The 53,062-nt window shown below is 50.7% G+C and overlaps 1 protein-coding gene across 7 annotated transcripts; it reads right to left on the reverse strand.

Annotated features, from left to right (window-relative positions):
• Positions 1 to 30,918: 30,918 nt before the first annotated feature.
• ARMC12 (armadillo repeat containing 12) lies at positions 30,919 to 48,553 on the reverse strand. Of its 7 annotated transcripts, XM_046640046.1 has the most exons (10): positions 48,405 to 48,553; positions 48,061 to 48,115; positions 42,199 to 42,337; positions 40,593 to 40,648; positions 39,812 to 40,049; positions 38,964 to 39,109; positions 38,634 to 38,768; positions 32,919 to 33,092; positions 32,706 to 32,777; positions 30,919 to 31,279 (listed from the first exon to the last, which is right to left on the reverse strand). In XM_046640046.1, exons 5-10 carry the CDS (start codon positions 39,972 to 39,974, stop codon positions 30,950 to 30,952), a joined length of 1,020 nt encoding a protein of 339 aa, XP_046496002.1. In that variant the 5' UTR covers positions 39,975 to 40,049; positions 40,593 to 40,648; positions 42,199 to 42,337; positions 48,061 to 48,115; positions 48,405 to 48,553; the 3' UTR covers positions 30,919 to 30,949. The 7 variants fall into 7 exon arrangements, with proteins under 7 accessions (XP_046496002.1, XP_046496006.1, XP_046496001.1 ...); XM_046640050.1 differs by lacking the exon at positions 39,812 to 40,049 and having other exon boundaries at positions 42,154 to 42,337; XM_046640045.1 differs by lacking the exons at positions 48,061 to 48,115; positions 48,405 to 48,553 and adding an exon at positions 43,218 to 43,364.
• Between the last annotated feature and the right edge of the window lie 4,509 nt (positions 48,554 to 53,062).

Consider the following 53,062-nt stretch of genomic DNA (forward strand, 5'->3'; position numbering starts at 1 on the left):
GGGGTGGGGAGGGAGGATGCAAGGAAGAGGCAGAATTAAAAGAAACTTTTCTTAGCTGGCTTCTTTGCTTCAGTTTTCCTGCAACGGCCGTAGATGATTTTAAACGATTTCACATTCTTCGGAAATACACAAGTCAGGTCCGGCAGGCAGGGACACTCGTTATAAAGGCCGAAGAACGTCTGGGGAAGGCGGGACTTTGACCCTGACCTTGGGAGCTGCTCTGCCCTCACCCCGCAGGGGCAGCCCCCACTCCCACCCCAGCCCAGCTCTGGAGCCCATCTGCTTGCACACTGCAGAGGAGCCCTCATCCAGCTGTTCAGAGTCTGTGCCTCTGGTTGCCATCTCCAGGCAGGCCCCCAGGGTTGCTCAGTGCCCTCCTAGCTCCATCCCTGGCATTAACCTGTCTGCCTGTCCTAAGTCGATGAACACGACAGAGGCCCCCATCTCTTCTCCTTAAATCCATGCATGGGCAAATCAACTCCCCTTTCCTTTACACCTAACTCAGAGGCAGCCTCAGCCCCGCTCCGGCCAGGAACACCTGGGGCCACAGCTGAACTCCTAGGGCTTGGGGGAGGTGGTCTGAGGCAGAGGTAGAACCATGGTTAGCTCCAGACCCTCTAGCTGTGCCCATTTACAGAGCTACTTTCAGGGTTCGCGGGGATGAGCCCTGGAGAGCGGGAACCCGCATTAGAAAGAGAAGCATCGCCACGCCCCACGCCCCGCCTCCAGGATTCCAAGTCCCCGCAGTGAGGACCCACCTTGGGTCTGTGCACAGGCTCCCCCAGCCGCCTGGGAGGGGCATTCCCAGCGGAGAATTCCCGGCTCCGGGTCCTTTCCGCCCAACCTCTCCTCCCCTCCTCCCCTGGGCTCTAGGTCCACTCCGGCTGCCCGGCTCCCGGTTTTCGTGGGTCCCTCCCCGCTCAGTCGCCCCGGCGCCGCCGCTCACCTGCGTGTGACACGCGCTGCCCTCCGACCCCTTGAGGGCACAGTATGACTGGCAGTTCTCGGGCTCCCGGCGGCAGCATCCGCTCTTGCACTTCTTGCTCTGGATGCAGATCTCCCCGGTGTCCTGTGGGGAGACGGCCCCGCCCGGCTGCACCGCGGCCCGCCGCCCCCCGGGGCCGCCCCCCGCCGGCTCCTCCCCCGACCGCGCCCCACCCAGCTGGGCCCCCGGGGACGTCCGTGCGGCTGCGGCGGGGGAGAGAGGGCGCCGGCAGGGCCCGCTTGTGCCTAGAGGGAGCTAAACAGTTTCTAAAGGTTTGCCCTTTGTGTCCCCAAATAGGTTACTTCTGTCGCACACACAAGGTGGTCCAGACCTTCCTGTCTTTGCTCACGCGGCTCCTGCCGCTGCACAGCCGTCTCTCCTGCAAACTCCTGGTCACCCTTTCAGCTGAGCTTGACTGTCACCCACGCGCCCCCCCCACACACACACAGACACACTCACACATCAGCGACCCCCAATGCTGGGGCTTACGACATCGCGTTATTCCCGCTACCCATCACCTCTCTGTTGGGCAATTTCAATAGTCGTTCAACAAGCGAATACTGATAACCTATTGTCTCCAGACTCCATTCCAGGCACTGTTCCAGGCACAGGGGATACAGCCGGGAAGAAACACACAGAAACACCTGCCCTTCTGGGGCTGACAGTTCAGAGCAGCTGTCCCATAGGACTTTCAGCAACGATGAAAGTGTGCTTTTTCTGCATGGTCCAAGGCGGGAGTCAGTAGCCCCAGGTAGCTATTGAGCGCTTAAAACGTGGCCAGTGTGACTGAGGAGCTGAATGTTAAATTTTGTTTAATGTTAATTTAAGTAACTTCATGTTGTCATGGAACAATGGCCCCGGGAACTCAAGGGTGCGTTCCGAGGCATTTACCTGTTTAAGAGATGCAGTCATCACCAAGCACCCTGAACCAGACCAAGCCCCACCACAAGAGCGACACCTGTGGCCTCTGCCTCATTTTTAATGCTAAAATTTCCTCTCCGGGAGGAGTTTAGGCCTCTTAGTCTCTTAACCCGCAGTGTCTGTGGAGGTGTATTTCCAACTGAGCCTGCGGCAAGAGAATACCCACCTCTCTCTTTTGAATATTCATTCCCATCTGAAATAAAAGGCCCCTGCTCCCCCTTCATTGGGGGACGCCATGACTCTGGAAATGATTCTATGTGGTCTCCTATTTGCTGCAAATAAGTTCTACTTTGTGTGACAACTACTCCTGGTCCAGATCCTGATTTTAACTCTGCCAGGAGGGAACTCACTCTGTTCGGTAACAATGTGACTAGTGACTATGCTGTGGGACAAGCGCAGCTCTAGGGGAGAAGACACAGAATAAATAAATACATGCAATAGATACGGTGTCATAGATAAAATGTTGAGCAAAAGAACCTGGATTTACAAACAAACATACTGTGTAATTCCGTTATATGAGGTTGAAAAACAGGCAAAACTAACGTACGATGATGGAGGTCAGGAGAGTGAGCTTTGGGACCGTGGACTGGCAGCGAGCGTGAGGCAGTGTTCCCGAGTGCTGGAAATGCTCTGGCTCTGGATCTGGCGGGTGGTTAGGAGGCGTCTGCATAAGTTTAAAAGCCACCAGGGGAAGGGGCGGGAGGCAGGCGCCATGTCTGGCCACGGAGGTGGCAAGAAGCAGTCCCTGGAAACAGCCCCAGAGGCAGGCCAAGGAGACGGGCGAGGAAGACGAGGCGTTCAAGCAGAAACGGAAAGAGCAGAAGAGACGAGGAGCTAAAAGCAAGGCGGGAAAGGGCCCTCCGGCCACAGAGGAATTAGGAAATCTGGGGGAAAATCAACAGTTCCTTGTGCCTGAGGCGATGAAGATCCTTAAGTCCATTCCTGTTTAAACTTCTAGACTCCCTCCATAACATCTGTTGCCACCTATAGTCAGAATCAAGTGTTGCCTTGGAGCCTGTCGTACATTTAACAATAAACTTTTGTAAAAGAAAAATCCTACAGTGGCTCATTCTCTCTTCAGTTCTCACTCAGCCATTTCTACCTCAGCTGTGAGGTCAGAGTAAACCCAGCTCAGACTCCTGCCAGAGTGGTCTCTTCAGTCTTCATTCTATCCCAAATTCTGTACCACCTGGAATTAAACCAACTCCTTTGCAAAAAAATAAAAGCCATTCATTTTAGTGTAAAATCAAGATTTGGGCATTTTACTGTATGTAATTTTTACCTAACATATATATGTTAGGTATTATTCATTAATAATTATTATGTATGTTACACATGTGTAATCACATCTATTATGTATGATTTAATGCTGTAAAGAAAATACAGCAGGAAAGCAGGACTGGATTGGCAATAGCTTCTTCCTGGCCACCTGATTCCTCTCTTGCCAGTAACTGACCCCTGTCCCCCCCCCCCCCCCCCCCCCTCCCCCCCCCTCCGCCGCTCCTCCCCTCCTCCTCCTTTCCCCCCTTTTTCCTCCCCCCATCAACTCTTTCCAGAACTGCTAGATGATCTTTATTAAAAGGTAAATCCCATCATGTCAGGCCCCCGTTTCAAAGCCTCCCAGTTGGTGGGTTTTCTAAAACAAAAAGACAACCCACCAGCTGGGAGAAAATATTTGCAAATCATATATCCAACAAAGGGTTAATTTCCAAAATATATAAAAAACTCATCCAACTCAACAACAACAAAACAAACAATCTGATCAAAAAATGGGCAGAGGATATGAACATTTTCCCAAAGAAGATATACAGATGGCCAACAGGCACATGAAAAGATGTTCAACATCACTAATTATTAGGGAAATGCAAATCAAACTACAAGGAGATATCACCTCATGCCCATCAGAATGGTTATTATTAAAAAGACAAGAAATAAGTGTTGGAGAGGATGTGGAGGAAAGGGAACCCTCATGCACTGCTGGTGGGAATGCAAGCTGGTGCAGCCACTATGGAAAACACTATGGAGATTCCTCAAAAAATTAAAAATAGGAATACATTATGATCCCACTATCCCACTGGGTATTTATCCAAAGAACTTGAAATCGACAATTCAGATATTTATGCACCCCAATATTCATTGCAGCATTATTCACAACAGCCAGGATGTGGAAGCAAACCAAGTGCTCCTCAACAGATGAATGGATAAAGAAGCTGTGGTGGGGGGCCGGCCCCGTGGCCGAGTGGTTAAGTTCATGCGCTCCATTTCGGCAGCCCAGGGTTTCACCAATTTGGATCCTGGGCGCGGACATGGTACCACTCATCAGGCCATGTTGAGGCAGTGTCCCACATGCCACAACTAGAAGGACCCACAACTAAAATATACAACTATGTACTGAAGGGGTTTGGGGAGAAAAAGCAAAAAAAAAAAAAAAAAGAAGATGCAGTGTATATATACAATGGAATACTACTCAGCCATAAAAAAAGACAAAATCATGCTATTTGCAACAACATGACAACATGGATGGATCTCGAGGGTGTTAGGCTAAGCAAAATAAGTCAGACAGAGAAAGACAAAACCATATGGTTTCACTCATATGTGGAAGATAAACAAACGCACAGATAAGGAGAACAGATTGGTGGTTGTCAGAGGGGAAGGGGATGGGGGGAGGGTGAAAGGGGTAAAGGGGCACATGTGAATGGTGATGGATAAAAACCAGACTATTGGTGGTGAATACAATGCAGTCTATATAGAAACTGTATATAATAATGTACACCTGAAATGTATGCAGTGTTGTAAACCAATGTGACCTCAATAAAATAATTTTTTAAAAAAGGCTCCAAGGACCTCCTAGAACACTTAAATATGGAAAGTCTTTGTGGGACCTGCAGGGCTTACTCCTGGGCGGTCTGTCTATCACTAGATCTCTTGCAGCCTCCCCACCCCCACCACAGACACACACACACACACACACACACACGCACACACAAACACGCACCCACACGGGTGCACAGCCTGCAGCCACCACTGGGGTTCTGAATGCAGCAAGGTCGCCTGGCCCCGGGGCGTTTGTACTTGCTGGTCCCTCTGCCTAGAACACCCTGCCCTGTGAGCTCTGCCTGGCCACCTCCCTGTCCTGCCCCAGGCTGAGGCCCTCCCGGATACCCGGCTAGAACGGTCCCCATCACCTGGTTTTCATATGTTCACAACTTTAGGACTCTGAAATTATCTTCCTCATTTATCTTATTTTTTTCTGACTTTCTGTCCCCCGCTGCTAGAACCGCAGGTCCAGGGGGGCAGAGACCTTTCACCATCTTGTTCGCTGCTGCATTTCTTAGCCCCGAGGACTAAAGTCTTCACACATAGTAGGCGCCGAATGCAGAACTGAATAAATGAAGATATGGCAATACTCTGTCCTTCCAGCTCTCGGACCTCATCTCCTAGTCATTCCACTCTCCCTCGGTCCTCTCTGTTATTCCTTGAATACGCCAGGCCAGGCCCCACCTCTAGACCTTTGCCCTGGCTGTTCCCTCCACCTGGTATGCTCTTTCCCCAGAGTTCTGGCAGCCCGGCTCCCTTTGGGAAAGACCTCACTCCCTTAGGTCTCTGCCTACATTTCACTTTGTCAGTAAGGTCTTGCCTAAGCACCCTGTTTAAAACTGCCTCCTCTTCTCACACCACCTCTCCTGAAGCCCCTTCCTCGTTTTCTTTGTCCCCAGGTGTTTATCACCTGGGATATATTAATATTTCACTTATTTGCCTCCTGCAGTAGAACGTCAGCCCTACAAGGGCAAGGATTACTATATCTTGCTCACAGCCCTATCCCCAGCACCTGGAAACAAATAAAGCACATATAGTAGTTACTCAATAAAATTTGCTGCATGAATAAATGTCTTGTCTCCCTCACTAGAGCATGGGGTGGGGACAAGTGCTGTGTCATGTCCATCTCTGTGTGGCAGCACCTGGCACCGCCGCGGCACAGCTCCCAAGACTAGGATGGGTTTTCTCTTCCCCCCCCCCCAGACACCTTTCCTCCAACTCTCCATGTTGCCCCCGCTTCTGGCTTTCACCCACATGAGCCTCTGTGCCCACCCACCCTCCGCAAACAGCACAGGTCCTAGGATGGTGGCAGTAGATGTGACTGTACCGTCTAGGTTCCTTACCACATTTCCGATTTCTCCCTGGAAAAATGAGCCCCCGGTGAGGAGGAAGGAAAAAGAGAGGAGGAGGAGGAGGACCAGGAGCAGCAGCCACCGCATCGTGGCCCGGAGGTGGTGGCGTTCTTCTAAGGCCCAGCTACATACCCCGCCTCTGCCGTGTGACCACCATGTGACCCAGGCCTGGAGGTAGGCAATGAGGTGTGAATGCCCAGTCCTAGGCTTGACCCGAGAGGCTGGTGTGCTGGCTCCCAGAGCACACAGACATCAGGGCTGACTCAGGAATCTTTTCTTTCTTAAGTGAGGTGCCTAAGGCCCAGAGAAGTTGTCAAACTTCCCCAAAGTCACAGAGCCATCAAGTAACAGAAGATTAGACTCTAGTTTTCATCTTCCCACTCCCGTCCCACAGAGGCCTTCGATTCGAATTCTGATAACTCCCTCTCTTGAGAAAATCCAGTGTGCCTGGATGCATTTCTGCAGGCCTTTGGGGCAAGCACAAGAATGACCAGCCCAGGACACACAAACCACAAAGGCGTGCGGCGGCGGCGGATAAGAACAAAGGGAGTGAGTCTTGGGCGTGGGAATGGTGGTAACGCAGAGGGAAGACAGCAAGTGACGTTTATATATAAGCTAGTCAGGGGGGGCTGGGTAAAGCAGTGGAAACAACTACCCAGGAGTCGCAGAGCCTTGACACGACAAAAGTGGATTTCTGGCAAAGGGGACTCTCCAAGGCGTCCGTCCTCCATGCGCGGGCTCAGTGATCCAGGCCCCCCTGCCATCCCGTAGGTCCTCATCGCACCACTTGGCCACGGCAAGGAAAGAGAACCGGAGGACTCCCGGGTTGTCTGACTCCCGGGTTTTCTGGGTGCCTCGCGGAGGGTGAAATCAATGCTCACCCAAAATTGTTTTGGATGTTGGGACTGGTGATGCCACCTATACCACGATGATATGAAAAGCTTTATTATTCGAATAATGGAACTTGCTGCGGACAGAAGGGCAGGTGCAAGGAGGTGTGAAGTGGCAAGGAGGAAGGGGCGTGTGGCTCTGGCTTTTACTGTGGTGAGGAGATGGGGCCAGGCGAGTGTTCCGCACAGGCTGGGGTTTGTGTGGTTTGCACTTCTCACCAGCGCCCAGGGAGGGAGCAGCTGCTCTTCTTGCTGTCTTGCCTGGAAGGGGAGTGGGGGCCTGTAAGCTGTCATCGGAGTCTTCCTTTCTGCTACCTCACACTTGCACTCCTCTGCTTTGGCCCTGAAGTTACGCCTGTCACTTTGCTGGCTAGAAATAGCCACACAGCCCAAGCTACCTGCAGGAATGCAGTCCTTCTGGTGCCCAGGAAGAAGAAAATGAAATGGACTTGGTGAATTCATAGCATTGTCTCTGCCTTGTTTGACCAAAAAAGGAAGGAAACCTAAAGGGGTAGAGACTTCACCTTAGAAATAAGGCTTCTGGGGCCGGGCTCTGTGGCCAAGTGGTTAAAGTTCCCCATGCTCCACTTCAGCAGCCCGGGTTCGCAGGTTTGAATCCCCGGCACGGACCCACTCTGCTCACGAGCCACACTGTGGAGGTGTCCCACATACAAAAGAATAGAGGAAGACTAGCACAGATGTTAGCTCAGGGCTAATCTTCCTCAAGCAAAAAAAGAGGAAGATTGGCAATGGATGTTACCTCGGTGCAAATCTTCCTCAGCAAAAAAAAATCCTTGGTGAAGCAGTAGAAATTAATTTTAAAAAAAGAAAGAAAGAAGTCAGTCTTCTGAGAGAGGGGCTGGGAGCCCTGTTTGGGCAGAGATAGGGCTGATAAGGATAGGAGGAGAAAGATTTGGTTAAATTAAGGTGGCCTGAAGCCTTTGCCTTCTCAGCATCAAGATTATTCCTTTAAAACCTCCAAATGAGGAACATAGAACATTTGAACGTCCAGATGCAGAGACACAGTGCCTCTGAATCTGCATATTAATTCCCGTAATGCAACAAAGAAACAAGAACAAGTATTTATTGCTATGGCAAGAAAGGGAGATTCTGAAATGTTTCTCATCTTCAAGAGACAGAGAATGTCAGGCCTTACTTGTTTGCAAGTGTCAGAAACCCAACCTTAAGTAGTTAAGGAAAAAAGTGAATTTACTGGGTTATATAACTTAAAAGTCCAGGGGTAGAGCTATCTGTCTTAAGACACAGCTTGTTTCAGGGGCTAAAAGGAAGACACTAGACGCTGACTCCACTTTCCTCTGTGTTGGCTTCATTCTGAGTCCACATAGTGATAAGATGGCTGCCAACAACTACAGACCTACATTCTCCCATGTTCAAGTCCAGTGGAAGAGAAGGTATTTCATCACGGTAACTTGTTCAAATCCTAGGCTTCACTTTGATCGGACAGACTGGGTCTTGTGTCGATCTCAAAACCGATCCCTAAAGCCAGGGCAACAGAACAAGCCTCTTAGCCACACACCGGACCAAGCTCTGTGTCTAGAGGATTCAGTGCTCTGATGCGGATGGAGCCCCATTCAACCCCATGGACTGAGAATGGAAGGCGGTGGTTTCCTTAGAGGAAATTCAGGTCTACCAAAAGAAGGCGGGCAATGGATTTTTGGCAGGGAAAATGACTAAACGTTCCTTAGATATGGAAAATGGGAATTTGTATGGGACCACCCATCATGCCTATTTTAAAGCGACGCAAAATGTCATTGGCACATCTTTATTGTTTAGTATATTCAGTCTTTATTGGCTTTAAATTTTTTCAAAGTAAAAGTATTTGTAAGACCTTTCAGACCTCACTACCAACCTCAGCTGGCTTTCCAAAGCAATTGTCTTTTGAGTGAATTCTACTGTTTAAGGAGGGTTTAGTGTTCGAGAATCAGCTTTGCTTTCACTTGAAAAGTTTCTTTCTCTACCAGTCAATGACCAGTCAGAAAGACAGAAACTATTCTAGGTATTGGAAACAGAGAGAACTTAATATAAGGAAATAGTCACACAGGTGATGGAGGAGCTGAGAATCCAAACAGGATGTCAAGGCAACCGGGAGATAGGCAACAGCAGGAAGACGCCAGTGTCTGTATGGCTGGAGAAACAATGTGAGGAGGCTGTGCAGGTGGAGTCCTGGGGACTGCGGAGGACTGGCAGTGACATGACCTGAAGCAGGGTCGGGGGTGGTGGGCAATGGCCCCTTCTCCTCCCCTCTGATCTTCAGCCAGTCCTAGAAGCCAGAGGACAGAGGAGACTGGGAAATGGAGTTCCCAGGATAAAGAGCTGAGCAGGAGGAGGGCAGACAAATGATTGGCACACCCTCCTTCCAATGCCACCAGCCAGGAGGACTCAGTGTGCTTCTGTCTCTTGCCGGCTCTTTCCCCCTCCCATGTCTCAAGTCTGGCTTCTGAGTGCTTTACTTGTAGGGGGACTAGGACAGGGGAGTCGCATTTGCCATAAAGCTTATTATTAACGTTACGGCACCAGGTTTGTTTTTGCCCGCCGCCCAGAAAGCCAAACGTTGAGACAATGAGATTGCAGCAGAGAGAGGGTTTAGTCACAAGGCAGCCATGTGAGGAAGCAAGAGCATGAGTCTCAAATCCGCTTCCCTGGAAACAGGGACTCAGGGATATTTACGGGATGGGGGGCAAGGTGGTCTGAAATGTGGAGAGAGCTGACTGGAGGTGAGGAGAGGTGAGGTCATTGATGACATGCACAGGCGTAGTCAGACTCCATGCCTCTTCATAGGATGCATGCTCACAAAATGGTGACATTCGTATGATCTAAGGGTGGAGTTTTCAGCCGCTTGACATCAAAAGGTCACTTATCAGACATCTACACGGGCCCAGTTGATGGGCTGAAGCGGGCAAGGGGTTCTAATTCCTGAAAAATAGCTCACACACCCATTCCCATGGTGACCCAGGCTCCAGGGAGATATTATCCATAGGAGCCTAGTGGGAGTCAGATAGCACATTGCCTCAGCAGCATGGTTAACAATGGGTGGGTTAAATAGCTAAAAGGTATAATCAGTAACTGCAAAAAGGAAAAAACCTTTAGTTGCTAGCTACTTAAGCACCGATGACTAACTTTTTGCCGGTTTCATTAAGCCCGGGGTAGCATGATTTCAATGTCTAGAGTGAGGAGACACATCACTCTGTGAAAGGGATCTCATAACTTTCCTCTGTTTTTTTATCTTCAATCTTCATGAAAATTTTGCCATGTTCACCTCCTGCAGAAAAGAAAGCCATGACTTGGTCACGGATGTAGACACAGATAGCTGCTCCCCTGAGTACTGTGGACAGTTCTGCCATGTTTCCAACAGTAACTCAACTGGGCTTGACCACAAGCCTTGCTGGGAAGTTGAGGGTCCCGTGGTCCCCTTCCACCACCACTGCCTGATGCTATGGTTAAGCCAGAGGGTACACAGCCCAGCAGAGGTGCAGCTCAAGAAAGAGCTGCCTAACAGTACACCACTAGCTCTAGGTCCTGGGATCCAAGCTCCCCTTGCTTATTAAAATAATAATAAAGGGTTTGGGGCAGCGAGTTGTTCCCACTCTACATTCTCCTTCTGTCCTTGCGTAACAGAACCCCCAAGCTTTAGCTGGAGGCCCAGATGAAAACTACGTCTCCCAGTCTCCCTTGCAGCCACGTTTTGCCCAACAGGATGAGGGTCATGCCCTTTGAGGAAAGATGAGCATTGGTTGTCCCTCCACCCTCTTTCTTCAAGTGGAACGTGGACCCAGCAGATGTGGAGACGAGCCATCTTCCACTAAGTGGAGGAAGGAAACATCCTAGGCAGAGCTTCCCGACCAGTGTGTCTGGAGATGGTGATCCCCTCTACCCTCAGGAGAGACTCTTTAGGGCCCCAAAGCCCTTTATTTTCACCCCAAGGTGCTATATGGATATCATGTTTCTATGTGTGCTGTGTTGTAAAAAATTAAAAAAAAAAAAAAAAGGAGCAGAGCAGGAGAGGGCTGAGCAGGAGGATGGAGGGAGGGGGAGGCACGAACAACCGCACCCAGCAGCCCCTCCTCTCAGCCTCCAAACCCCAGAGAGAGAAGTCATCCGCCTTGCCTGAGGTTTCCTGCCTCATTAGAGTCTGGTTCTGTGCCTGGAGTCATAAACGTGTATCCTAAATGGATGGTTTGGATTTGGAAACGATCTTAACGTCTACCCAGCGGGAAATAGTCAAGCAAAATATGGTCCACATATATAATAAAGATTAGGCAGCCATTAATGTTTTCAAAAATACTTTGGTGACCTGGGGGAAATGATCAAGATATTATAATATAAGAGAGGAAGCAAGTCCTGATTTCTGTGTGACGCAAAGGGTCTCTGAGCTACGCTGTGGTTACGTCAAATGATGCGTGGTGAGCGGGTCCAGGTCAGGACAAACGGAACTTGGGATTCCAGTCTGACCCAGGAGAGTGGGTCCAGACATCAGAGCTGAGGCCAGGCATCTTCATCAGGATCTGACCAGGAAAGGGGAAGGAGTTGAGTCCTGGCTGTGTTGGAGCCCTCTCTGCTGTGGGACGCCAGGTAAAACGGGCACCCATGCCCATCAGAATATTCCCAGGGAGGCTGACTCCACCAGTGCACCTGCACATAACCCAGGCTAAGTGAATGAGCAAATTCCACCACGGTGATTGGTTCATGGGTGAGCATGCAGATTAAGCCAATCCACTCAGAATCAATCTTAACATGTTTGCTGAGAATTCTGGCACAGAGACGTTTCCTTTCTCTGGAAGGCATGATATGCATAAGTGAGGTGGATTAGTGGTTAAAAGTCTGCCCTCTGGAGCAAGATGGACTGGGTTCAAATCCAGCCTCATCCCTTCTCTGAACCCATGAGAAGGGTACTTTGAGCCTCAACACCCTAATTTAGTACCTACCATAACTTTGTTGTGACAAAAAGATGAGTTAATACAGATAAGAAAACACTTTGCACAGTGCCTGGAATATAGTAAGTGCTCAAGAAATCTTAGCTGTTATTATTAGGCGACGAATGGAAATTTTGTGGCTGCTGGGAAGGAATTCGGCTGTGGAGCTGCTGGATTCAGCCAGACCTGAGGCCTGCCTGCCTCTGGACTTCCAATTCTGACCACCAATGAATTCCCTCATCATCTAGACCAGCTTGGCTTGGTTTTTTGGATAGTTGCAGTAGACAGTGGTCGCTGATACTCCCATGGTGTGACCCCGAGCCTCAGTTTCTTTATCTAGAAAATGGAAGTGGTAATATCTGAGAGTGGAGGTATCAATGCACCAGGTCCCTTTCCCACCACAGGCACGAACATTTTTGCATTTATACTGCACACATATTCTCATAAACACTCTCTCAATGACCTCCACCCTTTTGCTCCCCCTGCAAAGCATTCAGATACCTCCTCTCAGTCCCTCCTACCACACCCCCATCCTCGGGCACCCCGTATACACTCTCCAGGCACACTCCTCAACCCTGCCCCTCCATCCCAACACAGCCCTCCATCCCAAGACTTGGCCCTTCCTGGACCCAGCCCTCCTCACCCACACTCTCCTTGCCCCTTTCCCTTCCTGCAGTCCTACCCTGAAGCCACCAGGCCTCCAGACAGGACCAAACTCTGTGGGAAGCTCTTTCCTGCCTCTGGTCTCCCCTTGGCCTGCCCCCAGCCTGGAACTCTCTCTCCCACGTTCCCTCTTCCAGGAAGCACAGACAGAGGCCAGAACCAGGAAGTGACTTTAATGTCTCAGGAGCTGAACTTTGAGCAAGATTCGGATGCCCAAGGCCTCTGGCCCCAAGGGAGGGAGGGAGGGGGGCAGTGACAGCCTGCATCCTCCTCTAAAGCAAATGGCACCGGCGGGGACAGGCCAGGTCCTTGGAGATGCAAGTCAAGCCCATGCGGCAGGGGCACATGATGTTGGTGGCTCCCTTGGTCTGCAGGAAATGGGTATGAGAGTTGGGAGTCACCAAGGAGCAGCGAAGAAGGGGGGCTCATACTTCTTGGGGAGCAGGAGCAAGAGCACAAGTGACAGAGGCAGGCCTGGGGTCTGTCAGCTCTACAGCTTATAACTTTGTGACCTGTGGCAAGGTAGTGAGTGTCCTTGCTTCCATTCCCACATCCGTCAAATGGGGACAACGCCAGTAAGCCACCTCCCAGGGTTAGCGTGAGGATCAACTGAAATAAAGCAGATCAAGTGCCCGTAATGAAAAGACCCTCTGGCCACCGCAGCTGCAGACTCAGGCCCCTAGTCAGGGCCTGGCTGTTTCCTTAGGGCGTTGGCAGCTCCCCAGACAGGGACATGGAGGCCCAGCCCGTCCTCCCTAGAAAGGTTTGGGCCCAGGGCCAGAGGAGAGAAGACAAGCGGGAACAAGACGGACTGTGCCTTCTGCCCCCTGCATTTCCACCCGCCAATAACGACCATGCTCGAACGAGCACTGTCCTTGCCAGGACCACGTACTCGGCCCAACAACCTGGCGGGATAGGTACTTTAGCCCATTTTACAGATGAGGAAACTAAGGCTCAGAGAGCAGAAGTGACCTGTCCAAGGTCACAAAGACAGGTGGGGGGGGGGTAGAAATGACAGGATTTAAACTCAGGTCCAACTCTGAAGCTGTGGTCCTCCCACCGCAGCGCCGTGCTCCTCTCAGGAAATCAGGTCACCGTGGCAGGGAGAAGATCTTTTCCCACCTACTTTGCCTCAGTGATGTTAGGGTAGAGATAGGCATTCATTCAACAAACATTTGTTGAACACCTACTATGTGGAGGCACTAAGCTGGGGGGTAGGGGGTTCAAAGATGAATATGCGGGAGTCCTGCCCTTGAGGAGCGCCAAATGGTGGTGGAGGCAGACAAATTGGGGAGGTACATGCTCTGCTGAGGGTGTGAGCCAAGGCTGTGGGAGCTCTAAGGAGAGAAGGCTTCTCAGAGGAGGTCGCTGGAGTTGTACTGCAGGATGAGTAGGAGTTTGCCAGTGGAGAAGGGGGAAGGGCACTGAAGCAGAGAGTGAAGAGCAGGTGCAGCCAAGTGGCTTTTTTTAACCCTCCCGGCTCCACTTGCCCGAAGGTGCTGCCCCACTCCGAGCCTCACCTGGGGCAAGCACGTCATGGCTCTTCCAGCCTTGGGGGCACAGAAGGTGCCACCGTGGTCCAAGTCCATGAGGCAGCAGTCACTTAAGCACTCCAAGTGGTGGGAGCACCCAGCCCCATTCCTCTGTAGGGACAACCCCTGAGTCAGGAGCTCTCTTGCTATGGGGGCAGGTGGGGGAGGGTTCCCAGCATTGCCAAGGCCCCAGGGCTCCAGAAGAGAAGCCATGAGATGGTCACCCCCAGGTCCACCCCCACCGCACACTCTCCCCACCAGCAGCAGCACCCAGAGGAGCAGGCTGAGGAAGAGGGGTTTTAGGACTTTCCCTTCTGCCTCTCCTTTCCTGGCCCCCCCCCCCCCCCCCCCCCCCTTCTGTGCATCCCACAGGGCCACCTCTGCTCCAGCAGCAAATACTCCAGGATCCCAGTGGGGGAGGGGGGAGAGAAAGATGGGGAAGGAAAGAAAGAGTCCTGGTGCCCAGAAGAGGGGGGAGAGGGAGAAACTAGAGCAAGTGGGTAAAGTGTGGCTGGGGGACCAGGATAGAGATAGCTGGCCAGAGTGGGTGTGGGGAGGGAGGGGATGGTGCTGGTCAGAAGGTCACTTTCTTTCACCTGCAGAGCCACCAGCGGGGTGATGCAGGGCTTTGAGGTCCATTTGGGAACGTATCAAGCATCCAGTCTGGAAACAAATCCCCAGTTTGGGGTGGGTTCCACCCTCATCCCCCCACTTCTCTTTCCAGACCCACCCAGCGCCTTGTGGATAGACCAAGAGGCCTCGGCCACCCCTCTCTGCTATAGGGGAAGGTTCGAAACGCTCTCTGGGCTCACCTTCAACAGCCCCTTATTAAGCTGCGGGAAGGCGCCCCAGCAGGGGAGCAGGACCCCCGCGAGGATCGCAGCGGCTGCGGCCATGGGCTGGGCGGCCAGGTCCGGCGGGCTCGAGGGGGCCGCGGGCCTAAACCCCTTGCTGCCACGTGACCCGGCGCCCGCCCGCGGCGACGGCGACGGCGGAGGGTGAGGAGGTTAATGGTCACAGGCTGCTCAAGACCGGAGGCAAAGACCCGGCAGAGGCCCTTTCCTGCGCAGCCGAGGAGGCCGCCAGGCCCGGAAGAACGGGAGAAGGAAAGGCGCTCCCTGAGACCCCGATTCAAGGCCGGGCGTTAGATCTTAGAGGCCCTAGGGGCCTCCACGTGTGTTATTTCCAAATAAAAACTTAAAACTGTAAAATAACATTTTATTTTTTAAAAAATTATGCAGAACTTATGCTGAAATGAAGATGTCTTCCCTCTTGATGTCTGACTCTCTGCCCTTGCTGCACCAAATTGCTCCCCACTCCTCCCCCCAGCCCCTTCCATCTTTTGGATAAGCCAGCTGCTGCCTCTGGTGCCTCCAGTACCCTCTCCAGACCCAGTCTGGTCATCTGTAAGACTCAGGAGGTAAGACAAGATGGCCTCTAAGACCTAGACCTCTCTGGTCCTCATGAGGCCATTAATTGGCTAAGAATTTGTCTCTGAATTGTAGGAAAGTCAAGGTATGGGGGCAAAATGGACGGGAGATGTTACCACCCAAGTGGGGTCATCTGCTCATGGCAAGACATGCCAATAGTCAGGATGAAAGGTGGTAGGAAAGAAAGGACTTTATTACTTGCTAGCAAGAGGGAAGACGGATGACTCATGTCAGAAAGAGCCATCTTACAGAACAAAGACTACAGGCCAGTAATACAGGGGGCTGGTCTCCAGGTGGGGGCAGCATCTGGTCTCTGGGTGGGCCTCCATCTGATCTGGGGGTGGGAGGGGGCAGACATCTGGTCCCAGTTCCTGATAGTCCACTGGATATGCATCAGAGAGTGGAGCAACTGCCCTCTACCCTGATCTTTCCGTTGTCATTGATGATGGCTATCAGCATAGGCTCTCTGTCCAGGGGTCATCACATTCCTAAGGAACTCACAAGAACCAAGTTATCATCTTAAAGCAGCTGGGAGGGGCCACAAAATCTACCGAACTCATTCAAAGTTACAATATGGTTTCTTTTGTACAATATGGCTTCCCTTATGTCAACCTTGTGTTGAGCCGGTATCAGAGAAAGGAAGACTCAGAAGGAAGAGGAGAGTTAAGGGAAAGCTGCATGCAGCAGTGGAATTGGGGGTGGGGGGGGCAGGGCTTGTTTATCATTTCCCTTTGGATGAAACTCCCACCTCACCCCACCCTTGCCTGCTTCTGCTTTTTATTTTTTTATTTTATTTATTTATTTTTTTAGGAAGATTAGCCCTGAGCTAACATCTGCTGCCAATGCTCCTCTTTTTGCTGAGGAAGACTGGCTCTGAGCTAACATCCGTGCCCATCTTCCTCTACTTTTTTACATGTGGGACGTCTGCCACGGCATGGCTAGCTGAGTGGTGCGGTGTCCACACCCGAGATCTGAACTGGCGAACCCCAGGCCGCCGAGGTGGAACGTGCAAACTTAACCACTGTGCCACTGGGCCAGCACCTGCTTTTTAAAATAGGCTCTTAAGAAAAGATCTTAGGAGCCCTGTCTTGATTGGGGTGCTATAGACTGAATTGTGCCCACCCCCACCCACCCTGATCCATATGTTGAACCCCTTCCCCCATTGTGATAATATTTGGAGATGGGGCCTTTGGGGCATACTTAGGTTTAGATGAGAACATGAGAGGACCTCATGATGGGATCAGTGTCCTCATGAAAGGAAACGCCTCTTGCTGTCTTTCTCTCTACCATGTGAGGACACAGTGAGAAGGCAGCCACCTGCAAGCCAGGAAGAGAGCCCTCACCATAACCTGACCCTGCTGACGTACTCGTCTTGGACTTCCAGCTTCCAGAACTGTCAGGAATAAATTTCTGTCATTTAAGCCACCCAGTCTATGGCATTTTGGTATGGCAGCCCAGCTGACTAATGGAGGGGGCTCAGGTCTTTTCTCTAACACTAGGAACAGCTCCCACTGTCCTCACAGGATTTTGTATCTATTACCTCAGTTAGCCCTCCCTGTATTGTCAGGTAATTAACGTTAGCTCTCACAACAGAGAACTCCTGAAATTTCAGTGACTTGGCACAGTAATCCTTTATGTATCTCTCCTGTAAAGTCTGACACGGGGCAGGAGAACTTTCTTTCCATCTTGTACGGCATCTTCCATGCCATCTGGAAGACTGGCCTCCGAGGTCATTATGGAAGATGGAAGAGAGAGATGGAGGAAGCTCATGGACACTCAGGTGCCTCAGCCAGGTGTGACACATGCCTCTTCCACTCACAGACCATTGGCCAGGACTAGTCACATGACCTTGACTTTCTGCAGGGGAGGTTGGGAAATTCAAGGGATTCCTGGAATATTAAGTGTGTACTGTTGTTTCTGTTGTATAATCTTATCCCTATTTTACAGATGAGGAACCCAAAATTCAAGATAAAATAACATGATTAAACCACAGACATTGTAGGGGACAGGAATTGGCCACCCCAAGATACCTCTCTTTGGCATGAGGGTTATTTTGGGCTGGTTACTTTTTTTTTTTCTGCTTTTTCTCCCCAAATCCCCCCTGTACCTAGTTGTATATTTTTATTTTTTTAATTTTTAAATTTTTTTTTAAGATTATATTTTTCCTTTTTCTCCCCAAAGCCTCCTGGTACATAGTTGTAGGTCCTTCCAGTTGTGGCATGTGGGATGCCACCTCAGCATGTCATGATGAGCAGTGCCATGTCTGTGCCCAGGATCTGAACCCGCAAAACCCTGAGCCACCGAAGCAGAGCCACTCGGCCACAGGGCCAACCCCCATAGTTGTGTATTTTAGTTGTGGGTCCTTCTAGTTGTGGCATGTGGGATGCTGCCTCAGCATGGCCTAATAAGCAGTGCCATGCCAGCACTTAGGACCCAAATCGGTGAAACCCCTGCGGCCAAAGAGGAGAGCGTGAACTTAACCACTCGGCCACGGCCATGGGGCTGGCCCCTGGGTTGGTTACTTTTAAAAACTGCAAACAGGAGAGAAACTCTGAGAGGCAGAAGTTACCCTGTGTTAAGAGACATTTACATTTGTAGAGGAAATCTCCATCTGTAAAGGTGTCTCCCTCTCTGTACCAGGAAGAAGAGGGGATGACCTTATCTCTAGAAACTCTTATCAATGAGGAAGGCAAGAACTCAAGTCTGCATAACAACCTGACTCTTGTTTACTGTGCTTTTCTGGTGATCTCCCATAACTGGCCACCCCCCCCACCCCCAACATCCTACTTTGTCTTTAGCTGAGGATGGTATTTAAGGTGGTGGCTTCCGCCATTTTGGCGAATTGCTCAGTTTGCCTGAGCCTCTCCCATGTATACATGTTATAAAGCTTTGTTTAATTTTCTCCTGTTATTCTGTCTCATGTGAATTTAATTCATTGTCAGGCCAGAAGGACCCAGAGCAGGTAGAGGAAATGTCTTCCTCCCCTACAACGTGTATAAACCCAGGGCATTCTAGCTACTGAGCCCAAGTTCTTACCACTGCCCTACACTGCCTTGGGTGGCCAGCAGACTTTGTCCCCAGTGAAAAGATTCCTGTCATCACCATGTCCTCTCCCTCCAGTAGTCACGGTCTGAAACTCTTTTCAGATCTGCGTCCTGCTGTTTGGTCAGCTAGTTGCCCATCCATGAAGCTCGTTGGTCTCCCAGCTCCACTGTGAACTGGAGAGGAGGCCCAGGGGCTAAGAATTCTTCCTACAGAGTTCCCTCCTTCCCTGAGGCATTTGGCCCTGCCCTCGTGAGTGTGAGATAATTGGGAAACAGTGTAGACTGCTCGTGAAACAGGTGGATTCGGGGGCAAGAGGCCAGCAGCTGTGTGTCAGGATTGGCTGGTTGGGGATCTTGATCTGGGGTCCGGGGACCCCTGGGAAGTTTGTTGAAGGCCCTGATGGAGTGGTGGAGCCCCTGAAATTCTACACAAAATATTGTGTACATGGCTTTTTTTTTTTTTTTAAGACAGAGGGCTGCTGTTTTCCTCAGAAATGACTCGAGACTTGTTCAGAACCTTCATTTTAAGGTGAGGAAAGTGCGGCCCAGAGAAGGAAGGGACTTCTCTAAGTGACTCAACAGAGCCAGGCCTACACCCAGGCTCCTGACTCTCACTCCCGTGCTCTTTCTCCTGTACCAGTCGCCTGTCTCCCACATCCAGCTGGCACTGGTCACAAGCACAAGTCCAGGATGCCTCTGCAGTGTGAGGGGGGTGGCAGCCCGATCACCAGGGTCTCCAGGGCCAGTGGGGTGAGGGTGGTCACCCTCCCTGGTGGCTGTGACCATGGCCACAGCTCTGCCCTTTGGCTAGGGCCCAAACCTGGCCACCCCAGTCTTGTGTGAGGAGAATGGGGGTCACTTCAGGGCAGGAGAGCACCTCACTGGTAGACCTTTGTCCACCCCATTCCCTGTCCCTTCGCCTTCCTTTCTTCAACATTCTCCAGTGTCTCTTCTTCTTTCCTGCATCTTTCTGGTGGTTTCCATGACAATGTTCTCAATGGTCTACAGCAAAATGAATAAGACAAGGGTAATGTGTTTTTTTGTTAAAGATAAACGTGTTTAATTTAAAGGAAGATTCTTTATTCTGAAATTACGTCCTCCCTACTTTTTTGGTGTTCAAATGTGTTTTTATGAAACAATGGCAATAACGCAATAGTAGTTTTGTTCAGTTTTCTATGTTGTTACTTGGCCCATATATTAAATATATACACAAAGTCTGTCAGTCCCCAAAATTTTCTGGAAGTTTTAACAGTTGGCAAAACCCAAAATAAAATTCTGGCAAAAACTCACCTAGTGGAAATTGTCCGTTACTCAATTCATTCCTGAAGGAACTCTCAAGGTAATCTGAGGAGAATGATGAACAAGTAGGTGTCCGAAAGAGTTTGGGGTGTGGAGACAGCGCAGAAAGGCTTCCTAGAGAAGAGGACCGCACTGGGAAACGTGCGGAGGTGAGGAGGTGGAGGCACGGAGGTCCTCCGTAGAACACCCAGGACGGCCCTGGATGCCAGCAGCGGGGGTAATGCTCTTTGGCAAAGCCTTAAAGGGGACTAGGTTTGGGCAAGCTGAGAGTAAAGGCCTTCCAAGCAGGGGTCCAGAGCGAGCGAAGGTTTGGTGGTGAGAATGAGTAGAGTATGCACGGGGAGAGCACAGCGAGGACAGCTGTTTGCTTGTGGAGGGAGGTGGTCCATACTCCAGGGAACTTGAGGGGCCATGAGAGTAACCCCAGATGAGGTGGCTTCTCGGTGGAAAGCTAGGCTGATGGTGGCAGTGCTGGAGTCAGGGCAGGGGGCCCAGTTACCTAGCCTGGGAACCAGGGGTAATGGGGGAGGGGGCCCTGCTCTGTCTGTGAGGACATGAGGAGTCTCCTGAGGGAGAGGCCCAGCATGCCCTGAGGAAGGTCAACTCACGCCCAACCTCAGGTCACCCCTACAGACACACTCCGAAACCAGGGGCAGGGCTCAGAACACACAGTTCCCATCTTGTTTCTTCCCAGGACAGGCTGGTCCTGGGAGGGGTTGTCAGCTCAGCTGGGGAGGGAGACAGGTCTGGAGGGAGAGGACGGAGCTGACCGGTAGCCTCTTCCAGACCCAGCCAGCCCTTACACCCTGGGGCTTCTAGCTGGAGGGCAGAAGCGGGCAGTCACACCCGGGGGCCAGGTGTGCTGCCCCATTGCCCTCCACCTGTGGGAGCGGACTGAGCTCCCCTGGGCAGGTTAGTCTATGACAAGGGCCTTCCTCAGAGGGGCCATGGATGGCTCCCCACAACCTCTGTGTTCAGGTGAAATGTTCAAGCAGGAGACGGTCCCCAGAGCCCCCTGTGCAGCTTTGGGGCATAACAGAGGGATGGCCCGACCTGGCGCCCTGCCCACACTGCCTAAGTGTAGGGTGCAGGTGTGGACTCACTGGCACCAGAGGACGGGAGCCTTGTCCTTCTCCCACTCGAGGAGTCTCTGAGCCGCATTAGTACTCAGTCACTTAGCATTAAGGGCCCCTTGACCACCTCAAGGAGCCATGAGGTAATTATGACTCTTAGCTACAGGTGAAAGAAACCCAAGACGAACTAACTTATTTTAAAAATAAAAACCAAAAGGTACAGTACTGGAACAGCAGCCATGTGAGGCTGGCCTCAGGGGTCCAGGGACACGTACGCTGACATTAGGGGTCTCCTCCTCGGCTTCAGCCTTTGTGGTGGCCTCATTGTCTCCCTCTCTGGGAGGGAGACTGCCTCTCTGTGGACACTGGGAAGGGGGAGGGTAAAGTCGTATAGAGCCCCAGGCACCTCCCTCCAGCACCCATATATAAAACTCCAAGTTGGGCCAATCACTGTGGCCGGGGGGACCGGGGAGTGTTATCGCCAGAACCTCATGGAGCCTGGGCAGGGCTGGTTCCCAAGGGCAGGGGACATGGTGGGTTGCTGGCTCCTCAGCAATGGGAATGGACACCGGTAGACAGAAACACAGGTGTCTAGAATATTCCAAGTTGCAACACATGAGGGTTGCTCTGAGTTCAGGAAACGCTCCCCCAGGGGCAGGGATGAGCCACAGACACGTTCCTTTAGCCAGGGGCAATGCCAAAGGGGGAATCCTCAGAAATGTGTGCCCACTGCTTCCTACCCCCGAAAAGCCTTAAGCTACATTCCACAGGCCAGTAGATTTCAATCACTTTTTCTACTACAAAAGATACATTTTATTGTGGTCTTCAGACAACTGGGAGATATTGTTGGCATCCATTCCCATCAGTTGGTGTCTGTATCATGCTCGTTGTTGAATATTTGTATTATCACCAAATTTACACACATATTATCACTGCAAATATGTGTGTGTGTGTGTGTACAAACACATATATAATGTGTGTATGGAACTAAAGTTTCACGAAACAATACTTATGTTTACTGTATGTGATCTGCTCTGAGATTTTCTATTCTATTCTACTTCATCTTTTAAAAATGTTTATTACAATCCACCAAATTGACTTCACTGCCCACTTGTGGTCTGTCAATTGCTCGATCACTCGATTGAGTCCAGCTGGTTTGACTGCCCGACTCACAATAGACATCTTGGCAGTCACGATCTGCCCATTCATTCATTCATTCATTCAACAAACATTTAGTGACACCTACTCTATGTGAGGCACTTTATCGTCAGGGTTCAACTGCAGATAACAGACACCACTGTACCTATTTTAAACAGAAAGGGATGTAATGCAGATAATCGGGGCTTACAAAGTTATTGAAAGGGTTGGCGGGATGGGAGCCAAACTGAGTCTCCGGGAATGAAATCCAAAAAAACTCTGCAGAACTGAGCTGCCAGGGGGGCCACCATAACGAAGGTGGGAGTCAGGAGGCCAGCCAGCACTGCGACGGTTGGCTCCAGGAACACACACCTTAGCTGTAATCTCAAGATCAGGAAGCTGCCATCAAAAATCATTGCCTGTGTCTGCTGTATCTGCCCTCGGCCCCCTTAACTCCGTGAAGGTCAGGTCTTAGGCAGCGCATGGGTCAGCAACATCTAACTCACATCTGGAACCCGAGGTGCGGCAGTCTAGTGTTGAGCTTTCCAGCTCTGCTGGGGAGGAAGGCACACCAGGAGGAGGTGGAGCAGAAGCTGAACAAGGCAATCTACCTCAGGGACAAAATGTCTGGAGGGGGCACCGGTTGCCTGGTTGGGGTGAAGGTAGGTCTCTACTTCCTAACTGAAAACTTTTCAATTTTTACAGCTGCAGATCGCTTTGAATGCCAACCCATGATTTTAATTTCTAGGCTTCTCTTCACATATGTTTAACATGTTGGGTTTGTTAAAAATCACATTTCCAATAGCCAGGATTTTTCCCCTCCTCTGGGGATTTGGTTGGAAGTCCCACGCCCCACAATCTCCCCTCTTACCAACTGCACTGCACTTACGCACCCACCCTGGTCCACCGTCTGGAAGACGAGCTTCCACTCACATATGCCTTTGTCACTTTCTTCTGGCAATGATCAAGAGAGAACGCGCCCTCTGCTCTGTGCCATTGTCAGCCTTTGCTGAACGAGTGCCCAGGGACCAGGAAGTGCTGACACAGAGCTCTGTCCTCTTTCAGTCACTGCTAACTTGAACGTGCTCATCCCCTTCAAGAACAGTGGCTTCACAGACAAAAGACGATAACTGCCATTTGTGGAAACCGAGGCAAGAGATGGTCCTGGGAAGGATGGGCAGTTAGATGAGCTCATTTGTCCTTCGTGAGTCCTCTGAGGGACCAAACTCACTCCCTTCCCGGACACCCCGCTCTGTGCTCACCTGCCAGCTCCTATTCAAGAGGATAAAACAAGACCACTCAAAGCTCAATAAATATTTGTCTAATAAATAAATTATAAAACACGTGAGTCATTAATAGTGAAATCTCATTTACTAAGACAGGGCTGTAGGATATACAAGTAGATTTGGCCGCAGTAAAAGAAACCACAGAATAAATGACTTAATATAAGATAGTTTATTTCTCTTTCACACAGCATTCCAAGTCTAGGCCCTCCAGGGCTGATATGGCAGCCCTCCGGCCTCAACGGTCCAGGCTGCTTTAATTTCGTTGCTCTGACATCAATAGGTATTGCCTTCATCGGCATGGTCCAAGACTGCTTACCAACCTCCTCCTATTTCAGGCAGTGGAATGGAAGATGGGGGAAGAAAGGGTGTGACTCCTCCCTTTAAGGACTCTTCCATTCCATTGGCCAGTCATAGTCCCATGGTCAAACCTAGCTGCAGGAAAGCTAGGAACTGTAGTGTCTATTCTGGGCAGCCATGTGCCCACAGGAAAATCAGGCATGGGCCACAGTCTAGTGAGAGTGTGTGTGTGTGTGTGTATTCGCTGGGAGTATGCTTTCTAATTCCACAAGGTACACTCCCATTCATGCCCAAGAGTCCCATGGCTCATCTCCTTAACAAAGCAATCTCCATTCTACACCCTCTCTGCCGCCTGGACTCACATCTGACTGCAGCATCCCGCGGAATACAAGCACTCAGGGAGATATGAGAATAGAAAGGCCCTACAATGAGGATTCATTTCCCTTTGTCATTCTTTGCCGGCCCAGCCTAGCAGGGCTGGACCAAACAGAGTGGCCCATATTTACAACTCTTGAAAAAGCAAAAATTTGCCAGCCATGTACCCAGAGGGTGTCACTGGGGCTCCGCAGTTAGCCTCGATGCTTCCCAGCCTCAGGAATACGTTACAGAGTGCCTCCTCCCCACCTTCCAATGATGTCACCTAGGTACCTCCAGCCTCGGGGAATTTTCCCTGAGCTTCCACTCAGGGGTCAAATCTTAGGAATCAGCTCACTCCCTTGGAAGTAGCGGTTGTTCTCACACTTGCTCTGGTGGCCTGGACCTTCTGGTGCCCTCTGCAGAACACCAGGAAATGGCAGGAGATGGAATCCAAGTTCATGAACTCAGCTCTCTTTCTCTGCCTTCCTTCCCTCTTCTCACTCTATTGTATGTACCTAGGTCACTGCGTCTCAAACAATAATACATACACTATTTTAAGAAACCGCATTTTTATGTTTTTCTATGACTGTTTGTTTGCTCCTTGCTGATTCATTTTGAAATCTGATGCTCACTAGCAGATAAGCTGTAGCAGGTGCCAAACATCTAGGGGGAGAATATCTATTCACTTAACTTTTTCCTCCCAATTAAGGAAGGACAGGCATCACTTAGTTTCAGCTATGGGACTCTTTGGCCCAGCTCGAGGAAAAGAGGTGTTCTAAGGTGGCAATGACTGAGAAGCTCTGGGGTAATGACAGGGTTTAGAGGAGAGGAAGACAGTTGAGAGAAAGGGGGGACTCCCAGGCTGGGTTTTGTTTGTTTGTTTGGTTTTTGCTGAGGAAGATTGGCCCTGAGTTAACATCTGCTGCCAATCTTCCTCTTTTTGCTTGAGGAAGATTGTTACTGACCTAACACCTGTGCCAATCTTCCTCCATTTTGTATGTGGGTCCCCACCAGGCTGGCCCCCCAGGCTGGGATTTTGATTCATCCCTTGGATCAGTGGGAGCAGGTGTCATGGAGGGGGAATGCTCTCTCCCCACCCACTTCTTGTTCCTCTTAAAGGAAACTGTGTCATGTTCCAGGACATTTGAATGGCCATAGTTACTTGTGGGTGTGGATCACAGGCATTAAAGGTCCCACAATTGAGTGTAGTGCTGGGGATTTTTGTTCTCATCCTTGAGTGGAAGAAGAGCATTGACCCAGTGGCTGGACCCTTGGAACAGTCACTTGTATGCTACCTATTGTCGCATAACGAGTTACCCTAAAGCTTAGAGGCTTAACACATCACTTATTATTTCACAGTTTCTGTGTCAGGAATCCAGTCGCAGCTTAGCTGAGTCCTCTGGCTCTGCGTCTCTCACAAGACTGAAATCAAGGTGTCGGCTGGGGCTGTGGTCAACTTCAGGCTCAACTGGGGTAGATCTGCTTCTAAGCTTACTCAAGTGGTGGTTGATGAGTTTTGGCTCCTCGTAGGCTGTTGGACTGACAGCCTCGGTTCTTCACAGGCTGCCGGCCTGAGTCTCGCCTGGGTTCCTTGCCACACAGCCCTCTCCATAGGATGCTCACGACATGGCAGCTGGCATCATCAGCATGAGCAAGTGAAAGGCAAGAGAGAATGGAAGCAAGATGGAAGCCACAGTCTTCTGTAATCTAAAGCAGGAGCCTCTCACTTTGCCATAGTCAGTTCATTAGAAGCAGGTCACTAGGTCAGGTCACATTCAAGGGCACATCACACAAGGGCACATTTAGGAAGCGGGGATCACTGGGGTCATTTTAGAAGGCTGTCTACCACACTTGCCATCTATTATTACTGGAGATGTATAAAAGTTGTATTTGCTGATGACAAAAGGATTCCTCTTTCATAAAAAGTGAAATCCTCTCTTCCTTTTCTCTGTTCCTCTGCTCATAAGAGCAACTCTGGAGTTCTCACTGCTTTGAGCTCAGAGAGCAGCTAGTGGTAACATGTGAGCTTAGAGAGAAGAGGGGCTCTGCTTTAAGCCTTATGACAAAGCCAGGGATTCCAGTCCCATTTGCCTGAGAAGCCTGTGCTGGGGTCCTGCTGGAAGCCATCGAGAGCGGCTTGGAGTTCCCTTGTCTCTCTCACACGTCTCCTTCAGGAATCAGTTACAGGAGTAACTGGCTGGCTGGCCAAATGCCATCTAGCAGCACCCCAGCCACTACCACAATCCGATCAGAGGGAAACTCTGACTGGATTCCCTTTTGGTAAAGTTCAAGTGGCTTCCCACTCTGGAAGGCTCTTCCTACTCTCTTCTCTCCTTTCTGGAGATCCAATTCAAGCCCCTTTCTTCTATGAAGTCTTCTTAGAATCAACTGAAAAGATGGAAAGAGATGTTTCCTTGGAAATATAATTGCCTGAAGGTAAAAAGAAGTCTGCTGGTAAGGAAACAAGCTAACCAGCTGGTAGGAAGACTGAGGGATGGGATAGGGTGGCAACAACTCGTTATGCATGTCCTCCTCTTGGCAGAGAACCTCTGTACAGGGAGACAGATGCAGCCAGCTGCTGAGCACGCAGTAGGTGTTCCACTAGTCTTTGTTGATCGATGCCACCTCTGGTGGGTTTTATTTATTTATTTTTGCTGAGGAAGATTTGCCCTGAGCTAACATCTGTGCCAGTCTTTCTCTGTTTTGTATGTGGGTTGCCACCACAGCATGGCTGTCAACAAGTGGTGTAGGTCCACACCCGGGAACTGAACCCAGGCTGCCAAAGTGGAGTGCACCAAACTTAACCACTAGGGCATAGGGCTGGCCCCAGTGGTGGTTTTTAAATGTTCACAAATTCTTTGACACTCTTCTCTTCAAAAGGTAGAGCCTAATTCCTCTTGCCTTGAATGTGAGCTGGACCCAGTGACTCACCTCTAACTAACAGAACGTGGTGGAAGGTATAACTTCTGAAGTTAGGTCAGAGAAGGCATTGCAGCTCTTGTCCTGCTCTCTCTTGGGTGATTCAGTCTAGGAGAAGGCAGCTGCTATGTCACGAGGACTCTCAAGCATGCCTGTGGAGATGCTCTAGGCAGAGAAACTGAGGCCTCCTGCCAACAGCCAGCACTAACTTGCTAGCCACATAAGCAAGCCATCTTGGAAGTGGATCCTCCAGCCCCAGTAAAGCCTCTAGATGAATGCAGCCCCGGCCAACAGCTTGACTGCAAGCACAGCTTGACTGAATCAAAACCACACAGCCAAGATTGCTCCTGAATTCCAGTAAGAGACAACAAATGTTTATTGATGTTCTAAATTGCTAAGAGGGAGGGAGCTGGAGAGACACTGCAGGAGGAAAAGGCTTTTGCTTCCTGGTTCTAGTGTACTCAACTGGCAGGCTCCTGCAGTGCAAACACTTTCACCAGTGCCCAGTTCCTGGAGTGGCCAGCAACACCCAGAGGCTAGCAGCTTCCCCTGGCACTTCCTGCCTTCGGCAGTAGTGTGAGCCAAGTGCCTCCAACTCCTACAGCTATTGCAGCTTCTCCAGCACCCAGCACCTCCTGTGCATGTGGCTTCTCCAGCATGAAACTCCTGCAGCCCTCACAGGTTCTCCAATGCCAGGCTCCTACAGCACATGGAGGCTCCCACACCCGGCTCAGGCAGTTTTGGAGTGAGTGCCTTTCGTTTAACACCTCCCTGTGAAGAGCAGTCCCTAGCATCTTAGGGGGCAGATTTCTGCAAGTTCCACTGGCATGACACCACGATGACCTTTCTGCCATCTGGTGCTCTCCTCAGCAAGTTCTGGATTTCCCCTTGGGGTGGGGGTGGGTCTCTCTTCCTTCGGTGCTCTATCTCAGTCTCAGCCCTGGGGGTAGGGGCTCCTCCCATGTCTGCTATTCATGTATTAGAGTTCTCTTTACTCCATATTAACCAATTCTTTGTTACTCTAATCCCCTGTTGAAGTAAATAAAATTTCCCTGTTCAAGTTACTGTGCGGTTTCTCTCTTGAATGACTCAGACTGACACACTAAGTTTTATCAAAATTTGTTACACAGCAACAGATAACCAATACACCCCTCCCTACCTCATTGCCCACTGCCAACTCTTCTTTCATGACCGCCCACCAATAGTTATCATGTGCCTATCCAGAGCAGCCTCTTCCTTCAAAGCATTTATAAGCAGTCAGATATGACCTACTGCAAAGAGAAGAACAAAGTTGATAAGGTCCAAGCTTTAGTCTGCCGAATGCCAAATGAGAGTTCACATGAGAAGAGCTGCAGGAAGCAGCAAAGGCTGGAACAGGTGAAGAAAGCTCTAGGCTGTGGTAGAACGTGGTTCAATTTGGATGACACCACAGGACACAGCCCAGTGGAAAGGAGAGAGAAGGGCATTACAGGCAGGGAGAAGTGTGTATCAAATCTCAGAGGCAAGATCACACTTGGTAAGATTAGGTCAGCGGTGACTCCTTTGCTCCAGTTTGGCTGGAGAAGAGATTCGACATGGCAGATTAGTGGCAGGAAGATGACCAGATTGGGAAGAGTCTTAAATGCAAAGCTAATTCATTTGGTGCTACTAGGGATGCAGTGACCATATCTTCAAGGACAAAACTCAACCTGCTTTTGCTGTCAGTACATTTATACTTGTCAGATCATGTGCCTTAGCCTTGGGACTAAGAAAAAGTTCACTATGGCAGTGGGAAACCCCTGAAGATTTTTGAGGATGATGCAATGTGGGGTTCTAAGATTAGCCTGGAGTGTGTAGGGCTGGAGAGGCTGGAGACCAGAAGTAGGAAAATGACTGTCCAAAAGTCCTGACGGGGGATAGGGTAGCAGCAGCAGAGGTTGGAGAACTGGGTGGATGTGATATGTTCGAAACAGCTGGTTGGATGTGGTGGGGAGGAGAAGTTGAAGGTGACGCCTAATACCTAGCTGGTGACATAAGAACACAGGGAGCTGGCTGAGGGGTGGGTAGGATGATGGTTTGTGACAAGTTCCATTGGGGTGACTGCAGTGCACCCAAGCAGCACGAAGGAGCAGCCTCAGCCCTGAACTCAGGATATTGATGAGAGCTGATGATTCAGATCTGATAGTGACTGTCCATTCAGAGGTGACAAGTCAAACTTTGGGAGATGCTCCCTTAGTAGGAACTGGCTCCCTCTGATCAGCGCATCTTTATCCACAACCCTCCATCTACCACCACCCCCCCCCCCACCACCACCTACCCAAGTGATGAGGTCTTGGGTCAAGGATTCCATGGGAACAAATTTTCTCAAGTAGTTCAGTCCTAAACTGGCCCCTAAAAGCCAGAAGCAGTGAGGTCTTTCTCAATTGCCACAGATTCTGGATTAGAATCCATGGGCCACTCTCACCGGGCTTGGGCCAAGGAAAATGGAAGCAAAAAGCCCAAGGCTAGGAGATTCTAATCCTATTTCTGCCCCAGACCAGTCATGTGACCTTGAGCAAGTCACTTTTACTCTTTGGGTTTGTTTTCTATTCAGCAAAATGCCAGAGTTGACCTTGGACCAGACTGCGGTTTTCAAATCGTGCCTCTGAAGAACACCAGGGTTCCAGAGCTGAGCCAACACGTTCTGCCTCCTAAATGAAGCAGGAGCAGACTGTGAATAGCTCCAGTTTTAGGGGTTTCTCCCTTAACATTAACTTTTTCCCAAACCATTAGCAACCACCACTCTTTGTTTGCCAGTAAGGGCTCACAGATAACACAGTGAAGGAATAAGTGGGAAATGCCATGAATGGGAAAATCTGAAAATGGGTGGCCATATTTGGTTTGACAGTCTTCTTGTTTCTGTAGACTTAATGGTTATAGTTTTATATTACTCACACAATCACTCTGGTTTCTCAAGCTAAGTTCCAGTGGCATTTTGGGGTGCTTCTAGAGGGCTCTGGGATTCCCCAGTGCCTGTAACCCAAAGAGACTGGAGACACATGGGACTCAATGCTCTCCAAGGTCTTTTCCAGTGCTAACTGTTCATTCTCTCAATGCTGATTTCATAGCTCATCAGAGCCAATCTTTGATGAACACCCTCTGCATGCAGAACACCATGCCTTACATTCATTAAATCACTTAATCCCCATATCATCCTCCCAACAGCCTCATGAGATAAGTATTATTATCATATTCATTTTATAGATGAGGGGACTGAGGCTCAAAAAGGGTACACGGCTTCTCCAAGGTCACACAGCTGGTAAGTGACAGAGCTGGAATTCACACCTGGAAGTCTGATTCCAGAGCTCTCACTGTTCCCCAGTAAGACTGCAGTCGTCTGTCATTAAGGCTATCACCAAATATTTTCAGTTCTTCCTTCGACACACATAAGACTGATCGTCCCTATGCACATTGGCCAGTGAAACGTGAGCAGAAGTGATGAGCATCATTTCTGGCGGAACTTTTAAGAGCCAGTGATCACTGCCACATTTCCTTTTCCTTCTCTAGGAGTTGGAGGAACACAGCGGAAAGCCATCCTCAGCCTGGGTCCCTGAGAGATGAGGTAGGACAGACGCCTGCCCCTCTATCCCCCAGCTGACCTGTGATGGGCATGTAGTGTGAATAAGAAATAACCTTGGCCATTTTTAAGCCACAGAGGTTTGGAGGTTGGGTGTCACTGGGGCATTGCCTAGCCCATCCTGAGTGGGCCAGTGCTGTACTGTCCCCTGTTGATTATCTATGGCCTCAGTCCCCAAACTCATCTTCTCCCCGAAACTCCCTAAAAGCATTGGCTCCACGTTCAAATTAGAAAAGCAGCAAGAGAAGGGAGCCCGTCCCCCAAACAGGGAAGTGGGGGATGTGTTTTGGGAGACGTGCCCATGCTTTGTCAGGCTCTGGGGCAGAGGTTACGCTGGATGAAATCTCCACTCAGCCCTGGAAGGCCCTGGACAGACACTGCCCCTCAAGCTTCTCTCCCATACTCATTTATTGGCTCTCTTTTATTCCCCGTTATTAAAGTAGGAATGGCTGGGCTGGCAGGAGGGCCGGACTCTCACGTCCTGGGGGCACTGCAGGCTGACTATGACCTTGCAGGCCTGAATCTGAACCTCCTCCTCGGGGTGGATGACCAGGGCGAGCAGCCGGTCTGCCAGTCGTGACTCATCCCCAAAGAGAGCTTCATGCAGAGACTGTTCATTGTAATGCCATTTCACGGCACGGTAGTGGGGTGAATTCTGGCCCTCGCTCAGCCGCTCAGCAAACACCAGTATCTCGAACAGCAGACTCCCCGGCTGTGTGGACTGGAACAGGTTCAGGAAGTTGGAGCGCACCTGTGATGAGGATAGAGAGAGGATGGGAATGAAATCCAAGGCAAGTTCTGAAATTCTTCTTCCATCTTCCAACTGCCTCAACTCCCCAACATACCTAAGTTTCAGATTCAACTGTATAGGAATTTTTCAGTTTTCCTTTATCATCATTCTCTAACATGATTGCATTGTGGTCAGAACATACGAGATATGATAATAATATTGATTCTGGGAAATTTGTTGAGACAAACCTTTAAGCTTAGCGTGTGGTGAATTTTTATAAATATTTTGTGCGCTTGAGAGGAATGTGCATTTACTAATTGTAGAGTGTTCTGGGTATGTCTAAGGGCTCAAGCTTATTTGCATTATTCACAGCAAGTATACCCTTACTAGTTTCAGGTTTTTATCTCTTCACTTCTGAAAGAGTCGTTAAAACCTTCCGAATCTTCCACTGTGGTGGTAGGTGTGTCAATTTTTCCTTATAATTATTCAGTTGTGAGAAAGAAGGAAATCCTGCCATTTGTGACAATACAGACGGACCTTGAGGACGTTATGCTAAGTGAGATAAGGCAGAGAAAGACAAATACTGCATGGTATCACGTATATATGGACACTCAAAAAAAAATAAATAAAGTCAAAACTCACAGAAACAGAGAATAGAAAAATGTTTGCCAGGGGCTGGGGGCCGAGGGGGATAGGGAGAGGTTGGTAAAAGGGTACAAACTTTCACCTATAAGATGAATAAGGTCTGAGGATCTAATGGTGACGGTAGTTGACAACATTGTATTTGTAATTGAATTAACATTGTAACTGAATTTGCTAAGAGAGTAAAATTTAAATGTTCTCACATATACACACACACACAAAGATAAATATGTGAGGTGATGGATATGGTAATTAGCTAGATGGTGGGGATCCTTTCACAAATGTATACGTATATCAAATCGCCACAACATACACTTTAAATATCTCACAATTTTATCTGTCAATTATACCTCAATAAAACTGAAAAAGGAAAAATTTTTTCCTTGTAATTCTATCAGGTTTTGTCATATATATTTTGAGATTATGTTATTAGGTTCATATAAGTTTAGAGTTGCTTTATCTTTCTGAACCATTAATCATGTAGTGACTGTCTATTCCTAATAATGGCTTTTGTTATAATTTTTTCCTAATATTAAAATACCTGCATTAACTTTTGTTTTGTCACCTGTGTTCCTGACTCTCGGAGTTCAGAAAGCCCCTCAAAGGAGAATCCCCCTTCCACAAAATAGATTCCGATTCTATCAGGAGAATGGAAGAGGGGATGGTTTTCAATGTATGTAGTGCAGAGGCAGGGAGAGGAACAAGACGATCTTCTTAGGGTTAAGTCTGTCTGCAGAATCCACAATTCATCCTTCCTCAATACCTGAGCTGGCATCCATCAGCCCCTCTTCAGTTCCCTTCTCACCTGGCAGTTGAGAATATCATAGAGAAGGTCGTTCTTCTGTGCTAGGTAACTCAGCAATCGTACAGCTTGCACCTGAATACAGGAAAGAATAAAGCATGAGAAGGCAGATGAGTCTGGGCCTGAGCAGAGAAGACACAAATCACTGCTCCTCCCTCTAGGTGCTGTGCCAGGGCTAGTCAGGAGGGCAGGGCCTGGGCCGTGGTCCTCAGGCACCTGTGCCAGGATGTAGTCTGACTGCAGGATATCCATCAAGGCAGGCATCACCCGTCGCAGTTGTGGATGCACAAAGTCGGGCAGTGGGAGGTTGTTGAGGAGTCTGAGGCCTGCGATGTGCAGCTCTGAGTCCCAGATGGTGGAGACCAGTTCCAGTACCTTGATGGACTGCTCCTGGGGGAAGGGGAGGAGGGTCTGCTTTCATACAGGGATCTCCCACACCACCCCAGCCTCTGCCTTCCCTCTCACTGCCCTCACCCATGATGCCTGAGCCAAACCCGACAGACACTTCCCTCCAACTTAAACTTTCAACACTATTTGACCTAGCTGACCACTCTCACCTCTTGCAAATTCTTTCTTCACTTGGCTTCTCTTTCACAGATTTCTTTCCCGGTTCTTCTGCCAACCTCCTCTTTTCTATCTTCATCAGTCCCTTAGTGACCATCCAGACTCACAGCGTTAAATACTACCCATATGCTGATGCCTTTCAGGTTTCTGTCTCCAGCCCAGATCTCTCCCTGAACTCCAGACTCATATATTCAGGTACCATTTCCACTTCTTTCCCAGAATGCTTAATAGACTTCTCAGAGTTAACATGCTTCCGGCCCCCAAACCTGCTCCTTCCACCGCCTTCCTGTCCCAGCTGTTGGTTACACCTTCCATCCAGTTACTCAGGCCAATAATGCGTGGTCCTCCTTGACTATCTTCTTTCTCTAACAACTCTTTTCCAATCCTTCAGAAAATCCCGTTGGCTCTACCCTCAAAATCTATCAGCAATCAAGCCACTTCTCACCATCTGCCTTCTGCCACCCTGTTCCAAACCACCATCTCTCACTGGGATCTCTGCAATAGCCTCCTCTCCCTGCTCCCATCCTCGCCCCCCTGGATCTATTTTCAGGACAGCAGACATGTTAGACATGTCGCTCCTCTGCTCAAAAGTCCCTAGTTCATTCACGGTAAAAGCTAAAGTCCTTGCAGTGGCCTACAAGGTTGGACACAATCTGCCCCTCCCTGCCTATTATTTCTCTGACCTCCTCTATTCTCCCCTTTGCTCCCATGGTTCCCATCACGATGGCCTCTTAGCTATTCCTTGAACATGCGCTCTTCATCCAGTTTCCTTCAACAGTTACATCTGACATAACTATAATACAATACCAAAACTAGGAAACTGGTCTTGGTGCAACGTGGCTCTACGTCATTTTATCATATATGCAGATTCACGTAACCACCGCTGCGATCAGCAGATTATTCCATCAGAATCGTCCCATCCTCAAAGATCTCCCTCGTGGGACCCCCTTGTAGTCACACTTACCCCTCCTCACAAAAAACCAACCCTCTCTGCTAGCCACCACTAATTTGTTTTCCATATTTGTAATTTTGTCATGTTAAGAATGTTACATAGAGCCAGCCCTGACGGCCTAGCAGTTAAAGCTCGGCGCACTCTGCTTGGGTGGCCCGGGTTCGGTTCCCGGGCACGGAACCACACGACCTGTCTGTCAGTAGTCATGCTTTGGCGGCAGCTCACACAGAATGAGGAGGACTGACAACTAGAATATACAACTACGTACTGGGCTTTTGGAGAGGGAAAAAGAAACAAAGGAAGATTGGCAACAGATGTCAGCTGAGGGCGAATCTTTCCCAGAAAAAAAAAAGTTATATAAATGGAATTATGTTTTGTGACCTTCTGAGATTGGTTTTTTTCCACTCAGTATAATGCCCTTGAGATCTATCCAAGTCATGTGTATCAGCAATTCATTCCCCTTCGTTACTGGGTAATGTGTCCAGGGTATGGATCATCAGTTTGTTTAACCACGTATCTATGGAGAGACATTTTGGTTGTTTCCAGTTTTTGATTACCACAAATGAAGATGTTATGAAAAACTGTGTACAGGTTTTTGCGCAGATGTGAGTTTTCATTTCTCTAGGATAAATGCCCAGGAGTGCAATTGCTGGTTTGTATAGTAAATGTACAGTCAAGTTTCTTAAGAAATGGCCAAACTATTTTCCAGAGTGGCTGCTGTACCATTTTACATTTCCACCAGCAACATATGAGAGATCCAGTTTCTCTACATCTTCACCAGCATTTCGCATTGTCACTAATTTTGAGTTTAAATAATCTAATAGGTGTATAGTAATACCTCACTGTGGTCTTAATTTGCATTTCTCTAATAAGTAATGACGTTAAACAACTTTCCAGGTGCTTATTTGCAATTCATCTATCTTCTTCAGTGAAATATCTCCATATCTTTTGCCCATTTTCTAATTGGATAATTTTTTTTTTAATATTGAGTTTTGAGGGCTCTTTACATAATCTAGATATGAGTCCTTTGTCAGATGTGTGGTTTGCAAATATTTTCTCCCAGTCTGCAGCTTCTCTTTTCATCCTCTTAACAACAGGGCCTTTCACAAAGCAAATGTTTTCAATTTTGATGAAGTTCAATTTATCAATTTCTTTCTTTTATAGATTATTCTTTTGGTGTCATTTCTACGAACTCTTCATCAAGCCCTAGGTCCCAAAGATTTTCTCCTTTGGAACTGCAACCCCATACCAGCCTTCCTTACCCTTTCTTTATTTTATTTTTCTCTATAGCACTTGTCTCATGAAACACTTTATATTTTACTTGTGTATTGCCTGCCTTGCCCTGCTAGAAATAAGTTCCATTGTGACAGGGATCTTTCCTGTTCGGTTGCTGTCTCTCCAATGATGAGCACAGTGCCTTGGCACAAAGTAAGCGCTCCATATACATTTGTTGAATGAATAAAGGGATCTGGGCTTCTGAGATGCAAGATGCTTGGACCGAGAGGTATTACTAAAGACAGGGAACCTCACAAGCTGTACCTTTGTGAGGCACATAAACGGGAGGCTGGAATCCTGGAGTGAGGACCACAGCATTCCCAACAGTACCCTGCCCTCTCTGCCTCCACCCCTTGCTGCCTGCTAAGACCTGAAGGACAGGCAGGAGTTAACAAGTTTGGGGTGGGGTTTCAGGCAGAGGGGGAAGCAGTGCAAGGGCCAGGGAGCGGGAGAGCATGAAACATACAGTGTAAATGGCTGGGGTTGGGGCAAGGAGGTGGGACTGATGGTGCCCCGTACTCTGAGAGCCTTGAGGAAGATGAGTCCAGAGGTTGATGGGATCAGACCCCTCTGGAGGGGGTGGTCTGACTTAGAGAATGGAGGCAAGGGCCATCTTGGACGTCTAGGGTCAGATGGCCACTAGGCTGTGTAAGAGGAACAGCTGGCCATGGCTCTAGAGGTCAAGGGAGGCCCCAGGCTGCAGACAAAGATGCAGGAAAGCACATCTAGAAGAAACTGAGGCCAGGGAATGGCTGCTTTCACCCGGAGAGAGGAGAACAGAGTTCAGGTCCTTGGATACAGGCCCTGGGGAAAGAAGGAACAGTGGTACCCAGGCCACCTGCACCAGAATCTCCTGGGGGGCTTTTGAAAAAAACAGCTCCCTTGTAGAACTGGACTCTCTGGGTGTGGGGCCCCGAAATCTTTGCTTTTACTCAACTCTCCAAGTAATTCCGATATGCTTGAGAACCACAGTATTAGGGACACTGAGAGGGCTGACGGATGAAGTAGAGGCAGCCAGCAAGTGGAGAGCTAAAGACTTTCTTCTCCCAAAAAGTTTGATGCAAAAGAGTTAAAGTGTGAAAATACCAAGTGTTGGAGAGGAAATGATGCAACAGGAACACTTAGGCAGGGCTGGTGGAGGGTGAAAATTGATACGATCCTTCTGGAAAAGATGGGAGTACCCTCTCACCCAGTCATTCCACTCCTGCATGCTTACCCTGGAGAAAGTCTCCCATGCCCACAAGGGAGAGGTGTACAAGAATGCTCAAGGCACAACGTGGAAATGCCTCCCCATGGGCAAGTGGATAAATAAAATTGCAGGGTATTCGTGAACTAGGATACCCGACAGCAGTGGAAAAGCAGGAAACAGAGCTATCCACATTAATAAGGATGACTCTTTCAATGTCGGGGAGAAAAAGGCAAACCACAGAATACAAACTACACACTTCCAGATACATGAAGCTTAAAAACATTCCAAACTATATTTTACCTATTCCTTTATCATCTGCCTTGCCATTCTAGAATATAAGATGATATATGTGTATATGGTAAAACTACAAAGAAAACCAAGGAATTGAGCAAGAAAATGCGGGGAAATGATTGCCTCTGGGGGCGCAGGGTGAAGGGTGTGATTGGGGAGGTGCTTTTGGGGGCATCTAACCTATTGGTCACGTTCTATTTCTCAGCCTGGGTTCTGCTTATGCATGGTTTTATTGTTATTCTTTCTACTGTACACATATACAATGTTTGTAAGTTTTAAATAGTTATTTAATTTGGGGGAGATAGACCAAAGAGAGAGTCGGAGGTCAAGGAAGAGGTTTTGCTTTTTAAGATGGGAGGGAACAGAGCATGTTGAATAGTAATGGAAAGGAGAGGGGCAGACAGACAGGCCCTCAAGGAAGGGGATGGGGTTCAGGAGGAGACTAACATTGACCACAGACCATCATTTCATGGCACTAGCAGGAAAGGATGGATGTGGAAACAGGTAAGACTGGGGGCGTGACAGCAGGAAGCTGGGGGAACTGACATGTAGTGGCTTATGTTTTCTCTACATGGTGGTAGTGAAGGCATCAGTGGCCTAGCCTACACAGCAAGGGGGGTGTGGTATGACAACATATCTGGTCTTTGTCCCTGGTTCCAGACACAGGGCTCCTAAAATCCTTCCAGTTTCCTGATAGAAGTGTCTTTATTATTCACAATGAGCCCCTTTCCATACCCCTGAGTTTATGCTAATGAGATGACTCTTGATCCTTGATAGTTTCCAGTGGGGCTGGTGGCCAGAAAGACCAAGGCATGATGAGAGGATTGGAACTTTCAAACCCATCCCTGACTCTGGGGAGAAGGGAGGGGTTAGAGATTGAGCTCAATCACCAATGGCCAATGATTAATCAATCACGTCTACATAATGAACCCTCCATAAATACCCCTAAATGACAGGGTTCCGAGAACTTCCAGGCTGGTCAACACATGGAGGTGCCAGGAGGGTGGCACCCCTAGAGAAGGCATGGAAGCTCTGCACCCCTCCCCTGTACTTTGCACCATGCCTCTCTTCCATTTGGCTGCTCCTCACTAGTACCTTTTATAATAAATGGGTAGACGTTAAGTAAACCATTTTCCTGAGTTCTGCAAGTCATTCTAGTGATTTATTAAACCTGAGGAGAGGGTTGTGGGGACCTCCAAATGTACAGTTGGTCAGTCAGAAGGACTGGAACTTGCAACTGGCATCTGAAGTGGGGGCAGTCTTGTGAGCCCTTACCATGTGGAACCTGCACTGACTCTAGGTAGGTAGTGCCAGAATTGAATTGAATTGAATTGAATTGAATTGAATTGAAGGATATCCAGTAGGTGTCAGAGAATTGGCTAGTGTCAGAACCTCAGGGGGGGCTTTCCGTTGCTTGGGGTTCAAAGATACTCCTAGCGCCCTAGCTCTGTTTCATCCTGAGATTCAAAGGTTTTTATTACCCTGCTGGGAATCTGACCACCACTTTCCAACTTATTTCCAAGGAAAAATATATCTCTGGGTTACAAACTCAGACCCACGCAAACTTCTGGAACATGACCACTTATCCTATGTCCATTAAGGGACCCTTGGATGATAGACACCCTGTGTGCTCCATCCCCCAACTTGCCCCTGGGCTCACCTGGATTTTGAGCCTGAATTTTCTGATGCCAGAGAAAGCTTTAAGTGTGTTCAGAGCTTGGATTTTGACACTGTTGTCCTTGTCATCCAGCATGGAGCCCACCAACACGATGTCATCAGTAGTACAAGCAGAGGCCTAGAGTATGCCGGGAGAGATGGAAGAGGCAGGAGAAGCGGGTGTCCTGGGCCCACCAACTCCCTCCCCCTATGTCCCCAAAACCCCTCAGCACAACCCCTCCCACCATCAGCCAGGAAGACAGGTCCCAGGACACAGTCTGGCCAGTCAGGGGCCAGACTGGCTGGGAGGGACCTCCTACTTCCCTTCCCTCACCTCGGCCTCCAGCAAGTACACACAGCGCGTGATACTGTGCAGGATCATGCTCTTGGCGTACTCATCCTGTTTGCACTCCAAAGAGTTGAGGAGCCTCCGGAGCTCACCTGAGTCCCGCCCGTGCCGTTCTCGTTCGATTGCCAGGCCTAGACAGCCACCCCAGCCAAGCTCAGGCTGTGGACTCAGAAGTGATGAAAGAATGGGGTTGGGAAGCAGGGGAGAGGGATCTGGGGACAAGGCTGCCTTGCCTTTTCTAAAGAGAAGCCTTCTGGCTATATGCAGGACCACCATGGACAGCTGAACAGGGTGTGTGCTGCACAAGGGCACCAGATCTAATGCTATGTTGTTTATATCATAAACGTCATAGTTTTGTATATTTACTACAACAATTTTCTGGTATATGAAGTAATATGTAATATTTCATCATAATCAGTATATAGCAATGATATTCCAGCAGATGGCAATAAAAAGTCTTGCAGAAAGAGTGCCTTTTTCTACTTTGCACAAAGTTGTCACATGGACTAGTGGAGGCTCTGGGCATGCAGGTCCTCCAATTTTCCCTTGGGAGAACTGCAGATGCCACGCTTCCAAGGAGTCGCATCCTGGGATCTAGAATGAATGTGGGATTTGGAGACCTACCAAATGAGTCCTGAGGATCCACTTGAGTGTCATCCACTACCCAGGGGCCCTGAGCTAGCATCTCTAGGGTGGGTGTGAGGAAGATGGAGAGGAGAAAAAGGAAGGAGAGAGGAACTAGGAGGAGTCACCTGTGGGCCCTCCCACACTGGAGGCCTCGAGAGCAGGTGCCTCCTGGGGCAGAGCCCTCTCCCCAGGGCCCGAACACTCACGGGCGATGCAGATGGGCGAGTTGCTGCAGAGGGGTGGCTGGCATTTTATGCCGGCCTTGATGGCCTTGTAGAGCAGGTAGATGGCCCCGGCACCCATGGCCAGGCCCACTATACTTTTGCGGATGTCCAGCTGCCCCAGGCACAGGGGGGTGCTCATGCCCATGTCTTCAGCACCGCCTTGCGCCCAGGTGGGAGCAAGGCCCGAGGCACCTGGCAAGGGCCTTCCGGAACCAGAACTCTAGCAGGGCCAGGAACCAGAGTACCAGAATTGGAACCCGAGCAACAAAGGAAACTGGGGAAACTGGGGGGGAGGGTGGAGGTTGGGCAACAGGGCAGCCAGAAGAGGTTGGAAGGAGAGAAGGTTCAGCTTTGGAGGCTATAGGAAATGAAGCTCAAGACTCTAAGGGAATAAAAATCTGGGGGCAGGAAAGTCTTTGATGTCCCCTTTTCTTTAGGGGAGCCAGGTTGGTGGGGCCCAAGCAGGCGTCTCCAGAGCTTCCTTTCTTCCATTAGAGGGCAGCAGAGGCCCAATTTCCGGGCTGGGGCCTTTGGAAGTTTCTGGAAGGGGGGTTTGGGGTGTGCCCACTGGCAGCCCTGCTCCCTGACTTGCCTGGCCCTCCCATCTTTGCTCTCTTCCCCATAGACCCTCTGCTGGGCATCAGGGTGTTTCTGTAGGCAGGGGCCCCCTTCCATCAGAGGGCTGCACCTTATAAAGTTTTGCACAGAGTCATGAGGCAAAGACCTTCCAGCATCTGCATGTTCCCCTGAAGTGTGTATTTACCTGTCTGACCAGAAGCTCTTAAGGGCATCTTTGCATCTCCAACATCCAGCACAGTCCTGCAATTAGTAGGTGCTCAAGTCATTACTTCTGTCATCCTTTAAGGACGTGGGGGCATAACAGTGACAGAGAGTCTGGATACAGGGGCTCCAGGCCCATTTAACCACTGTGACACTGGAAGAGGAAGGAACTGCCCTGGCCTGGGTCTCAGTTTCTGCATTTATAACCCGAGGGTATCCAGATTTACCATTCTAAAACTCCAGGATTAAAATTTGGGTAGGTCTGCACCTTTAAACGATGGGGGCCTAAATCTGGGAGTACCCCCCCCCCACCCCCCGACACACACACACAGAGCACATGAGGCTTGAGGGCTTCTCCAGAGTCAGAAAATGTCACCCCCCAGCAGGATGAGCGGGATGAGAGTCCAGCTTGGGAGGCCTTGATCTCGACCACTAGGATGGAACAGGCAAGACCCTTCCCTCCTTCTCCCCATTCTTCACAATGTTCCCACACCCTCTGGCCTCACCTTCTGGTACAGAAGAGGGAAATGACAAGCCCCAAGCTAGGCTCAGGCCCTGAGCCAGCACTGAGCGTGATTGTACCAAAACAGGGCTTCACCTGCCTGGCTTTGAGCTCCTGTTAGAAGGCTCTGGGTCTTGGGCTGCACCTAGGCTCGAGGGAGGTGAAGAAATAGGGAGACAGCATCCCAGAGATGCTGCAGCCAGTCAGGCCTATGCATTCAGAGCCTTCACCCTTCACATCCCGTCTGCAGGTGACACACTCCTACGCCGCCAGTCTCTTCCATTCCTCTCTTCCATCCTTGACCCTCCTCAAGGGTCATTTCTAGCACTCTATCCAGCCCCAAGGTGGGTGACTACAGAGACTCCCTGCAAGAAGGAGTGACAGAGGCCCCAGAAGGCCTCCCCATTGCCATGGGACCACCTATCACGTGCCGTGAACTCTGGGCAGGAAATGGCTGCTTGAGGGGACTGTTTTAGGTTCCAGGGCTACCCTGGTGGATCTGAGGATAGATCCTTCAGAATGAGGTCCCCGCGCTTCTCTGGGGTGGGACCCAGAGTGACTGGCCTCACATCCTAAGCAGATGTGGTACTCACTGGTCCTTCAAAAAGGCCTCCAAAGAACTCCTTCCTGCTATACCTGCACCCATTTCTGTTGGTTCTGCCCGCAAACGATTCAGAGGGATTAGTGACAGAGGCATCCCCAGTATATGTTTCCTAGCTCAGAGCACAACCCAAAAATAAAGACAAAGGAATGTCTATTTGTTGGTGTAAGGTCAAGGACGGTCCCTTCTTGGGAAGGACTGCTTTTGATTTTGATGATGTCTTTCTTATTTTGAGAATTAAAATGTACTTGCTTTCATGAAACGATAGTGATAATAGATGGCAGTTGTGTCTTGAATGTTCTTAGGGAGCTTAAATTAAAAGCTACAACTCTTTGTGGGAACTTGGCTTTTATTGTTTTTTTCTGTCAAATCCAAATCTGGAACCATTCGCTAGAGAAGTCTGAGATTTCATATACACACAGCCAGGCCCAGGTTTCTTACCTGCCCTCACCAACGCAAGAGGACCCGAGCTGCCCCAGTGCATACCTCTCTGCCATCCGCGTAACCATGGTGTTGGCTGTAATTTAGTAAATGAGAGTGTGGGCTCTAGCCAGGCTGCCAGGGTTCAAAACCAGTTCAGCCACCGACTCTGCTTAGTGGTCTCTTTGTGCCTCATTTTCCCCACCTGTAAAATGGGAATGATAATAATACCTACCTCATGGGTTGTGAAGATTAAGCATTTGCAACAGTGCCCAGCACATGGAGCTCACCAAATGTTGACTATAATAATAATTACTATTAGAAGCAGGTTTCACCTGGACAAAAAACGTTGGGTGTGGGAAGGCAGTGAGCACACAGATGGTGGGCCCTGATGAGGCAGAAAAGCACATTATTCGGCCCCTCCCACTCACCCTCTATCCCTCCCACCCTGGTCTTCTTCAGCCTCATCAGCCTCAACTCCTGCAACCCATTAAACTGGCTTGAAGAACTCTTGAGCCGGCTTTGAAGACCTCACAAATGCCTAAAGCAGCAGCACTATCCCCCAGCCCATTCCCCTGAGCCACTTTGTTCCTAAAAACCACCTTCCCACCTGTGAAACCCTAGGACTACCTCCTCATTCTTTTTACCAGGACTAATTAAAGGAGCCTAACACGCTATGGGGGGCCTACCGTGCAAGCCACAGAGCTAGGCCTTCCGAGGGTGACCCTGGAGGGGCCCAGCGCTTGTGTGCATAGGACAAACTAGGCGGAAATGAGCCTACTCCGGACTCTAATGAAAAGCCCGTTGGAGTCCGACCGGCTTGGGTTTGGGCAAATTCCATGATCTGAGTCTCAGTTTCTCCCTCCGGAATACGGGTCTATTAATACCTAACCTACTACCGGGAAGTGCTGCCGTCGGGACTGAACGAGAGAACGCGTGTTGGGACTCACGGTGCACTGGGGACGCTCACCACGTGCGAGCTTCTCCCCGCAGAAAGCGGGGAGATGAAAGGCTGGGGGTGCCGCCTGTGCCTTGCCGTGGATCCTACACTCCCCGGGACCGTCCCCTCCCCAGCAAGCGCTTACCCTGGCCCAGGAACTAGATTCGGGGGCCTCTCGTTACTCAGCCGAAAGCGTGGGGACTGGGAGAAAGGCGGGGAAGGCACTGGGAGCGGAGGGGGCGGCGCCCCCAGGGGAGGAGGACCGGGTGGGGGGCGGAGGCAGTGCCTTTCCCCGCCCGGGGCCTCCCCCCATCTTGCCCTCCCTCCCCGGACTACCTCCTCCCCCCGCGCGCATCCGGCGGCGGGCACAGGATGTTCTTTCGCTCCAGTCCCCCCGCCCCCCCGCCCCCGCTCTCACTTTCCCTTCGCTCCCCTCCCCCACTCCCGCCGCGCCCGGCGCCGGCACCTTGTTTAACTCCTTCCCTCCCGCGCTCCGGGGCGCCCGGGTGCCCCTGGGGTCCCACCCTTCCGCCCACCTCCCAGGACGCGGAGCCAGCCCGAGGGCTGCCCGGGGAGGGGCGGGCCTGGGCTGAGCGCCCGCCCGCGTTCTCGGGATCCACTGGCGTGCTGGGGGTGACGGGCTGGAGAGGGATCGCAGGGAAGGAGGCCAACGTTCTCCGGACCCCGCCAGTTGACTGGTGCGGGGTGGGCTGGGGGTGGGCTGCCCACACACGAGCGAGCCACGCGCCCGAAGGGAGTGGCCAGGTGGGCGTAGTTAGCTTCATGCCAGGCGGTGGAGAAGGGTGGTAGGGGGCCGACCCCCACCTCATCCTCCCTGGTCGGAATTAGAAGGGGCCCCGAGCTCCAGAAGAGGATGGAGAGAGGTCACGCCCCTCAAGAATACGTCACTGTTTCCAAGGCAGCCGGGGGCGGGGAGGCGGGCTGGAGAAGGGGAGACCTTAGAGAAAGGAGTCAGCCCGAGGCTTGGGGACCCGAGTCAGGGTGGGGAAGCGGCGGGGGCGGGCTTTTCAATCTTTGCTCCTTCACTTGGAGTTGATGCTCCAAGAAACTGAAGGAAGGACAGGTTCTGTTCGCTGGTTCATTCAACAAACGTTTATTGAGCTTGAACTGTGCTTGGCGCCATGCTTAGGCAGTGGGTTACAGAGGCGCTGGATCCGAACCCTGCTCTCACCAGTTATTGTGAGGAAGGGTGGCCAGGCATCCCGGGTTACGTCTGTGGAACCGGTGTCATTATTAATAGTGTCCCTTTTCACGCTGAAAAGTGTCCCGGTATGGGGGCTAGTTAAGGAACCTTGTCTGCCAGTTCAGGGAAGGCTCCAGTGGGGCAGGGAAGGAAGACAGCTATCATCTGCTGGCTCTGCTACAGGCATTTTCCTGGCACTTTGTATTTTCTGTAACCTTCGCCTCGCCTTCTGCAAGGGCAGTATCACTAGCACCTTTTACAGATGAAGAAGCTGTCTCAGAGAGGTTAAGAGACTTGCCCAAGGCCAAACAGTGAAGTGTTGGAGCAAGGTTCCAGACCCAGGTCTCTGTGGCTTCCAAAGTCCAAGGGCCTGATCTCATGCTTCCTTTTCAAAATAAATCGATGATATTAAATCAATAAATAAGAGACTGTCCCTGCCAGGGAGGAGCTTATAATCTGGCAGGTTGAAAATACTAGAGGATACAACTAAGCAATAAAATAGAGAAAAGACTGAAGACAGCTCATAAGGCTCAGGGGGAAGTTGATGACAAAATGACCCAAGTCGGATGGAGATGATCAGAGCCTCCTGCAGGAGGTGGATTTTGTGCTGGGTTATGAGGTGGTGATGGGGCCAGCATCACTGAGTGTGTGTGTGAGATGTGACGCCAAGGAAGGGAACAATCTAAGGGCATCAGACCAGGGTCCCAGAGCTAGGCAGGCTGGAATCTCCAGTGGCAAGAAGATCCCTCTATAAACCCCAAAGCCACCGGTTGCACATATCCCCCTTTCTGCCTTCCACCCTCCTCAGTGGTTTTCTGTTTCCTCCTAGAGCAGAGGCTCCCGGCAGGCAGCTGCACTCATTCACTCTGCACTCAAGGTCTCTGCAGTTGGTATTTGGCACAAACCCCCGATGTTAACTTGGATATCAGCTTCTCCCTTCCCCACCCCACTCTGAAGATTTTGGGGAATAAAGAATAGTGGCTCCTTAAAACAAAAGGGCCTGAGTGAGCAGCAGGAAGCCAACAGGCTTGATGGGAATGGGGAGACCAAGTCAGGAGAGAGAACTGGAAAGATGAGAAAGGAGCACAACCACTTGAGAAGTGTCTGCTGCCCTCGTGCTGTGCAGCAGGCCCTGTGCTGGACTCTGTGGTCTGGGCACACCATGAATGAGTCCCAGTCTCTTCATATGGGACACACACATTAGCCGCTGGGGTACCCAGTGTGCCTGGCTGACGAGTCTGAAGTTGATAACATACACAATAAACTGTCTGAGAAAGATTATTCCAGCAGGGTGTGTAGGAGGAAGGAAAAACCTCGGGCAGAAAGGACAGTGTGGCAGCCGCTGTGGGATTTTGGGCCCGAGGTGGAATCTTTGGGGTTGGAGAGGAAGGGGTGAATGAGAAAAATAACCAACAGTACATCTTGTAATAAAAGCAGCAAAAGGAAGAATCTGGTAATAGATCAGATATAGGATGGTGAAGGAGAGAAAATAGTTAAAAATTAATCCACTTTCATGGCGAGTTTGGGGGTTGGGAGAGTCACGGTGGGCAATAGGGAGGAGCTAGTATGAGGGACATGAGGATGAGTTCAGTCACTTCTAGGCCATGTGAGGGCAGGTGTCCTGTAGGTGACTGGACTTGGAGATAGGGAAGTCCAGAAGGGCAGCGGGCTGCCTTGCGAGAGAGTGTCCCTGTCACTATAGGTGTGCAAACAGCTTCAGAACAATCACTGACGTGGGACACCATGGAGAGACTTCATACGTCAGGTAGAAGGCTGGAACCGACAACAGCGAAGGCACCTCCTGACTGGGAGATTCGGTGAGTGTTGGCTGGGTGAGCACACGTGTGGAAAGTATGCTGTATGTGTGGGAAGGTGGTCCATGGCCCAGGCCTGTGCTGGCATCCATCTCCCCACCTTTGGCTACAGAGGGTGCCAGAGATGCCATCAGAAGGGCCCCGGGGCAAGAGGCCCAGGTAAGGCTCTTCAGCAGCCTGGGGTCCCTCCCCCAGCCCCACCCTTGAAGGCCTGGAGCCCAGGCCTGCGCTGACTGCCAGGGCCTTTCCTGGAACTCAGCAGAGGACGGAGCCCCTCCCTGCCTGCCCTGGCACACTCCAGGCACAGCGTGTCCCCTGGGACACCTTGTAGACACCCCAGGAGGCTGGGGCATGGGTCAGGTCCCCGCCCCCAGGAAGAGTCCTGCTCTGGTCTGCCATCTGAGCTCCACCCTGGGGCTGTCATCCTCACAATGGCCCCAACCAGACCATAGGGGACAGCAGGCGCAGAGGAGGAAGGAGAAGCTTTGTGGCTGGGTGGCAGGATTCCCGGGTCTTTGTTGTGGTTTTGGGTGGGAGGGTGGGTAAGGCAGAAAAGCAGGGTCTCAGGCTTCAGAGGACCTCCCCACCTGCTTCTCCCTCCCTCTGAGGAAATCTTCAGGGGCCTAGTGGTTTTGAGGGGAGGGGACAGGAAGACACTCTGAACTCCGGGTCAGCTGAGGACAGAAATGGGGGCACTCTTCTTGCCCTATATCCCATGTCTCCCAGCATCCTCTTCCTCTGCTCCCCAACACCCTAGAACAAATTTCTACCTTCATCGGCAACTAAGAGTTACATCCCCCGCCCGAAACCTCCCGAGGCCTCCCAAGCGGTGGGGTTTGGGGAAAATGGGACATGCACACAAGCAGCTGTATGCCCGGCCACACCTGCCGGCTGGGGCGAGGAGAGTGCCCCTCCCAGCTGGGCAGAGCCTGCTCCGCTCAGCCTGGGGGCTGTGAGACGCTTTAATGGAGGGGCGAGAAAGCAGAGGGATGCGCAAACCAGCCACGTGGAGGTCCCGAGCGGCAGGCAGGGGCGGGAGCCGAGGAGCCGGCCCTGCGCTCGCCCCTCCCCGCTCGAGGGAGCCTCTGAGAGTCGGGTCGTCGCTGACCGCAGGCTGCAAGAGCGGTTGATCTGGTGAGCGAGCACACCCACTTACCCAGCTGCTGAGTCAGGCTGTTCTCGCTCCCCGCTCGCCCGCCCGCTCGGGACATTGTGTTCCAGCCCCGGCGCGCTGGCACCAGGCCCAGGCGCTCACACCAGCCTCCTCGCCCTGTTTGTGCTCGCGGCTTGCGCTCGGCGCGCAGCCTCCCCGCCGCCGCAGCCCTGCGAACGCGCGCCGGGGCCGGGGCCGGGCGCAGGCACCAGGCACAGCCGGGACCGGAGCGCAACCCCAGGGACGCGCGCCCCGGCCGGCTGGGCCCCGCTGCCCTGCCCGGCCGCCAGCGTTAGAGCACGCAGATCTGTCCATCCCCCACGTGAGCCCAGGTTTGGAACCCCAGGTGTGTGGGGTCTGGAGTAGCACAGTTGGGAAGGGGGGGGGACGCAGGTGTTGGTAGCTCCATGAGGGAGAGGGAGCCACCCAGGCTGCCACCCAAGCCCCACTAGCGCTCAGTCCAGTCTGGAGGAGGATAGCTGGAGACCTGGGATGCAGTCACGTGACAACGGAAGCCCGTTAGAGGGGCCAATTCAAGCGATCGCCCAGGAGCCTTTCGGTTCCTCGGCTGCCTCCCTGATCCGTTCTTCACACCAGCCTGGAGACTCCAGGGATTCCCAGGGGCTTGCAAACCAAGCCCAGCCCTTTGGGATAGCTTGGGAAACCCCTGGCAGGACGCCAGGAGTGGGAAGCGCCCAGACACTAGCGGGTGGGAATGGATGGCAGGGTGGGAGAAGACGACCCCAAACTGGAGCCTGACTCCTCCCTTTGGCCAGCTTCAAACACGGGTTTCTTCAGAGCCGGGTTTTCTCCTTACCCATCTTTCTGCCAAAAGATGTCCCTGAGTGCTGGTCCTGAAGGTTCCATCATCTCTAAACCAAGGAAGGGACAAAGGACTTACATACTGAGCACCTACCATTTGGAAGGCTCTGTTTGCTCCTGCTAAGGATGCCATAAAAAAGTTCAAGACACAATTCCTAAAGTCCTTTCTTCTCCCTCCTTCTAACTTGCACAGTTTGCTGTGCCATTTCCCATGCCAGAAATGCCCATCCTCTGTGTCTACCCATCTCCCAAGCAACAGCTCAGAAAGCCTGCTTGGAACAGGGCCAGCCAAATCTGATTCCTCTCCCCTCTTGAAGGCCCCGCACACTGGGTTCCTACCTTTCTCATGGTACAGCGTGTGGCCTGTCTCATATTCTAGAGATCTGTTTACCAATCCTGTTCTTCTAACCAGATTAGAAAGTCCTTGAAGCAGAAACAAAGTCTGCTTCTCTGAGGCCTCTCCCATCACTCCAGCTCATCCCCCCTCGGGCCCAGCTTGGCCCTGCAGTTGATGTTCAATAAATGCTGGGTGTATTGAAATGATTTCCTGCCCTTGGACAGTTTGCAGGCCAGTTGAAGAGACAAACACAGCATGTGAGGTTAAATAATAACCCGAGCCAGCAGGTGGTGAGTACCGAACCTGTGTAAGAGCTATAGGGACGCAGAAGGAAGAAGGTGGTGATAAGGGAGAAGGATCCCAGGAGATTCTAGGCCTTGAGCTGTGTGTGTGGAGGAGGAAAGAGGAGGCGTGGAGGTGACTCATCCTGGTTGACATCATCACACACCAGTCTCCATGCTAGGCACTTTGCATGCATTATCTCTAATGTTTAAGGTGGGGGGAGGGTAAGTTTGTGGGGAGTGGAGGGGAGGTGCCCAAGCTAGACCTGCCTGGAGCCGACCAGAGCATAGGGGCAGGCTTAGGTCTGGGCTCCCCACCCTCAGTCCCCAGGGAACTGCCTGTTCCCTGGCCTGCCACTCCTACACCCTACACCCAAGAGAGCTGCCCAGCACTGCCCAGCTCTGGATGCACTCTGGTCCCACCCGGGTGAACAACTGGCTGTGTGACCTTGGGCAAGGCACTTCCTTCCCTACATCTCGCCGTCATCTGTACCTCCGTTGCAGTGCTTACAGGCTGTGACTGTGAGTCAGTGTCCAAGCCGTGATCGCCACCTCCCTTGATGTTACCTGGGCTGCTATGGCTGCCTGCATCCCCGCGACACCCTCCCTCCCCCACTCATTGCTCCCTCCCAGTCTGGAGCTGCTGAAAAGAACACTGGGTACAGAGTGTGAGCTGGGATAGTAGGTTTCCTGTGGTTGCAAAAGGAACATCAGGACATCGGGACTTTCCCAGTGGTGCCCGAGCTGTGGGAGAAGTGGGGGAGGAGGAGGCAGGGCCAACCTCGAAGGAACCTCTGCTCTCTTCCCTCCCCTCCTCAGTGCTCCCAGCTCTCAAAAAGGCTGGTACAGTTTGTTACACTGGGGCCGGAATGTACCGTGTGTTTCATATGGCCTCTGTCCAGTCCTACACTGGCTCCTTTATATTTATACTCCCTTCTTCAGCCGTGGCATCCTGCTGTCAGTCACTCCTCTCATCTGCCCACCTCCCACCTGGCCCCCCCCCCCACGCCCCCACAAGTCCCTCCGTCCTTGGGCTCTAAACTCCTGTGGGAGGTCAGGGGTGGGGTGCAGAGAAAGCCCTGGAGGAGAGAAGTTGGATTTCAGAAGGGTGAAGTCCCCAGTCCCATATCCCTCTCCCATCACCCAGCCCTGAAACTGCCTCTGAGGCCATGGACTCTCTGAGCTGGGGCTCAAGGTTCTCCAGGCATTTGTGGTTGATCCCTGACTCCTTGCCACCCTTGTTTTCCTGTGCACTTCAGCAATATTCTTGAGTCCAGCTGGACAAATGAGCTGAAGGCTCTATTTAAGTTGCCCACCCCACCCCAAAACGGGCAGACCTGCTAATCTGTGATCGTCCCCTATCAGTCACAGAGAACACAGCAGAGGTGGGGGCGGGGGGGATAGGAGTCACACGTTCCTAATAGAGGCTGCAAAAGGGAATTTGACACTTGGTGACTTCATGATTTTCTGAGTTGTGACCTCCTCAAAGTGGCTAGATATTCAGAGATGGATCCATTTATGATCTGACCTTCCTCCCCCAGGAGCATGTGATATTATTATTCACAATAATAGGTAATATTGATTGCCCACTAGGGACCAAGCCTTGGGCTTAGGGCTTTATATGCTCAAGTTCATTTACTTGTCGCAGCAACTCTGGGAGGTGGGTACTATGGTTAGCCCTCTTTGACAGTTAAGGAAACTGAGGCTCAGAGAAGTGACAGAGCTGGGATTCACACTCAGGTCTGTCTGATGTCAAAGCCGACACTCTAAAGGGTCTACTGGCTTGCTTAGATCAGGGGCCTAAATCGTAAATCCTCCATCACTCAAGCCTCAGAGTCTTATTCCCTTCTGCCTTCAAATGGTTCCAGGAACTCTGGCTCCTTAGAGGTCAGGCATGCCTTGAGGTATAATCTGACAGCCAGAAAACCATTCGCAGCCCTTTTGACAGGCTGAAATCCAGAGGATGCTCAGTGGTGGAGTTGGATGGTCAGGCCTGCTGGCTGTGGGCAGCCTCAGGTGTCTCTTGGCCGGCTGGCATGCCTGTGCCGCTCACCCCCTCACCTGGAAATAAACTTTGCCTTGTTGTATTGATCTGGCACTGGGATCCAAAAACCAGGGAATGAGCCTGAGTTCCAGGGCTCTGAACTCAGGTCCGCCTGTGGCACCCAGTGACATGGTGCCATGGCCTCTCCTAGAACCCACTCATGGCAGGGCTTTGGGAGAAATGACCACCGTTATATCAGTCCCTGGCATTTGTATCAGACTGTGTTTATTTCATTTACACGCCCTGACACAGTATGATCGTAATGTTCCTCTAAAGTAAGGAGAGTAACACCCACTTTCCTGATGGGAAAACTGAGGCAAGAGGAGCTAAGTTGCAGGCCCAGATGGTGCAGAGCCCCCATTCCAGCAAACGGGTTGAGCTTTAAGAAACCAGGTTTGAGACCGTGATATCTGGGTTGCTTTGTTTCATAATACAGGGCTTCTCCTGAGCTAAGAGAGAAAGAATTTCCCAAGATGTCCCCAAACCTGGTGACATGCGATTTCACCCAGCCCTGTCACCCCAGGAACAGACCACAGCACCACGAGGCCCATGCTACCCTTATCTACCCCAGGGACTGAAGCAAGGGCACCAGACATCCTGTATTAGTTGGCCTGTCCTGGTCTCTGGCTTCCTGTCCTCTGCGGCTCTCATGGGTACATTTTGTCCCTTCCGAGTCCCGTTTATTCTTCCTCTTCTATCCTTCCTTCTCTCTTTCTGTCCTTCCTCACTGAGAGCCCTGTGTATATGCCTCCGTCCGTCTGTGTTTACTTCTTATTTTTGCTTTTTGTATGTCCAGTCTTCTGGGAAGTTTCCTAAGGTCCCCTCTGCCTTCTTCCCTCTGACGACCCCTTGTTTCTGAGCAGCATCTTCCCTTCCTACCCCCATCCCTACTCCTCACCTCGCCTCCAGCTTCTGCCAGTGTCAGATTGCTCAGGTTCGTGCATTCTGTGGGCACTTAATGAGCACCTACTGTGTGCCGCAGGAATTGTGTTAAAGCCTGGGGACTCAAAGTCCAAAAGCTGTGCCAGAGCATCTATTAAGCACCTCCTGTGTGCACCAGGCATTGTGCTTCAACCTGGGAGCACAAAAGCTGGTTGTTGCCCTCAACAGATCATTATAATGCCCCAGAAAGTTGAGGACTGGGTGTGGCTAGAGGGGTCAGGGAGGACTCCGAGGAGGTGGGTCTTCAAGTCTGTGGGGAGCTAGCCAGGCAGAGCAAGGGTGCAGGGTGTTCCAGATAGAAGGAACAGCATCTATAAAGACACACAGGCGTGAAGCAGCCCCATGTTCTCTGGCAGGCACTCTGAGTTGTTTGGACTGGTGTGGACGTGGAGCTCAGGATGCTGAGGCCAGAGGCAGGCAGGCCCAGATGGTGCAGAACCCCATGTTCCAGCAAAAGGGTTGACCTTTATCCTGGAGCAGCCGGAAGCCGGAGCAGCCCCATGGCTCCCTGCAGCCTGGGAGCTTCAGGGCTGGGCGTGGGCCAGGCCCAAAGCACTCTTGAGCCCCCATTAACCCACATTTACTGCCTTTTGGCTCAGGGAAGCCTGTGGGAGGGTCAGACACTTAAATATAATGCTGTTTCCAAAGTGCAAGCATTCATTCATTCATAAATGTTTAGCAGGTTCTGATGTTTGCCAAGTGCTGCTCTGAGCACCAGGCATGGGTCATTGAACCCCACAGAGGTCCCAGCATTTAAGAAACTTATATCCTTGGCAGTTGGGCAGGGGGATAGGGCATAAACAAACAAAACAAATAAATTAGCAAGATAATTTCAGATCATGATAAGTGCAAAGAAAATAAAACAGTGATGCAATTGAGAATAATGGGATGGGCTGGGTAGTCAGGGAAAGCTGCTCTAGAGAAAGTTCTGTTTGAACTGAGACCTAGATGACGAGAACAAACCAGTACATGAACATCTGGGGGCTTAGGGTTTGAGGCATTGGAAATAGCACATGCAAAGGCCTTGAGGCAGGAGGGAGTTTGGTGTTTTCAAGGTTTAGGAAAAATGCTGGGTTTCGATTCAGTACTCCCCAGCAATTCTATGCAAGGATTATTGTACCCATTTTGTGGAGATGGAAACTGAGGCTCAGAATGGTTAAGTTCCTTGGCCAAAATTGTATCTGGTAGTACAAATTTTGGCTCTAAAGTGACTGTTCTTTTTTCTACCAAGGTATCAAGTACAGCAACCATGAGTCCTAGATTATTTAGGAAGGTCCAGTTTCCAAAATTCTATCTCATTGTTCTCTGGGTGATCATCCTGGACATTCTCTGTGTCCCAGATCATGACTTCGAGCCCTCTCTCTGCCATGTACTACCAGTGGGATACTGGGAT

The sequence above is a fragment of the Equus quagga genome, chromosome 15 (assembly GCF_021613505.1).
Source record: "Equus quagga isolate Etosha38 chromosome 15, UCLA_HA_Equagga_1.0, whole genome shotgun sequence".
Lineage (NCBI taxonomy): Eukaryota > Metazoa > Chordata > Mammalia > Perissodactyla > Equidae > Equus > Equus quagga.

Bases quoted from the DNA above. Each gene is read 5' to 3' on its own strand.
- ARMC12 (XM_046640046.1), bottom strand. From the start codon at position 39,974: ATGGGCATGAGCACCCCCCTGTGCCTGGGGCAGCTGGACATCCGCAAA. The intron at 38,769-38,963 runs GTGAGGGAAGGG...GGCATACTCTAG, and splicing joins TGTACTTGCTGGAGGCCGAG to GCCTCTGCTTGTACTACTGA. The intron at 33,093-38,633 runs GTGAGCCCAGGG...CCCTTCCCCCAG, and splicing joins AATTCAGGCTCAAAATCCAG to GAGCAGTCCATCAAGGTACT.